Source organism: Chelonia mydas, chromosome 6 (assembly GCF_015237465.2).
Source record: "Chelonia mydas isolate rCheMyd1 chromosome 6, rCheMyd1.pri.v2, whole genome shotgun sequence".
NCBI lineage: Eukaryota > Metazoa > Chordata > Testudines > Cheloniidae > Chelonia > Chelonia mydas.
In genome coordinates, this window is record NC_051246.2 from 133,035,126 (window position 1) to 133,107,214 (window position 72,089).

Consider the following 72,089-nt stretch of genomic DNA (forward strand, 5'->3'; position numbering starts at 1 on the left):
TCAAATTCACCAGATCCCTAAAATAGGCTAACTGTATACCTGTGTGTCAGGGGGAACGGCTACAACAAATCTGCCTCTTGCTTGTCAGAGTTTTCAGGCTTTGAATCCTCAACTTCCTGGCAGGTGCCTTTCTCCTTTTTGGGGGGTCTGTAACGGATGCATTTCTTCCCCCTTCTGCTGCGGTTTGGACTGGAGAACCCCTTTCTGGAGAAGCTCTTTCCTTTGGGCAGCTGGCTTGCCAGGAGGGCAGCAGTGAAATCCACCATACACAGCCTGACCAAGGTCACTGCTGTTTGGCCAGCAGGAAGGCTCATCTTTGTGTGTTTCATGATGCCCACCACGGGGACAGGCTAGAACCATCACCTGGGCCCGGCTCGCTCGGAACAGGCTTTGCATTTCAGGCATGGCAGAGAGCTGAGCTCAGACTAGTCTCATGACAGCAGAGAGGGAAAATAGCGCTCGCCCCTCGTGTCACGTCTGAATAGCCGGACTGCTGTACCCTCCCTCGCAATGACTAGTGCCTCGTCGCACGGGGAGCCAGACGCTCACTACCCTGGCCCGGCTTCTGCTGGAATGCGAATGAGGCTGTGACAATCTCACTGCAAATGTGCAACTCAGATGTTCTGGGTCTGTTTGAAATGCGGGGGGAGCTGCAGCAGAGGGGGAGAAGTTGCTCAGGTTAGTGAGACAGGGATCTGCTCACTCCTCTGGTGTTGGTTCAGAATCCAGCTCAAGGCCCCCGTAAGCTTCGTCCGTCTCTCTCATGGCTGGTCTGTGGCCTATGCGAGAAGGGGCAAGAAGAGAGCTCTCCGCAGATTACCAGCAACCCTGAGCGACCTCTCCTCGAAGAGCCATGAGGAAACCCTGTGCCAGGCCTGGGGAGACAGAAAGAGACCCAGAGACGGCACCATGCTATGGGGCCACCTGCCACTGGGGTCAGGGGAATCAGCCCATGCACACTAGGAGAGGGGTGACACCTGCCCTGGCAGAGCCCTGTGGGGTCTGGCTTTTCCTTACGGCCAGGCACAGCTTGCCGGCCAGCCAGGTCTCACTGAGCACAGCGTGGAAGGTCAGCCTCAGCCCATTTCCCGCTGATAGGTGGCCACCCCGGCAGCTGGCCCCGGCATGCCAGGCTCCCTCTTCGCCAGCACCACCCACTCTGGGGGCTGCAGGGGCCCCCTACAGCCAGAGAATGGCTCACGGGTGCCTGGCACGGCTACAGCCCTTCGTCTTCGTTCAGCGGCACGTGGTGAGCAGGCTGGCACGGCTAAGTGGTTTGTTTTCAGCAGCCATAGGAGTGCAGGACTCATCTGCTGAGCTCAGTGACTGAATCCTGCCTGAAGATGCAGGGTGATTCCTGCTGGCAGGAGGAACTGTGCAGCTCCAGCCAGGATGGCCGAGGGGTGGGATCTCTCTTTAGGATGAAAGGAACGAGTCTGAGATACACGAGGACCGGCCCAGCACGGTGAGACGCCGAAGGCAGGCTTTTGGTATTGACTCAGCACCCACAGCCTTACCGACTTATACACACGCCCCTGGCTGCTGCCCGCACCACATCCTCCCCCAAGGCTGCTGGAGCTGCGGCCTGCAGGCGTCTAGAGCTAGAATTCTGGCCCTTTCAGAGAGAAAATGTGTCTTCCCCCCCTCATTACCCGCCCCCTCTCCCCACGTGGGGGAGTGTGTGTGGCCTATGCATAACTTCAGCAAACACCCCTGTCCTGTGTGTCCATGGAAGAAATGCATTGCCTGAGCCCACGTAGTCTGGATGCCGTATGTGTGCATTGCAGAAATGTCAATTAAAAACACCCCGTGTTCCAGGGGTTAGCTGCTCCATGTCAGATCAATGAATTAAACGATAATGGGCCTAACCTCCCATCAAAATATTTCCCCTTATATTAAAAACAAAATGTTGTTTTAAGACCCCCTGTAATAAATAAAGTGGGGAGGGGGGGATAGTTCCCTTTGATGGACACCCCGCCAGCCAGTTCGCTGTAAAATCCCTCTTGGTAGCTGTTCTCTACTTGCTTTACCTGTAAAGGGTTAAAAAGTCCCCCAGGTAAAGAAAAAAGGGGGCACCTGACCAAAAGAGCCAATGGGAAGGCAGAACTTTTTAAAATTGGGAAAGAAACTTTCCCTTTGTCTGTTGTTCTCTGGGCTGGAAGGACAGAGCAGCCATGCTGTAAGCAGCTTAAGCCAGGTATGATCATAAATCATCAGATCATGCCTAGAACTATTTATCTGAACTCCACATGTGTAAGTAGATCCCAGTGTTTAGCTAGACACGATCAGGGTTATTTCTTTTATTTCTCATTGGCTTGTGAACTCCTCTGTGCTAACCCCAGATGCTTTTGTTTGCTTGTAACCTTTAAGCAGAATTCCAAGAAAGCTATTTTGGGTGCTTCATTTTTGGAATTGCTCTTTTAAAATCTAGCAAAAGCCTAAGTTCCAGATGGATTTTCTTTCTTTTTGTTTTTAATAAAATTTACCTTTTTTTAAGAACAAGTTTGGATTTTTGGTGTCCAAAGAGGTTTGTGCATGTTGTTTGATCAGCTGATAGCCACAGCTAATTTCCTTTGTTTCCTTTCTCAGCTCTTCCCTGGGGGGGGGGTGTGGGGGTAAAAGGGCTTGAGGATACCAGATAGGGATGAATTCCAAGTGTTCCTTCCTGGGTTCAAAGGGGGGTTTGTTGCATTTGGGTGGTGGCAGCGTTTACCAAGCCAAGTCAGAAAAAAGCTGTAACCTTGGGAGTTTAATACAAGCTTGGAGTGGCAAGTGTTAATTTTTAAAATCCTTGAGGGCCCCACTCTGCACTCGGAGTGACAGAGTGGGGATTCGGCCTTGACACCCCCTTCCGCAGCTGGCCAGGCTCAGGAATGGATGGAGGAGGAAGGAGGAAAAAGAGGGAGACCCCAGTGCAGGGAGGGAAATGAATCGGGGGAAGGAGACAAAATTTGTAGCATGCAGTGGGTCTGAAAGAGAGAAAAACAAACTCTTTATACCCCTCTGTGCTGGACTGACGATCCCATTCTTAAATATTTATTCCCCACGTAGATGCTTATAGACCATACTCAAGTCACCCCCTCACCTTCTCTTTGTTAAGCCAAAGAGATTTTGCTCCTTCAGTCTATCACTATAAAGCAGGTTTTCCAATTCTTCCATCATTCTAGTGGCTCTTCTCTGAAACCAGTTTATCAACATCTTTCTCGAATGATGGGCACGAGAACTGGACCCAGCAGGAGTCACAGCGGTGCCAAATCCAGAGGTGAAATAACCTCCCTGCTCCTACTCGAGATCCCCCCATTTATGCATCCCAGGATCGCATTAGCCCTTTTGGCCACAGCGTCACACTGGGAGCTCATGTTCAGTTGATTAGCCACCAGGACCCCCAAAAGCTAGCCAGATTGCTCTGAATCAGTGACCTGTCCCTCTGCTGTATTTACCACTCCCCCGATTTTTCTGTCTTTGACCCTAGGAGCCTGGCACAGAGTACACTGTCTCTCATCAGACCCAACCAACTCACTACACCCAACACTCTGTTGTCATAGCATTTATCCAAAAGGTATTGTGTAAGGTATCATATGAAAGCTACTAACATGTTGGTTATTCATATAATTGTAAAATGCATGTGCTCATGTTATATGTGAAACAATGAATTCCCTCTGTATGATAAGAGAGAAGGTTCTCTTATAGATCAGTAACTGCTTAAAAGATAGGAAACAAAGGGTAGGAATAAATGGTCAGTTTTCACAATGGAGAGAGGTAACCAGTGCTGTTCAACATATTCATAACTGGTCTGGAAAAGGGGGTAAACAATGAGGTGGTAACGTTTGCACACAATACTAAATGGCTCAAGGTGGTCAAGTCCAATACTGACTGCAAAGAGTTACAAAGCAAAACTTGGTGGCTGGACAGCAAAATAGCAGAGGAAATTCAATCTGGATAAGTGCAAAGTGATTCACACTGGAAAACATAATCACAACTATGCGTATAAAATGATGGGGTCTAAATTAGCTGCAATCTCTCAAGGAAGAGATCTCGATTCGTCATGGATAGTTCTCTGAGAACATCTGCTCAATGTGCAGCAGCAGTCAAAAAGCAGAACAGTACGTCAGGAACCATAAAGAAAGGGATAGAAAGATGGAAAAGATCATAATGCCATTCTAGAAATCCATGCTACACCCATACTTTGAATAGCGGGTGCACGTCTGGTCGCCCCCTCTCAAAAAGGGTGTATTAGAACTGGGAAAAGTGCAGGGAAGGGCAACAAAAAGGGTGAGGGGCATGGAACGGCTGCTGTAGGAGGAGAGATGAGTAAGACTGGGACTGTTCAGCTCGGAAAAGAGACGACTGTGGGGGAGATGATCGAGGTCTGTACAGTCGTGACTGGGGTGGAGACAATGACTAGGGACGTGCTGTTCACCCCTTCCCATAATACAAGACTCAGGGTCGCCCAAGGACATTAATGGGCAGCATGTTTAAAAGGAACAAAAGGAAGGACTTCTTCACGCGTGTCTAGCAAGCTGGCACGTCAGAACATTTGAGTGTCTCTCGAAAGGCAGCTTACATAGCACCTGCTATACGAGAGGGACTGCTCCCGGCAGGAGAACGATTTGGGGGTGAATTCAGGGTTGGAAGGCTACTGAGGTCAGCCTACCAGGGGTAACCAGGCTGGGCAAAGCCAGGGTGAGGCTTGTGGGCTGCTGGGGTCAGAGCTCTGGACCAAAAGCTGCCCAGTCACAAGACCCCCAGGGTTACAAGCCGATGGTGACTGAACCTGGGACTGGCCTGGGTGAAGCCCACAACGTCACAGTGTCAGCTGCAAACTGGATCAGTGACGATTTTATGTTTTCTCCGAGGACAGCACGCATGACATGGCTTAGCTACACTCCCCCCACCATGTCTCCTTTCCCAGAGCACAGCTCCCAGCCAGGCCACGGAGCTGGAAGGCCCCAGACTGTTCTTCTTCCGAACGCTCAGGGGAGAAGCAGGAAGAATGAGGGTCTGCGGCAGGCCTAGGGACCTGCCTGGGAGCTCAGCTCAGCCCCACGAAGTGGGCTCCGGGCAGCACCGCCTGGGGGAGGCTCTCTGGTGGCTGTTATGCAGGAGAGGCAGACTAACGCCTCAGAAGGGGCCTTTCTAGCCCGCAGAGCTGGGAAAGCTGGAAGAAGGGGGGGCACAGCTGGGCCCACTTTATAGCAGGCCTGCATGAGTGTAACTGGGTGGAGTAAGAGGAGGGCTCCGCTCACCTGTGGGCTCTGCTGCCAACCGTTAAAGCCTCTCTCCTGGCTCTCAGAGACGAACAGACCTCGCAGGGAGCTCTCGCAGGGACAGCCTCCGAAGCATTGTTCGCACAGGCTGTTTTCTCTGTTGAGGCAGCCCCTGGGGTGGCCTCTCTTGTGGGGCTTTGCAGGGAGGGGGGAGCCCCAGGAGGAGATGATTTATGGGGCTGTGTTGTTGGTGTGTTTAAAGATCTCTCCTCCCTGTGTGTGATTCTTTAGCACAGGATTTATGAGACCAGCTCTTAGCACAGACTGGCCCGAGCCTTGGGACTGCCTGTTCACATCCTGAGTACCTGGGGCAGAAGAAGGAGAATAACGTGCCAATCGCATGGTGAGAGAGGCGCTAGCCCCCCACTGCCCCCAGGCCAGGCAGAAATGCTTCTCTCCGGCTCCTTGGGGCCCACCGCCAGGACTGGGATATGAAGAGATCTACCTGCGCAGCCCCACCTTGCTGACTCAGGACTTCTGAGAGGTATTTCCAACCAGCCCTGCAGCTTCCGTTGCAGAGGAGAGCTGCTCCTTAGTGCCTGGGCACGTAAATGTAAGTGATTAGCAGGCAGCCTGAGCATGGCCTTTTCTGTAATGAAAACAATTACTCTACTGAGCATCGTTCGTCATGAGACTCTGCTGTGCAAGGACATCACAACTGACTGGAGGGGGAGGCTCATCTGGCCATGTACTGGGCATCATTACGGTCATGTGCTGATGTTAGGGAGACAATGCCAAGTCTGTGCTCTAGTCCAGCCATCAGTGACTCACGGGGTGACTTGGAGCAAGTCATTTAAGCTCAGTTTACTCGCTTGTAAAATGGACATAGTACGGGTTCAGTGCACCCTTCGGATGAAAGGCAGTGTAGGAGTGCAAAGAATTACTCACTTTCTAGGACGCAGTTCTGCAGCATTCATGAATCCATTTAATGCACTCAAGCTTCCTTAGAAGACTTCTTTGCATTAGCCATCAGGTAATACATTGTCAGTCATACTCAGACCCAAAGCTTTGCAAACTCGGTTGGCTTGTTTTATTTTGGATGGTTTTCTATCGTCGCACCAAGTTTAATGTGCTGCAATTCATTCCTGGAAATCACATATATTTAAATGGCAATCTTGTTATTTTTAGGACGTGCAAGATATCAAATGACTGCAGCATTTTGGTGACAACCTCAGTTAAATATATTATTGTTTAATGGACCCAAGCCTGAAATAATTAACACAATGTAATAATGCAAGTGTTTTAATCAAAGTACCATAAATCTTGTTGTGTAAGCAGCTCATTCGTAGCCAACACAAGCATTTCACTGGAAAGCTCTATGCTGAAATAAATCTAACCATAACACCCCTGCTTGTATCCATCTCATCCATTCTTGCCGATTGCACTGATGATTAAACAGCCACAGCGTGCGGCTCAGATATATGGAGGGTCTGATTTCATATCCATGGAGCCAGGAAGCTCAGGGCTAATGTGACTCCCTCTTCCGTCTCTGTTAAACTCAGGAATCTGTCACAGGACACAGACTGTAAAGCGACCGGCTGCTTCTGACACCGCTGAAGCTTCTGGGATGAAAGGGGGAATTTAAGAAGGGTTTTTATTTGCTTCTTAGCATAAATAAATCCAATAATAATTTGCATTCGATTTAATAATGCATAAAAATACTGGCTTTGGTGCCCCTCTACTGTTTATGTAATTAGTCATACAAAGCTCTCCAATCATTTTGCAGAAATGCGGGGGGGAAAGTATTCACAGTTTGGTGTGAGGGGAGGCATGAGGAGGTCAAAGAAGGGGCCCCAGGCAGAGTTAGGACGAGAGTTATGATTATTTATATTATAGCAATATTGACCAAGGCTCCCAACAACCTCTAGGCCCTGTCGTGCCAGGAGCTGTACAGATACACTGAGGAAGAGTTGTTCCCTCACCTGCAAAGCTTGCAGCCTAAAGGGAGAAAGGAAGTCCCGTTCTCTCCATTCACAGATGGTGATCTAAAGCACAGAGACATTGGGTGACTTCCAGAGGCGCACTGGAGAGCTGTGGTAGTGCTGGGACCTCACCGCACCTCTCCTGAGTCCCAGGCTGGAGCTTAGAGTTACAGGTGTAAGTGAGGTGCTCCCACCACGACTCCTGCTGCCCAGGTCTGACCCCAAGGCCCAGCAGAGTGGTATTAACTAGCTCTCAGAGGGCTGAGTCCTGGGGCTCTGCTCCCACAGAAGTACAGAGACGGCTCGGAAGAGATCTCTGGGTATCAATTCACAAAGAACCTGACAGACTCAGTCCTCTGTGCTGAGGGGCTTTCGGCATCGCTGGTGGGTTCAGCAGTTCACCCAAACCACACAGCAGGATGCGCCAGAGGGACTTAGCACCTAACTGCCCCTTTCAGCATTTCCATCCAGCATTCAGGCATTGCTGGCATCCCCCAAACCCCACTCAGCAGCTGCCTCACCCTGTAGGTGCCTGAAGTCCCTTGGCACCTACGTTTCCACCATTCACGTCCCCGAGGTGCCAACATTTCAGTCACTGGCATGTGCATGGCCCAGCTCAGTCCTGACACCGCCCAGCACCTGAGCCCCAAGGGCATGCCCCAGCGAGCTGGCCTCCAGCGCCTGCTCGAGCAGGGGGGTTCTCAGCTCCTCTAAACCCACCCAAAGCAGCTGGAAGAGGAGGCAGCACCCCCATAGCTTTAGCCCAGGGGTTCGAGCCCTCATCCCGCCTGCGAGAGAGCCGGTTCAATTCCCCCCTCTGCCTGATGCGGAGCAGGGAGTGCAAAACGCTCCCGCCCTAACCACGAGGCCATGGGCTGTTCCGAGGTGGGAGGAGGGGGTTCTTGAGCGCTCTCTTGGGAAACTGCTCCACTTTCTCTCTATAATCATAGAGACACGGGAGCAAGAGGACTGTGTAACACAAGCCATGGCACTTCACAGGCTTTGTCAGCTGCAGGACAGCTCCCTGTAAAAGTGCGGTACCCGTGATACCGTTTCAGATTCTCCCCAAGGACACGCAAATCCAGCAAGGTCTGTGGAGCTGCGTTAATGCTGGTGGGCATTGCAACAATACAGCTATGCTGCTAAGAGTCTGTCGTAGTAAACGGAAATCCTAGTGAGCTGACGCCACAAAGATTGCTCTGTTTCCAGCCTCTGTCTGCACAGAACGTCCATTCTGCCTGGCTAGGGCAGGCTGCAATGTGCTTCGAGGGAGGCCTGGGTTACTTCTGGCCCGATCTGAAAGGGGTGACGTTTAGGGTGGCATTTCATGCAGGAACCATTCACCGTCTCCTTTTAGACCATCTCTCACTCCTGCAGGGCTGCTCGTCCTTGGCCTTTGGCCGCAGCGGTTAGCTCTGCTCACATCTCACTTCTCTCAAGCTCTCGTTCTCTCAAAGCCTCGAGCTGGACAGCAAGTGTTGGCCACCATCTCAGGACGGTTCCCTTGTGCGCCACAGGTGATGGGAGGCACAGCGGGTGAGGCTGGACGCTCGTGCGGCTGCTGCTGACCCCGTCTTGCCTGTCCATAATCCCAAACGAGCTCCAGCACACAGGCTGCCTCCTGGCCACTGATCCACGGCATCTTTGAGGAGGTCAGTTGTTATCAGTGCAACTCTCCAAGCCAACGAACGGGAAGGGCAATAAACTCCCAGCACGAGGGATGAGAGGGGTGGGCCGCGTAACCCAGCGCGGGCAGGCTGGCGGCAGCAAACAGCAGCACAGAAATACGGGGCGGAGTGAAGTGGAGACGGCGTCTGCACAACCGCAAAGCCAGAGCAGCCGCAGCAAGAACCAACGCGTTGGCCTTTCAGCACCAGGGTGGTGTGGTTTGGCCTGGGCATTGGCCTGCCCCTGGGCCACAGTCACAAGAGTGAGAGTGACGGCTCGTAAGAGCAACTAATAATTGTTAACCAAGGGGGGAGGGATAGCTCAGTGGTTTGCGCTTTGGCCTGCTAAACCCAAGGTTGCGAGTTCAATCCTTGAGGGGGCCATTTAGGGATCTGGGGCAAAAATTGGGGATTGGTCCTGCTTTGAGCAGGGGGTTGGACTAGATGACCTCCTGAGGTCCCCTCAACCCTGATATTCTATGATTCTGTGAAGGCCTTGGCAGAGACAGAAGGTTCCTCCAGCAGCTCCTCTCACTCTTCTTATTGTAGCCTGTGTCATAGAGGAGGTCAGAAAAGATGAGCCCAATGGTCCCTGCTGGCCTTGGAATCTCTGAATCTTGCAGATGTTCCGGACTCTGTCCTGGACGCTCCCACCTGGTTGTTCTCTGCCCTAAAAGCACGTTAGGCAGATGCACTGTAGGACATGCAGATTTGATGGGGATTTTTCTGTTGACTTCCATGTGGCCAAAATTCATCCTGGATATTTAAGACTGGTATCCATACATTTAGATAATTATCTCAACTCTGTAAGTAATAACTGCTTAGGGCATTTCTTTCATTTTATTTATATTTGCAATGCATATTCCAAAACAGACAAATATGGATGTGGTTTATAAATGGTACTGAGTAGTTACTTGCATGAGTAGCTTTCAAAAGTCAATGGGATTATTTACATGAGGAATAACTCACCAGCATCAGTAGGGGTTTGCGCACTGAACCCATACTTAGGAAAACTATCTAGACCCGTCATCAGCATCTGGAATTCTGGATTGAATCATATCAAAATCTAAAATTCCAATTTAATATCTGGACTAATTTCAGTGGAATAATTTGCGACTTTCTGGATTTATTCTAACAATAGGGAGGACTCAGCCTTCATGATTTTCAGGTTGGCTCGTAGCTCGAGTTGTGTGAAATAATTGCAAAATTTCCACATAAAACGTGCTTCCTTTCAGGTTAAGTGGATTTGTGAGAATAAACAACACAGACACGTACAAGGAGCAAAAATGAACAAAGTGAAAAAAATGATGACACAAGCATTCCCGCGTGCATATTTTCTGCGGAATTGTCTTCTCTTCATTCAGTGATAAGGAGGTTGACTGAGATGCAATAGAGTTGACCTATCTCATGCTAGATCTTCCACTAGGAGCAGTGAATTATGGAGGATAGCTTCTGAGCATGACAGACCAGCAGTCTAACACATGACACTACTGGGAGCAAACTATTTTCTCTTCTAAATAAGCATCCCCGTAGAAATAATCTGCCAGAGTCATTTTCTGTGTCACTGACACGCTCTCTTTCTGGATGTTGTTGTACGGGTTCACAGTCCCCTCGGATCTGCTCTATTTTAGTTGACTCCTGGATTGCCTTAGTGCAGATGTTATACCATGGTACACAGGCCGTTCCCCTTTTTCTATACACAGGAACAATATCCCCTGCACAGCAGCAGAGAACTGACCCCCCCAAGCAATTAACTTGACTCTTGAAAAGCCTTGTTTTCACACAGTGATTATCATTCAGAAAGTATTCCTGTATCAATAGCTCTCACACAGCCAAGTCTGAGATGCCAGAGTTACTTCCCACGGCAGGTAGAGGGAAATCCTACTGCACCTCTGACATGCTGAGAGTTGGCCAAGGGGGACTTTCTAGTGGAGACGGATATATCTCCTGGGAAGGGCATCGTTAATTAAGTTAACAGTTTCTAGGGTGTTTTTTTCTTTTCCTGAGTACCCCCCGAGGAGATCTGAGTTCCCCTTAGAAGTTTTTACTTTTTCTCTTTTTCTTACTGCTTTCACCTTGCTCTTTTCTTTTCGTTACCTGCCATGACAATTGTCTCTGCTGATTAAGTGATAGTTGCGGAGCACGCACCAGCTCTGCGGTGCTCGTTCTTTATCTTTCTTCCCTGCCCCTGCTGTGAGAAGGGGGGCAGAGATGCCCGGATGATGGAAGAGTACCAGGGGATGCCCCTGGTTATTTCTCCCTGGTGTGTACCGGATGCAAGGACATGCCAGATGGGCTAGCATGCTGCACTTCTATGCCTCGTGGAACCATTTGGGGTGCTCTGTAAGCCTGTCAGAGCATGTCATGCTCAGTAATGGGGTTTTAACTGTTCGCTAACGGAGACAGATACCATCAGCTTTACTGACAAAGGGCCAAGTCCAGTCGTGCTACCTTACCTTCCTGAGACGAGGGTCTCCTTGGAATCAGTCCCCGTTCCGGCTCTGCCCCTGGCTGCTGCTCCACTCTGGCAGCGGGGTGCGTCCTGACTTAACAGCCAGCTGCAGAGAATGCGTGGGCAGTGTATAGCCAGCTCGGTGTCACGGCTCTCCCCTTCTTCTCTCCAGGATGTGGGGTGCGTGGGCAGTGTATAGCCAGCTCGGTGTCACGGCTCTCCCCTTCTTCTCTCCAGGGTGTAGGATGCGTGGGCAGTGTATAGCCAGCTCGGTGTCACGGCTCTCCCCTTCTTCTCTCCAGGATGTGGGGTGTGTGGGCAGTGTATAGCCAGCTCGGTGTCACGGCTCTCCCCTTCTTCTCTCCAGGGTGTAGGATGCGTGGGCAGTGTATAGCCAGCTCGGTGTCACGGCTCTCCCCTTCTTCTCTCCAGGCTGTAGGATGCGTGGGCAGTGTATAGCCAGCTCGGTGTCACGGCTCTCCCCTTCTTCTCTCCAGGATGTAGGATGCTTGGGCAGTGTATAGCCAGCTCGGTGTCACGGCTCTCCCCTTCTTCTCTCCAGGATGTAGGATGCTTGGGCAGTGTATAGCCAGCTCGGTGTCACGGCTCTCCCCTTCTTCTCTCCAGGATGTGGGATGCGTGGGCAGTGTACAGCCAGCTCGGTTTCACGGCTCTCCCCTTGTTCTCTCCAGGATGTGGGATGCGTGGGCAGTGTATAGCCAGCTCGGTGTCACGGCTCTCCCCTTGTTCTCTCCAGGGTGTAGGATGCGTGGGCAGTGTATAGCCAGCTCGGTGTCACGGCTCTCCCCTTCTTCTCTCCAGGATGTGGTGCATTTGAGGGGCGTGCTGAGGCTCCTGGGGCAAGCTAGACCAGCCCTGAGACTACAGCTTGGCTTCACCAACCCTGAGCTAGCCCCAGGATCAGAGGGGGTGGGGAGGGCATCACATTCTGCTCTAGGGTGCCCAAGGATCTGACCTGAAAGAGAAATGGCCCAGAATTTGGAGAAATAAAAACATTTCTTAAACTAAACATGGCACTGCGTTTTGGCTGACACCGGATATAGACCTGGGGCTCTCCAGAGATGAAAGCCAGACACAGCTTGAGCTAAAGAAGCAGCCTGCGCAGTTGGTGTGTGACACACACTCCCACCCGCGGTTCCTGGGGCTCAGGGAGGAGCACAGAACACGCTGAGCAGCGGGCTTACGAAATACTCTTTCCCAGTACACCTCCCTCCTCCTCATTGCAGATGTAATGTGCTCTCGTATTAAAGCAGTTCTAGTTTCACTTGCTGTGGGACACCATCCGTCCTTCTCTCAGCAAGGACTATCTATGTGGGGGCTAGCTAAAATTTATCATCAGCTGATGTGTTCCGACCCATTGCTCCAAGCAGTTAACATAGGCCCCAGACCTGACACTGACAAATGAACTGCACTGCTTTTAAATATGCTCTTATCTGGAAACAAATGTGTTGTGCTGTTGTCCTCATAATTCTGTTTAGGCATTTTTAAAACCAATATTTAAAACAAAAGACTTTTCCGTGTATCCATTTTAAATGCAAGCTACATCCTGCAGGCCAGGGCCCTGGGGTATCCTCTATTGAAAGGCTTATGTAGAAGACAACCCTGTTTGATGACAGCATCTCATGAAGAATTGCAGCACTGGAATTTCTCTGAAGCTGTATTCACTAAGGAGAACACTTCAGTTAGGCATCACAGCAACAGAACTAATTCCTAAATTCTGGCAAACTCGGCTCAGAGGCTGGTTCCATGTAATCACTTCATTAGAGTAATGAAACTGTAAAAAACAAACAAAAAATCAGTTAATCTTTATGTAGCTTGCTAACTTATTTGGGAACGACAGAGACTGCTTCACATCTGCAGCCACAGGAATAGTAAGTCCTGATCTAGCCGATATTATTCTGATATGAACCCTTCAAAGGGGCTGTGCACTGAGGCACGCTGCCAGCCCTGCCAGGTGTCTGGCGCGGAGCAGACACGGAATGCCAATGAGCTCGCTCTGAGCAGCAGGATCTGCTTCAGCTCAGTCTTAGCTAGAACTTTTCAAAAATTAGCCAGGATGCTTTCCAACAGGAATAGTAAATGACTTCTAGCTCGGCCTGTTTCCAACACAGCTAGAGGCCACCCACAGGGTGAAGTATTTCCTCTAACATATTTCATTTTATTGTGCTTTTTTATAACCCTCCTTTTTCTAAAAAAAAAAAAGCCCAATACTTCAGTATATGCCTAATTTTTTATCCCACAGTTAATGAGAACCATAGAAACATCCACAAGCGTCTAAAATGACTGTCTTTTGTGGCAAGCATTGGGGCAATGAATGTCATTGGTGGCAGTCATTTCCAGGAGTCGTCTTTGGGAGATTAATGCTAGCTGTACAAATTCAGTGCTCTTTACCATTGTTTGGAATTCTGCTGAGTTTTATCGTTAATATGGATGTCATAAATATAAAGGGCAGGGTAAACCCCTTTAAAATCCCTCCTGGCCAGAGGAAAAATCCTCTCACCTGTAAAGGGTTAAGAAGCTAAAGGTAACCTCGCTGGCACCTGACCAAAATGACCAATGAGGAGACAAGATACTTTCAAAAGCTGGGAGGAGGGAGAGAAACAAAGGGTCTGTGTCTGTCTATATGCTGCTTTTGCCGGGGATAGACCAGGGATGGAGTCTTAGAACTTTAGTAAGTAATCTAGCTAGGAATGTGTTAGATTATGATTTCTTTAAATGGCTGAGAAAAGAATTGTGCTGAATAGAATGACTATTTCTGTCTGTGTGTCTTTTTTGTAACTTAAGGTTTTGCCTAGAGGGATTCTCTATGTTTTGAATCTAATTACCCTGTAAGGTATCTACCATCCTGATTTTACAGGGGTGATTCCTTTACTTTTATTTACTTCTATTTCTATTAAAAGTCTTCTTGTAAGAAAACTGAATGCTTTTTCATTGTTCTCAGATCCAAGGGTTTGGGTCTGTGGTCACCTATGCAAATTGGTGAGGATTTTTACCAAACCTTTCCCAGGAAGTGGGGTGCAAGGGTTGGGAGGATTTGGGGGGGAAAGACGTGTCCGAACTACGTTTCCCAGTAAACCCAGTTAGAGTTTGGTGGTGGCAGTGGATATTCCAAGGACAAAGGATAAAATTAATTTGTACCTTGGGGAAGTTTTAACCTAAGCTGGTAAAAGTAAGCTTAGGAGGTTTTCATGCAGGTCCCCACATCTGTACCCTAGAGTTCAGAGTGGGGGAGGAACCTTGACAATGGAGGTGAAAGTACTAACGATGGCTGAAAGTGAGTCAGGTCTTCTGCATATTCCAGGCGTTACATCCACAGACGGCAGCTGCAATGCGCCCCTCACTCGTCAGAGAACAGCCAGTTTTCCAGGCCTCTGCAGTAATCCATGTTGTCTCCCTTTTGCCCCTGTCTTGCTCAGAGCTACACAATGCCAGCAAAGCTCTGCCAGCTCTAACAGGTGACCATATTGAAGCTATACACGTAACACAATCTCACTGCCTTTCCATTAGATGAACATTAAACTACTGCCCTAGGCTCTAGATGTATTAAGGTAATTTTAAGCACCCTACTGCTGGAGAACATGTCAGCCTGTGGCTAGTTTGTATAGCTGTGTGTTCTGCTGTACATGCCCCGATGTGTCAGATAGGGGCCATTCATTTAAAAAATTAATTATGTCAGCTTAGATAGTGATAATTTCTAAATGGCCATAAGAAACCAGAGCCATTTTTCCCTAGTTTTCCAACCAAGTAAAGACTGTTTTGGGTGGCTGTGTGAAAGTGAAAACAAATATATCCGGTGAGTTTAGACATTACAGTCACCAAACATCTTACCCACCCCCATCCAGAGACCTTGGAGGGCAAGGTCTACACAGCACTTACATAATTATATAGATAATAATAATCTATTATTCACATTCTACTTGCGCCTAAAGGCTCAGGCAGGATCAGGTTTATATAAATATTATGCATGAAATGTTTATGGAAACATTTCAAACAAATCAGCCCAGGCCCCAAGGAGCTTGTGAGAATGCAAGAACATAAGAACGGCCACACTGGGTCAGACCAATGATCCATCTAGCCCAGTGTCCTGTCTTCTGACAGTGGCCAATGCCAGGTGCCTCAGAGGGAATGAACAGAACAGGTAACCACTGGGTGATCCATCCCCCATTATCCAGTCCCAGCTTCTGGCAGTCAGAGGTTTAGGAACACCCAGAACATGGGGTTGCATCCCTGACTCTCTTGGCCAATAGCCATTGATGGATCTATCCTCCATGAACTTATCTAATTCTTTTTTTAATCCAGTTATAGTTTTGGCCCTCACAGCGTTCCCTGGCAATGAGTTCCACAGGTTGATCACACCACACGATCCATCGTCTACAGCCAAGCTCTACGATACAACCACATTTGCTCCAACCCCTCAGACAGAGACAAACACCTACAAGATCTCTATCAAGCGTTCTTATAACTACAATACCCACCTGCTGAAGTGAAGAAACAGATTGACAGAGCCAGAAGAGTACCCAGAAGTCACCTACTACAGGACAGGCCCAACAAAAAAAATAACAGAATGCCACTAGCCATCACCTTCAGCTCCCAACTAAAACTTCCCCAATGCATCATCAAGGATCTAAAACCTATCCTGAAGGACGACCCATCACTCTCACAGATCATAGAATCATAGAATATCAGGGTTGGAAGGGACCTCAGGAGGTCATCTAGTCCAACCCCCTGCTCGAAGCAGGACCGATCCCCAATTAAATCATCCCAGCCAGGGTTTTGTCAAGCCTGACCTTAAAAACTTCTAAGGAAGGAGATTCCACCACCTCCCTAGGTAACCCATTGCAGTGTTTCACCACCCTCCTAGTGAAAAGTTTTTTCCTAATATCCAATCTAAATCTCGCCCACTGCAACTTGAGACCATTACTCCTTGTTCTGTCATCTGCTACCACTGAGAACAGTCTAGAGCCATCCTCTTTGGAACCCCCTTTCAGGTAGTTGAAAGCAGCTATCAAATCCCCCCTCATTCTTCTCTTCCGCAGACTAAACAATCCCAGTTCCCTCAGTCTCTCCTCATAACTCATGTGTTCCAGACCCCTAATCATTTTTGTTGCCCTCCGCTGGACTCTTTCCAATTTTTCCACATCCTTTTTGTAGTGTGGGGCCCAAAACTGGACACAGTACTCCAGATGAGGCCTCACTAGCGCCGAATAGAGGGGAACGATCACATCCCTCAATCTGCTGGCAATACCCCTACTTATACATCCCAAAATGCCATTGGCCTTCTTGGCAACAAGGGCACACTGTTGACTCATATCCAGCTTCTCGTCCACTGTCACCCCTAGGTCCTTTTCTGCAGAACTGCTGACTAGCCATTCGGTGCCTAGTCTGTAGCGGTGCATGGGATTCTTCCATCCTAAGTGCAGGACTCTGCACTTGTCCTTATTGAACCTCATCAGATTTCTTTTGGCCCAATCCTCCAATTTGTCTAGGTCCCTCTGTATCCTATCCCCACCCTCCAGCATATCTACCTCTCCTCCCAGTTTAGTGTCATCTGCAAACTTGCTGAGGGTGCAATCCACACCATCCTCCAGATCATTTATGAAGATATTGAACAAAACCGGCCCCAGGACCGACCCTTGGCGCACTCCACTTGATACCGGCTGCCAGCTAGACATGGAGCTATTGATCACTACCCGTTGAGCCCGACAATCTAGCCAGCTTTCTATCCACCTTATCGTCCATTCATCCAGCCCATACTTCTTTAACTTGCTGGCAAGAATACTGTGGGAGACCATGTCAAAAGCTTTGCTAAAGTCAAGGAACAACACGTCCACTGCTTTCCCTTCATCCACAGAGCCAGTTATGTCATCATAGAAGGCAATTAGATTAGTCAGGCATGACTTGCCCTTGGTGAATCCATGCTGACTGTTCCTCATCACTTTCCTCTCCTCTAAGTGCTTCAGAATTGATTCCTTTAGGACCTGCTCCATGATTTTTCCAGGGACTGAGCTGAGGCTGACTGGCCTGTAGTTCCCAGGATCCTCCTTCTTCCCTTTTTTAAAGATCTTGGGAGGCAGGCCAGTCCTTGCTTACAGACAGCCCCCCTGAAGCAAATACACACCAGCAACCGCACACCACACAACAGAACCACTGACCCAGGAACCTATCCTTGCAACAAAGCCCGTTGCCAACTGTGTCCACATATCTATTCAGGGGACACCATCATAGGGCCTAATCACATCAGCCACATGATCAGAGGCTCGTTCACCTGCACATCCACCAACATTGGCCAAACCGGACAGTCTCTACGTAAAAGAATAAATGGACACAAATCAGACGTCAAGAATTATAACATTCAAAAACCAGTTGGAGAACACTTCAATCTCCCTGGTCACTCGATTTACAGACCTAAAAGTGGCAATTCTTCAACAACAAAACTTCAAAAACAGACTCCAACGAGAGACTGCTGAATTGGAATTAATTTGCAAACTGGATACAATTAACTTAGGCTTGAATAGAGGCTGGGAGTGGATGGGTCACTACACAAAGTAAAATTATTTCCCCATGTTTATCCCCCCGCCTCTCCCCCCCACTGTTCCTCAGACATTCTTGTCAACTGCAGGAAATGGCCCACCTTGATTATCACGACAAAAGGTCCCCCCCCCCCCGGCTCTCCTGTTGGTAATAGCTCACCTTAAGTGATCACTCTGCTTACAGTGTGTATGATAACACCCATTGTTTCATGTTCTCTGTGTATATAAATCTCCCCACTGTATTTTCCACTGAACGTATCCGATGAAGTGAGCTGTAGCTCATGAAAGCTCATGCTCATATAAATTTGTTAGTCTCTAAGGTGCCACAAGTCCTCCTTTTCTTTTTGCGAATACAGACTAACACGGCTGCTACTCTGTTCCCTGTTTATATGCTTGTAGCCTGTAATCAAGTCACCACTTAACCTTCTCCTGAATAAACTAAAGTGTGAGTTTCTTAAGCCTCTCACTGTAAGATAAATTTTTCAGACCTTATTCTTGGGGTTTTTTTTGGGTCCCTCTCCAATCTACCAACTTCCTTTTTGAATTGTGGACACCAGAATTGTGCACAGGATTCCAGCAGTTGTTGCACCAGTGCCAAATATAGAAGTAAAATAACCTCTCTGTGCTGACTTGAGATTCCCCTGCTTATGCATCCCAGGATCACATTTGCCTTTTTGGATATTGGCCTGTCCTTCCCCTGCTGCAGTATCCCCAAGCAACCCAGCTATCTGGGGCCTTTCTGCTCTCCCCTATGTCACGCTCAGTTCACAGTGCCATTTCAGAATAGCCAGCCAAGGACTCCAGGCCAAACCATCCTTGGGTCGGGTGCTTTGTGCCACCTTGCACTCCCCCTACTTTGTGACCTGCCCCCTACGGGCTGCTGCTGAGGCCACGAAGAGCCAGGCCAGATGACTGTACTGGCCACACCAACTCCTCCCCAACCCTGCCCCTGCACATCCTGCTTGGGGGATTGTGCAGGGCTGGCTATGCCAAGTGTCTCTCTGCTAGGGATGAGGAAGGGAATTGCCTGGGGGGCAGAGCTGGCATTTACCATGGTGAAGACCACGAGGACGACTCTCCCATGCACACATAATACTTTCCCTTTGTTGACAAAGCAGAAATAGGCTGGTGCACAGTGAATTTCTGGGCGTGCACGATATGGCATCAACTACCAGTGGAAACATTTTCACCTTTTCATAAATATGTGTGTGTGTGTGTGTGTGTGTGCCATCTCTGAATGCAGCATCTGTCTATTCTTGCCACCTTGTACTGGTTTAAAACGAGATGCAGCAAACAGTGTAACGCTACCTGATTCTCCACAACTCAGCACGGACTCAGCTTGGTGGGGATGAGAGCTTGTCTACAGGTCCAGCACCACTGCAACCCTTAGTGAAGCACCTACCTCTGCCAGCCGGAGAGCGTCTGCATAGGCGCAGAGACTCCACCTCCCCGAGAGGGCGTAGCTATGTCGACGGGAGAAGCCCTCCCATCGATGTAACACTGTCTACACCAGGGGTTAGGTAAGTAGAATTGTGTCGCATGGGAGCATGGGTTTTCCACCCCCTCTGAGCAGTGTCGTGACACTGATGTAAGTCTGTAGTGTAGGACAAGCCTACGGCAGGAGCATGCATTTCAGAATCGAGTGCCTGGCTTCAACTGTGGCTTGGGTCGATGCAGTGTTATGGTTTATTTTCAACTGGTTATTATCACAAAACAGAGCCCCTTTATCCGTCCTCGTGCAGGGAATGCTCCCAGGAAAGTCCATGGGATGTTGTCTCGGGAGCGCAGGAAGTGGATACTCACACAGGTCCCTCCTGAGAGAAGGCCGAGGCCCAGTTCTGAAATGAGCAGAGCTGTGTGAAGAGCATCGAGCGCGCACTGAATTTGGCTCCACATCCTATTTTCATCCTCATTCTGACGAGCACGTGCACCGCTATCTGGGAGATCCCGGTTTGTGTCAATGAAAGGTTGTCGTGTACGCTCACTGACAGTAACGGACAGGCCCTTGCACACAGCACCTTTACGGATGGCGAGCTCTGCTCAGGCATAGTTGCAACAGTGTGAATGTGAAGTTTTAAATAATTTGAATCATGCCAATTAAGGGAGCATGTCTATTCTGTGCACGTCCTGTCCTGTGCATCTGTCATCCTACTACATAAAAGTGATGATTTTAAAAGACAGTTACTTTCTGGGTAAGATAATGGGAATCAGATACTAGAGATGATGAGTTAGATCCTCAAAATCTCTAGTTTAAACCTTTTCCTCACTGAAATGCCCACAGGAATGAAAATCTGATTCTACTGGATGGCCCAGCCCCATTGGAGAGTGTGGCTGAGATACTGAACTCTGAGTCCTTGCACTTATATACTGTATGTACGCCATGCGGACACGATCACTTTCCTGTTTCCGCAAAGGAATTGCAGGAGACTGTGCTGTAAAATATGAGTCAGCAAAACCCTGCTAAGTAACTGCAGGGAAACGGTGTTGTTTGTTCCATTTGGCAGAGTACAGTGGTAGCGGGGCTGGTTATGCAGCTGTCTCGTTGTGCCTGATCTCTGAACGACTCCCTGTTGCTGCCACTGTTAAACTTTGCAGGATCAAACCATTAATTCAGCAGTTAGGAAATAAGGAGTTGCTTCCCTGTGCAGACGTTCAGGAGAGAAGCCCCATTCTAGGCCGATGACATAGGAACAATAATTATTGCCTCAAAGGAGCAGAAACGCAGCAGGGTACCAAGATATTAAAAGCAGGACTTTCCTTGAAGAAAGGCAAGCATGTTATCACCACACTTCTGGAAGATAACATGTCCTAAAAATACTCAACCCAGTCCAAGGAGCAGCAGATAGTATTCTGCATAACCAGCTCAGGGATAATTAGCTCATGTTTTTCAATATTTACATGGAATCATCCAGTAAAACATAAAATACCTTAGGGAATGTCCCTCTTCCCTCTGCAGAGCCCTAAATCCTATAGGGATCCCCCAGGAAGTGCCACAGATTCTAAGGAATACTCAAGAGCCTTCTATATGTGCAATTCATTCACCATTCTGTAAAACAGGATACCAACAGATCTGGATCTCTAGGACCTACCCTGTCTCTTGTAGATCAGCTCTCAGGTTTCTCAGGTTCCATTCTCTGCATTACACACATCATACTGATTGGTGGGTTTGTGGGACAAGGAGGAGAGGGAGACAATATTCTGCGTTAGTACTTTTCTAGTTCTCACAGGGAAAAAAAATATTTGTATTAAAGAGAAACATGATGAAAGAAAAAATAAAAAGCACGCTGAAGAATATTTCTGGAAGGCATAAATTACTACTCCGTCTGCTAGGATTTTATCATAATCAGTGATGTAGCAACTTTGTTAAATAATAGGCCAGGTGTTAGGTGAGTAAGCAGGAATGCACAAAGCTTCTTATAGTTGGCATTTCACACTCCAGTGCTGATATTTCTTACATCTACAACTAGTTGTTGGACTAATTAAGAATTTTGTCTGGGTTTTAAAACGTTGCAAGGTAATGTCCTAATAGCCTTGGCAAAGCTCCTTTTGGCACCACACTTTGAAAGACAGTGTCTGGTGCAAACTGGCTTGTTTGAGATGAAGTTAAGCTACAAAAGTGCATGCTTGAAGGAATTTGGTTCACCTCCTGCTTTGGTTGATTACCTAGGTTTGGCATTAGCAGTTCCTTATAAATTCACCCTCATTGTACAAATACAAACATGGTAAGGAATCAGTTCAGAGTATTATTGTTACCCAAACATTTGGATGTAAATTCTATACCCAATTTGTATTATTTTATTGTTCAATGCATCCCCAAAGTGACATTTAACAGGGTCGTAAACACAGAGTTTATGAGCAATGAAATTGCTTTAATCAAAAATACCACAGGAATCTATCTGCCTATTTATTATTTTTTCCAAAGGTCAGAGAGTAGATGGGTCAAAGCTCAGTGGTCAGCCATCTGGCAGGGACCGTTTTAGCATTCTAAACCAAGATGTCAGCTTTGGCCAGGATTGTCCTTGGAGGTTTCTTACAATAAACAACAATAAAAGACCGAAAATAATCAGTCATCATCTGCTTCTCAGTTAAAAAGAACCTTAATTTCTTCTCCATAGCAGGTTTCCATGTAATCTGCAGCCCCAATAATAGCAGTGTACCAGACAGTTATGTGTATGTCTCTGTACATGATATCATAATTTAGAGAAAGCAGCAGCTGGTGTTACTTTGCTCACCTGTACTGAAATTATGAGCATATGGCAACTCACACAGTAAGATTTCTTTCTCAGACTGGAACATAGCAGACAAACTAAGCCTATCGAGAACAGCAAGTTCAAAAGGGTGATGATCTTGCCTCATTAACTTAATTGGAAATAAGTCTGTGCCCCCAGTGGTGTGCTGTCTATCTACGCAATGCACGCGTTGCATACCCAACCAGCTGTGCATTGTCCAACTGGATCCAGCCTGTGGGAGGAAGCTGTCTGGCACCTGTAGAACCAAATGTCATCCTCCGCACAGCGTGAGCTCACACGCACTGTGCATACAAGGTCATGCCGCATGGAGGATGCCAGTTTGCAGGTCACATCTTGCACGCAAAAAAGTCGTGGTATGCTTACTGCAAATGTCATGACACACCACTGTTGCCCTCTCCACCGCATGTTAGAGAGTGACGACATGTAAAATCCGTATATGGCATAGATAAGCCCACATTGAGAAGAATATGACAATGCTGATAACAATGCAAGTGTGTACTAGAATACACGGATAATCCCTTACCAGGGGGCAGATAATTCAAAAGTGTCTAATATAGACCATACGCTATAACTGCATCTTTCTTCTTGAGTCTCAATAGTTTTTAATTACTCTCTGGGAGCCAGAGGAAATGCTCAGGTGACTCAGAGATGGGTTCTGGTACAAAAAGAGAGGCAGAGTAGGTTGATAACTGGGAGGATGGCTATGCAGCCTGTGGGATTTGGGTTATACAAACTATGCAGGACAAAATTCCTACATTCTGAACCTTCTTTAGAACCAAAATCTGCTTGAAAGGTGAGACTTAGGAGGTCGTTTGTGCTTTCACCCCAGTTTCAGGGGGAAATTATATTAAATACAAACTATATTCTCAGTTACTCTGATGTCAAGGGGATGGAATGAGAAAATTCATGGAATCCATCTCAAGCTTCTAGTCAGAAGGAGAGTAAGAGGAAAGGCTGGTTCTGCTCAAGGGGAATAACTATTAGCTGGTCCTCCGTCCTTTGAAGTAATGCTGCCAGGCATCTTGCCTAAACTTTCCCAAACTGCTTCCCCTATAAATCTTCCTTTTCTCTTTCCCTCAGTGATTTTGAAGTGGATGGAAATTTGAAATGAGACTCAGGTTCCTGCGAAACAGACTAAGACCTTGATATTCCATAAAGGGAAGGAAATCAAACGGACTTTGTGGCAAAGGAACTGTGAAAAAAGAAGGTTGTGACTGTGACAGTGGGAGACCGGGAAGTGCCAATTCCTCCTGTTTCCCCCAAAACGTCTTCACGTGTCTATTGCTCCAAGCAAATGGTGTCACGTTGTTTCATGCAGGTTGTAGCGTTATGAGGAACAGCCTCTTTGGGGCATCACTGTATGATCAATATTTACTCCGTTGGCACCTAAGGACGCAAATCATTGTCCTAGGTATCGTCCACACACATGAGATAGTCCAAGTGGGTAGAAAGTTGGCTAGATTGTAGGGCTCAATGGGTAGTGATCAATGGCTCCATGTCTAGTTGGCAGCCGGTGTCAAGTGGAGTGCCCCAGGGGTCGGTCCTGGGGCCGGTTTTGTTCAATATCTTCATAAATGATCTGGAGGATGGTGTGGATTGCACTCTCAGCAAATTTGCAGATGATACTAAACTGGGAGGAGTGGTAGATACGCTGGAGGGGAGGGATAGGATACAGAAGGACCTAGACAAATTGGAGGATTGGGCCAAAAGAAATCTGATGAGGTTCAATAAGGATAAGTGCAGGGTCCTGCACTTAGGACGGAAGAATCCAATGCACCGCTACAGACTACGGACCGAATGGCTAGGCAGCAGTTCTGCGGAAAAGGACCTAGGGGTGACAGTGGACGACAAGCTGGATATGAGTCAGCAGTGTGCCCTTGTTGCCAAAAAGGCCAATGGCATTTTGGGATGTATAAGTAGGGGCATAGCGAGCAGATCAAGGGATGTGATCGTTCCCCTCTATTCGACATTGGTGAGGCCTCATCTGGAGTACTGTGTCCAGTTTTGGGCCCCACACTACAAGAAGGATGTGGATAAATTGGAGAGAGTCCAGCGAAGGGCAACAAAAATGATTAGGGGTCTAGAGCACATGACTTATGAGGAGAGGCTGAGGGAGCTGGGATTGTTTAGTCTGCAGAAGAGAAGAATGAGGGGGGATTTGATAGCTGCTTTCAACTACCTGAAAGGGGGTTCCAAAGAGGATGGCTCTAGACTGTTCTCAATGGTAGCAGATGACAGAACGAGGAGTAATGGTCTCAAGTTGCAGTGGGGGAGGTTTAGATTGGATATTAGGAAAAACTTTTTCACTAGGAGGGTGGTGAAACACTGGAATGCGTTACCTAGGGAGGTGGTAGAATCTCCTTCCTTAGAGGTTTTTAAGGTCAGGCTTGACAAAGCCCTGGCTGGGATGATTTAACTGGGACTTGGTCCTGCTTCGAGCTGGGGGTTGGACTAGATGACCTTCTGAGGTCCCTTCCAACCCTGATATTCTATGATTCTATGATTCTATGATAAGTCCCAGAGAGCTCGTGATCTAGAATTGTGGACAAATCGCAAGACATGAACAAGGAAAAGGGAGGAGGAGGGGACAGAAGGATGAACATAGTGTTTACCAAGGACTCCCCACTTTAAATATTTTCTTAATGATAAAGAAAGAGTCAGCCGGATCACCAGCACCCTGCTGAGGACTTGTGTCCTGGCATTGACGTGAAACCGCTCTCTCCAGGAGAGGCTGCGCTTGTGTTTTCGTACCGGGGCCTGTGTGTGTGTGGGTGCTTTGTGCTGTGCCTCATTTGCATACATTAAACCAAGCGAGACATTCCATGTTTCTCAGATTGAACTTTAACCAATGAGCTGGAGTGGGATGAGAATCACCCTTCTTCCCCACCCGCCCTCGTTCCCCACTGGAGTCTCTGTCACAGTATCAGGCTGCTCCAGATTCCTGAGCTGCTCAGCAACATGCCAATGAAAGTCCCCTCCGGTTGTGTTTTTGCACAGACTGCAGGGAAAGTGACAACCCAGATTTAATGTAAACCTTTGTCAGTGAAATTTCAGGAAATTTCATAGTTTTTTAAACTGCAAGAGGTACCTGGACACGGAAATAGGTTTTACTCAATAGATCACAAGGAATGGGGTTGCATGGCTCTATCTCACTAGGCAGAAAGGACAAGAAGCCACTAGAAAGAAATAACCCCCATCAAAATAAATAAATAAATCAGTTGCGCTTGTTAATTCCTCCAAAGAGCTCTAAGCATTTTAAGTTCATCCTTTTTTAAAGGAATCGCGGCTGAGCTGGGTTGGATTGAAGGCACGAATCATAAAATGTATTCCCACGAACAGGACGCATGGTTTCCAATTTCGTGAATCTTGCACATCATAGAAGCTAAGGTGAGAGTGTGAGTCAAATGGAAAAATGCCGGAGGTGGAAGAGCTGTGGGCAGTTTCAAAGCAGGGTTCAGGGAGCCATGCACAGCAGGCCCTGGATGGTAGGGCTGGCTTGGTCAAAGGAGCATAAGGGAGCGAGGCACCAGAATTCCAGTGGAAGTTGCACCCCAGTCTGACTGCGTCATTTCTATGAACAAGGCAAAGTGTGAAATTGCTGAACTGGATCAACACTGATAAAGGCAGAAGCTTTGCTAACAGCAGACAGCCGGGGGGGCGGGGGCGGGATTTTACAAATGCTTAGGCTTAGTACTCCCCTTGAATGGAGTAAATGGGCCTAGCTAGGCCAGAGGAAATACTGGCCTGTGAGAATAAAAGGGAGCTGTGTGAGTATTGAGCAGAGGTCCGAGGAGCCTTCGTTTTGGCCGGCATGTCTTGGTTGTTATGGGATGGCAAGTTGATGTCATCTGCAAAGTCAAAGTCCTCTAACTTCTGTGTGAAAGTCCATTGTATGTCCTTGTCTTTCTCATTACCCAATCCACTCCCAGTAAAAAGGTCTTGGATGACACAGAGATCCTTGTCTGGTGGCCACAGTAACCTGAAATGGCTACGGCAGTTCATTGTTCTGTATTTCTTAGCATGTTATATTTTCATAGACTCTCTAAACGATGTTCACAAATTTCGGAAGGATTCCATAGTGTCATAGCAACTTCCATAAAACGGTTCTTTCCACTGTCTCAAAGCCTTTCTGGAAGTCTGTAAAATTCATGTAAAATGGTAACTGCCATTTGATCAATTAGTAGGGTTGAAAACCAGCAGCAAGAAAACTAAAACCTTGAGAATCAACACACAAGAAGAAACACGTCTAATGCTTTCTGGGACTGACTTAGAAGAAGTCTGATATTTCACTTATCTTGGCAGCATTGTGAGTACAGCAGATGGAACAGCTGAAGACATTTAAGCCAGAATAGTGAAAGCCAGACGTGCCTTTGTAATCTAAAAATGACCTGGAGAAACAGAAATCTTGCCCTCCAAACTAAACTTCAAATATTTAACACTATTGAAAAGTCAGGCTTACTAGATGGAGCTTAAAACTTATTATGACCTTCATATCGAAACTCCAAGTTTTCATACACAGCTGCCTGAGACAAATCCTCAATATCAGATGGCCAGAAAAAAAATCACAAATGAAGAACTCTGGATGAGGACAAAACAGAAACCGATAGGACTGAAAATTATGGAACAAAAATGGGAATGGCTAGGACATACATGGAGGAAAGTTCTAAATAACAAAACAAGACAGAAATTGGCCTGGAACCCGCAGGGCAAGCGGCAATCAGACAGAGCAAGGGTAACGTGGAAAGTCACAACAGAAGCAGAGTTGAAAGATATTGTAATGACACAGGAAGAAGCTAAGACTGCAGCAGGAGACTGGCGAAGATGGAGGGCAGTGGCGCAGGCCCTAGGTTCTGCCTGGGACAGAGAGGCGTGAGAGAGAGTGAGAGCACGCTGATGTTCTATGATCAAGACAGAGATAGAGCCAAGTCCAAAAAACTTTGCAACTGAGAGAGCTGTCTGCAACGATTGTTAATGCCCGTAACTTGCCTCACACTTCACAAAACTGAGTCTATGAAGCCTCTTATCAGCTGGGCCAAACCCCAGCACTGTGTATGAGCTGTTGTGGTAACTGGGCCTGCACATTTACCTTAAACGTGAGCGAAAATTCATAAGACATCACAATAACCTGTAACAAGAAATGTTGATGGGAAAAGGTGCAAAAGAGAGAGGGCCACTCTGAGGACAAGGATATATCATAGAATCATAGAATATCAGGGTTGGAAGGGACCCCAGAAGGTCATCTAGTCCAACCCCCATATATGGGCTGAATGAGGAGTTCCTGGTGGAGGGGGGATGCCATCAGGTCTCTCCTGCACTCCAGGGACTTTGTCTTTGCCCGTGGATGCTGCAAGGGATCACATCATCACGAAGCCCAGCTCTCAGCGAGGATGTCTAACCAGGGCCACCTCACCAATGGAGACTCCAGAAAGATATGAGAGACCCTGCTGTGTTTCCCCTTCCCTTGTCCGTTCCATTCCGCCCCACTATTTTCTCCTGTCCTGTCTTTCTCTTTCTCTTGGCTTTTCATCTGATCATGAGGTCAACTGTGCCAGACGGCACAATGAGAGGAGACGGCCCATCCAGCTCTATCCTGTGCTGCCCATCCTAAAAGAGACCAGTTAAAGAGGAGGGGCCATGCCAGCTAGATGATGTCCCAGCTTGTGAAATGAGCCTGAGCCCAGGACAACTGCTGCTGTGGTCAACCTGCCAACACAGAGCATCCATCTGTGACAGACCTACTGCCCGGAATCCTGAAAACATCAACAAATGCCACATTTCCCCTGCTTTTGTTGTCCTTTCCCTTCTCCCTTCCATGTCTGTCTGTTTGTCAAAGGCAAGAAAAGTGACCATCCTTCCCGTCTCAGAGCTGAGCAACGAGACTTACCAAGACGGGTTGTTCAGTGAAATAAAAGACTAACCAATATCCTCTCATATCTTCTCTTTTAAGAGGGACGTGGATACGTTTGGATTAAGTTTGTTCTAAATAATCATTCACTTTCAGTTTTAAAGTGCTCTATAATTTGTTTCTCTTGTAAATTGTCTGGAGGCAAGTGCACCCCATCACCTTGGGGGTGGAGTAAGAGTGTGGTAGCCCCGTGGTTAAGTCTATGTGGCTGGCCTCAGCCTCAGGGCTGCGTGGTCCAAAGGTCGGCGCCAATGGGACTCCCCTTGTCTGTAGGGAAGAGCGGCCCAATGGCCAGAGTCAGCAGGAGGGGTTGTGGTGGGTCATCCCCCTTTAAGGGGGGGCGGCAGGTAGGGGAACGTGGGCCCTCCCTGCTCCACTGGGTCCCAGCCCAGGGGCCTGGTAGTGGAGAAAGGGTTCACCACTAAGTCAGTGGGGAATCTGCCCGCAACACACCGATTGCTGCAGGGACACTGTCTAGTCCCTCCCTGGACTAATTCCTACCGTGACTCCTGCAGTTGACGTTCGGGTGTCTTTGGAGTCTCTGGGCTCCTTGGGAGATGACAGCAATCTCCCTGGGGTACAGCTATCTGGGTGCCTGGCTGGGCCTTGATGTCTCCTGCTCCCACAGTCTGGGATCCTGACTGCTCCTTGGCTGGAGCTGGCAAGGTGCATCCTTCCTCATCAGCAGTCAGCCCAGACTGACCTAGGTCTCCCACAGGATTCTTGCCACCAAGTTAAAAAAGTATGGATTGGATTAATGGATATAAGTTGTATAGAAAGCTGGCTAGATTGTTGGGCTCAAAGGATAGTGATCAATGGCTCGATGTCTAGTTGTCAGCCGGTATCAAGCGCAGTGCCCCAAGGGTCAATCCCGGGGCCAGTTTTGTTCAACATCTTCATTAATGATCTGAATGATGGGATGGATTGCACCCTCAGCAATCTCTGCAGAAAGGGGATTACAGTGGACGAGAAGCTGGATATGAGTCAACAGTGCGCCCTTGTTGCCAAGAAGGCCAATGGCATTTTGGGCTTTATTAGGAGGAGCATTGCCAGCAGATTGATGGAAGTGATTATTCCTCTCTATTTGGCACTGGTGAGGCCACACCTGGAGTACTGTGTCCAGTTTTGGTCCCCCCACTACAGAAGGGTTGTGGACAAATTGCAGAGAGTCCAGCGGAGGGCAACGGAAATGATCAGGGGTCTGGGGCACATGATGTACGAGGAGAGGCTGAGGGAACTGGGGTTATTTAGTCTGCGGAAAAGAAGAGTGAGGGGGGATTTGATAGCAGCCCTAAATTAGCTGAAGGGGGGTTCCAAAGAGGATGGAGCTCGGCTGTTCTCAGTGGTGGCAAATGACACAACAAGGAGCAATGGTCTCAAGTTGCAGTGATATTACCAATAGCCATATATACATTTGGCCGTAGTCAATGGGAGTTAGGCCCATAGACCTTTGAGAATCTGAGCCTAAGTGTCACACAGGAAGCTGGTGATAGGGCAGGGATTTGAACTGAGGTCACCCAAGTTCCAGGCCAGCTCCCTAGCACTGGCCCACCCTTCCTCTCACCTCTTACAAAATGTAGGTGCATGAGCTGAAAATGGACCTTATAACAGATCTTCCCTTCCTATCACCTCCCCATAACTCAGTGTGCACGTGGAGATGGCTCCGTTGTCTGAATTCACAGCTGCTGGTGCACCTCCCTAGATTGCTCCAGGGAGAACGTAAGGACGCAATAGCCTGGATGCTCCTGGATTCACGGGGCTGTGAGGATCTCTTGCCGATAATTATTGCCCTAACTCTTCCTGCTGTCACCCATATTTTTCAGGTGAGCAACCAGAGGCTGCAATTTTGTAGCCCATTAGACTATCAAATAAAACGTGTATTTTCACCCGGCAAAGGGATCTGAAAAAACCTGCGATGGAGTGAAAACAATAATAAAAGAAAAAATAACATTTGAAACAATTTTTTGTTAGTGCGTAGCATGGTTTACATGGCCACTGAGCAGCCGGAGAGCAGAGGAGCTCTGGTTGGTCGGCACTGTGATGCTGGTAGGCTGAGAGACGACAGCATTCAGAAGAGATCTGATTTCTAATGTTTCCCATTTGGGTACATGGTGGAACAATGGCTTTGCACACAAATCTCAAATTTCCAATATCCAACTACCCAGTGACGTTTGGGATGCAGTACAAATACAGGGAAGCAATAAAGAAAAACCATGACCAAAATCAACTCGCCTGGAAATAGCCATTCTTCTGGCAGGAAGAGGTTACAGAAATCTTTGCTGCTAGTGTTAGGAGTGCTAGTCATAATGTAGGATTCAGGTCTGTATTTCGGCCCGAGATAGAATTTTAGGTCTTGTTTGCCCATTTGATTCTTCATACACTTATATTCTTAACTAATGTGTGTGAACAGAGTACAAAGACACTGTGTGTGTTGCTTCTGCCTGGCCAGAGGGTTTGTTCATATAATGGGAACAGATAAGAGCAGTTAGCTGCATAGTGGGAGTATAACATACGAGTACACACACAAGACTGACTCTACTCCTGTCTCAAGGCAAGGTCAAGCAACTGGTCCAGGGGGGGAAAGGGGGACTGGGGGGGGGGGGAGGTAAAACACTAAAAGGCCAAAGAAATGCCTGTCCCTGACTGCAGCACAAGTTCACTCCGTACCCCTCCCATGGGGTACAAAAGAGGGAGGATGAAGACCCCAGACTCACGGAACATGACCATAAGATCTAAGGGGTGGGACCGAGGGTGTGCATTTCAGGGATAATTATGCCCGCTAAGGAGCAGGGCGGACAGGACACTGGGAAACAAGGCTCTGCAACGTCAGAGTTATGGACATGCTTGCTGGAAATTAACCCCAATAAATATTGCATTGCCAGCACCTCGGACTTCGGGTCTTCTGCTTTCTGTCTGCCTGACAAGAACCAGGGGAGGAGGTGAAGGGAAAGCCTCTAACAAATAGGTTCCCCTTCAAACATTCAGGTGTGCTTGTTTTGAATACAAGTACTTCTAGGTTGTAACCATGAGAAACTTCTCTATGGTGTTGGTATTCTCCAAGAAAAAAAAATCATATCATGGGCCCTAAGTTGGGAAGTGTCACATTATAGTGAATGGAAATTGTTTTAGTCATTTCTGCATAACAGCTGAAATTGAGAACAATGGATCTCTGACAGACTTGAGATCCCCAGGTGCTACTGTAATGCAAATAAGTACTATGCATTTAGAAATGAAAGCTAAATAAGAACTGTGCTCGATAAAAAACAAAACAAAATCAAAACCACAACCTCCACAGAATTGCTCCTTATAGTGTATGTCCTAGTACTCTGGATTCATTTGCACCTTCTAAGTGCCAAGTGACAGAAATAGGGCTGGTATTCTGTAATATACCAAAAGTGGAGACATTTTAACCAAAGCTATGATGTGCGCTGTGTAAGGAGCTAATAAACAGGATACTTTTTAAGAACTGAGGGTTGCGTTCTGTCTTGTGGTGTTACTTTTGCATTCATTGTGTACACATTTGCTTTCCATACAATGGACTGCACGTTCTCTCAGAGGTAGAGATGATTTCCATGCAGTATCTCAAAGGGGATTTCTGGTATGATTTAAGGGACCTTTCTCCAAGCTCAGCATCACAGGAACTGTGTTGGTGCAATGAGAGTAGAGACTTTATTCCACTGAACTAGCTTATCTTTTATATGCTGCACAAAACCAGGTCCCTGTCTTAAGTGCTGCAGAAACAGCTACAGTGTCCTCATTCAAAAAAATAAATGAGAAGACCCCTCAGTGCTTTGACCACCCAGTGCAAACAGAGCCACACTTTGGAAGCCTTCCATTTTCAGGCAAGTATTTTTTTAACTTGATTTTTTGCTTTGCTGCAGCACATATAAGGCTTTGCATATTTCACCTGGCCACTGTTCCAGTTATTGCTGTTCCAGAAATGTTATCAGCAAGAATATCGTTCAAAGCACATTTCTCTCCACGAAAAAACATGCCCTGGGTTACCTCTGCATATTTATGTGACTTGATCATAAAAAAGTCCATCCTCATGTGGGTATATATATTCAGAAAGAAGATTGCTTTCTGGCGTCCATGTCAGATGCCTCATGGCAAGAATGTTCATAAGTTTTAACACTTCCATGACAGCAACTCTTCTTTTCCACTGGTTCCAGCTGAATTGTGTGGACAGTACTGCAAGGGGAAATACTCCAGACAGGAATTTAAAAGAGTAAAAAGGAATGCAAGGAACATCCAGAACATCTTTGTGAAAACTCACAGATGTGGAAGCAGCTCAAAGAACCAAGCAGGCCTGTGAAAGAGACAATTAACCCTTCCCTGGCCACCTCCAAAATAAAAACAAACAATTTCAATTTACAATTTCACCATCTCATGAATCTAAGTATGAGACATTGTGTTCCAGGGAAGGGCCCACAGGACGTGGACAGCGGAGCCAAGGAGCTCCAGCATGTTCATTGCATGGGGTTTCCTGCACAGTCTTCTTTCAAGCCTGAGGGACATGACTCATCACTCGCATGGAAAGAACTTTGGAGAACTCTGCAGCCTTCCTTGTGGACCGGAGAGCCCTTCCAAACCTGCCCTGCTGCTCCCCCTACCCCCAGTTTCCTGCTCATGTTATAGAAGGAGCCGTGCAGGGGTAATGCTCCTTAGCAGGTGTAAGCAAGGTTTGAATGAGCTCTCCCCTGACAGCTAGTGGTGAACTGGGGAGGGGAAAAGTCTTCAGGACCAGACTGTATTTACACGATCACACCCACTCAGTCTAGGTCTGAGCAAACACAGCTGTGTTGGCAAAGTGACCACTTTGGGCTGGTGTTGGGTTGCAAATCACTTTAGAACATCTACTTAGAACACATCACCAGGGGCCAGCAATGCCAAGAGAGATGAGCTGGAGTGCCATTGAGAAACAAAGCCTGGAAAGTAACTGAAATACTTCTCTGGTGGATTGTATTTACTGAGGGACAACCTATCCTAAATTCTGAGTTACTGAGGGACAATCTACACTCATTGCTGTATTTGCTTTCCACACACTACTCTAAGTATAACGTTTTATGAGTGATGAACCAGGATATTTGGAAGCTAATATTTTTACTTTATTGTTAAATTTATTAACCTTAATTTGGAATAATAATAATAATGGGGGATTTCAACTCTCCCATATTGACTGGGTACATGTCACCTCAGGACGGGGTGCAGAGATAAAGATTCTTGACACCTTAAATGACTGCTTCTTGGAGCAGCTAGTCCTGGAACCCACCAGAGGAGAGGCAATTCTTGATTTAGTCCTAAGTGGAGCACAGGATCAGGTCCAAGAGGTGAATAGAGCTGGACTGCTTGGTAATAGTGACCATAATATAATTAGATTTAACATCCCTGTGGCGGGGAAAACACCAGAGAGGCCCAGCACTGTAGCATTTAATTTCAGAAAGGGGGACTACACAAAAATGAGGGGGTTAGTGAAACAAAAATTAAAAGGGGCAGCGCCAAAAGTGAAATCCCTGAAAGCTGCATGGAAACTTTTTAAAGACACCATAATAGAGGCTCAACATAAATGTATACCCCAAATTAAAAAAAAAAAACATAGTAAGAGAACCAAAACAAAGCCACCGTGACTAAACAACAAAATAAGAGACGCAGTGAGGGGCAAAAAGGCATCCTTCAAAATGTGGAAGTTAAATCCTCGTGAGGAAAATAGAAAGGAGCATAAAATGAAGTGTAAAAATATAATTAGGAAGGCCATAAAAGAATTTGAAGAACAGCTAGCCAAAGACTCAAAAAGTAATAGCAATTTTTTTTAAGTACATCACAAGCAGGAAGCCGCTAAACAACCCGTGGGCCCCTGGACGATCGAGATGCTAAGGGAGCACTCAAGGACGATAAGACCATTGCAGAGAAACTAAATGAATCCTTTGCATTCTTCACAGCTAAGGGTGTCAGGGAGATTCCCAAACCTGAGCCATTCTTTTTAGGTGGCAAATCTGAGGAACCGGCCCAGATTGCAGTGTCATTAGAGAAGGGTTTGGAACAAATTGATAAATTAAACAGCAATAAGTCACCAGGACCAGATGGGATTCACCCGAGAGTTCTGAAGGAACTCAAATGTGAAATTGCTGAACCACTAACTGCGGTTTGTAACCTACCATTTAAATCCACTTCTGTACCAAATGACTGAGGATAGCTAATTTTATACCAATTTTTAAAAAGGTCTCCAGAAATAATCTCTGCAATTACAGGCTGGTAAACCTTACTTCAGTACTGGGCAAACTAGTTGAAACTGTAGTAAAGAACAGAATTGCCAGACACAAAATGAACATAATTTGTTGGGGAAGAGTCAACATGGTTTTTGTAAAGTGAAATCATGCCTCACCAGTCTACTAGAATTCTTTGAGGGGGATCCAGTGGATATAGTGTACTTAGATTTTCAGGAAGCCTTTCACAAGGTCCCTCACCAAAGACTCGTAAGCAAAGTAAACTGTCATGGAATAAAAGGGAAGGTCCTCTCATGGATTAGTAACTGATTAAAAGATAGGAAACAAAGAGTAGGAATAAATGGTTTTCAGAATGGAGAGAGGTAAACAGTGGTGTCCTCCAGGGGTCTGTACTGGGCCAAGTCCTATTTGACATATTCATAAACGATCTGGAAAAAGGGGTAAACAGTGACGTGGCAACATTTGCAGATGCTACAAAACTACTCAAGATAGTTAAGCCCAAAGCAGACTGTGAAGAGCTACAAAAGGATTTCACAAAACTGCGTGACTGGGCAACAAAATGGCAGATGAAATTCAATGTTGATAAATGCAAAATAATGCACATTGGAAAACATAATCCCAACTATACGTATAAAATGATGGGGTTTAAATTAGCTGTTACTACTCAAGAACAAGCTCTTGGAGTCGTGGATAGTTTTCTGAACACATCCTCTCAATGTGCTGTGACAGTCAAAAAAGTGAACAAAATGTTGGGAATCATTAAGAAAAGGATCGATAATAAGACTGAAAATATGATATTGCCTCTATATCATGGTGCATCCACATCTTGAATACTGTGTGCAGATGTGGTCACACCTTCTCAAAAAAAGATATATTGGAATTGGAAAAGGTTCAGAAGGGCAACAAAAATGATTAGTTTCAGAGTAACAGCCGTGTTAGTCTGTATTCGCAAAAAGAAAAGGAGGACTTGTGGCACCTTAGAGACTAACCAATTTCTTTGAGAATAAGCTTTCGTGAGCTACAGCTCACTTCAAGTGAAAAATGATTAGAGGTATAGAACAGCTTCTGTATGAGGAGAGATGAATAAGATTGGGACTTTTCAGCTTGGAAAAGAGATGACTAAGGGGGATATAACAGAGGTCTATAAAATAATGACTGTTTTGGAGAAAGTAAATAAGGAAGTGTTATTTACTCCTTCCTATAATACAAGAACTAGGGGTCCCCAAATGAAATTAATAGGCAGTAGGTTTGAAACAAACAAAAGGAATCATTTATTCACACAATGCACAGTCAACCTGTGGAACTCTTTGCCAGAGGATGTTGTGAAGGCCAAGATCATAACAAGGTCCAGTTCATGGAGGATAGGTCCATCAATGTCTATTAGCCAGGATTGGCAATTGGTGTCCCTAGCCTCTGTTTGCCAGAAGGTGGGAACGGGCCACAGGGGATGGATCACTTGATGATTTCCTGTTCTGTTCATTCCCTCTGGAACACCTGGCATTGGCCACTCTCAGAACCCAGGGCACTGGGCTAGATGAACCTTTGGTCTGACAAGGTATGGCCCTTCTTATGTTCTTATAATACACTATATGTATTTTATGATTTTTAAACTAAATTCTGTACTTTTGGATAATTTAAATATTAGACCAGATGTATAGAAACTCTTTTCTTAACCTGTGTATTAGATAATTTTTAACATTACTTTAATATTTAAATTTGAATGCAGGGTAATGAAATGTTGTTATCCTTATTGTATGAGTAAATGGCAGCAGAACTGTGTTTAGCCTTTCCTGATTGAGGGAACTGGGCTTAGTTAGTCTGCAGAAGAGAAGAGTGAGGGGGGATTTGATAGCATCCTTCAAATACCTTAAGGGGGGTTCCAAAGAGGATGGAGCTCGGCTGTTCTCAGTGGTGGTAGATGATGGAACAAGGAGCAATGGTCTCAAGTTGCAGTGGGGGAGTCTAGGTTGGATATTAGAATCATAGAATATCAGGGTTGGAAGGGACCTCAGGAGATCATCTAGTCCAACCCCTGCTCAAAGCAGGACCAATCCCAATTTTTGCCCCACATCCCTAAATGGCCCCCTAAAGGATTGAACTCACAACCCTGGGTTTAGCAGGCCAATGCTCAAACCACTGAGCTATAGAAAAGACTATTTCACGAGGAGGGTGGTGAAGCCCTGGAATGCGTTACCTACGGAGGGGGTGGAATCTCCTTCCTTTGAGGTTTTTACGGTCAGGCTTGACAAAGCCCTGGCTGGGATGATTTAATTGGGGATTGGTCCTGCTTTGAGCAGGGGGTTGGACTAGATGACCTCCTGAGGTCCCTTCCAACCCTGATATTCTATGATTCTGTGATAGGGGGGGTCACCCTCTACTGAACTGAACTCACTAAGCAGGGGGCTCGGATGCCAAACCGCTCAGAATGGGACAAGAGGGTGGCGACAGGTATCCCTGCGGGGAGGTGTGGGCTCTGCCTAAGAGTCCTAGGCATGGTTTAACCAGCCTGTCATAAATATAAAGGGAAGGGTAAACCCCTTTAAAATCCCTCCTGGCCAGAGGAAAAATCCTCTCACCTGTAAAGGGTTAAGAAGCTAAAGGTAACCTCGCTGGCACCTGACCAAAATGACCAATGAGGAGACAAGATACTTTCAAAAGCTGGGAGGAGGGAGAGAAACAAAGGGTCTGGGTCTGTCTGTACGCTGCTTTTGCCGGGAATAGAACAGGAATGGAGTCTTAGAACTTTTAGTAAGTAATCTAGCTAGGTATGTGTTAGATTATGATTTCTTTAAATGGCTGAGAAAAGAACTGTGCTGAATAGAATGACTATTCCTGTCTGTGTGTCTTTTTTGTAACTTAAGGTTTGCCTAGAGGGATTCTCTATGTTTTGAATCTAATTACCCTGTAAGGTATCTACCATCCTGATTTTACAGAGGTGATTCCTTTACTTCTATCTACTTCTATTTCTATTAAAAGTCTTCTTGTAAGAAAATTGAATGTTTTTTCATTGTTCTCAGATCCAAGGGTTTGGGTCTGTGGTCACCTATGCAAATTGGTGAGGATTTTTACCAAACCTTTCCCAGGAAGTGGGGTGCAAGGCTTGGGAAGATTTTGGGGGGAAAGACGTGTCCAAACTACGTTTCCCAGTAAACCCAGTTAGAGTTTGGTGGTGGCAGTGGATATTCCAAGGACAAAGGATAAAATTAATTTGTACCTTGGGGAAGTTTTAACCTAAGCTGATAAAAGTAAGCTTAGGAGGTTTTCATGCAGGTCCCCACATCTGTACCCTAGAGTTCAGAGTGGGGGAGGAACCTTGACACAGCCCCTCCCCACTGCTCAAAGTCAGAGCTAATTAAGACTCCGTTAGGATCACTAGAGCTGAAATAGTCGGCTATGGGACCGTGTTTCTGTCCAGCCCACATCAGCAGCGAGGTTCCCCACCAAGAGCTGACAGCTAGTGGAACCTCCAGAGACCGAGCTGCAGAAGCCCCAGCAGGGCGGGAGCAGCAGGTGACAGTGCGTCAGTGCGGTGTTGTGAACGGTGGCATGAAAAACAGCAGCAGTGGCGTGACCGACGGCACAGCGGCCGCAGCGACAGAGTGAGAGGTGGTGACGGTGAGTTAATTACGGCAGCAGTAGAGGCGTTGCTCGAGGTTTATTTCCCGTGTCCCCGGGCGAGGTGAACTCACGGGAACGTCCCTCTAGACCTCGAGTCTCTGCCAGCCCAGGACAGCAGCTGTGAGTGGGGTGCGGTGGAGGGAGAGGGGAGTGGTGTGTTCAAGGGACATTTGTCAGACTTTCACACTGCAAGGTGAGAACAGAGGCAAAGGACGCTGCCCAAAGGACTTTGGGGTAAGAGTTTTGTTCGTGGTTATGGTTTTTTCCCAAATTAAGGCCAGGTTCCTTTCCCTTCTTATTAATTTTTTTCTTTGCTATACACAGCCTCAGCACTAGTTAGTGGGGAAGTATTGCCTCTCAGAGGCACCCAGGGTGGGGTGTAATTATCCCAGATTACTGCTGGGGGCTCGAGTCAGTTCTGTGTTGTACGGTTAAGATGGACCTGGGGATATTGAACCCAGACCTGGTTGCTGCTGACTCCAACTGGCAGAAGGATTACACAACAGATTAATTCCTAGGGAATATCTGCCTAGACTGGAGGGGAGCTGCCAAGAGACTCATCATAGAATCATAGAATATCAGGGTTGGAAGGGACCTCAGCAGGTCATCTAGTCCAACCCCCAGCTCAAAGCAGGACCGATCCCCAACTAAATCATCCCAGCCAGGGCTTTGTCACGCCTGCCAAAAACTTAACTTAAAACTTCTAGGGAAGGAGATTCCACCACCTCCCTAGGTAACGCATTCCAGTGTTTCACCACCCTCCTAGTGAAAAAGATTTTCCTAAAATCCAACCTAAACCTCCCCCACTGCAACTTGAGACCATTACTCCTTGTTCTGTCATCTGCTACCACTGAGAACAGTCTAGAGCCATCCTCTTTGGAACCCCCTTTCAGGTAGTTGAAAGCAGCTATCAAATCCCCCCTCATTCTTCTCTTCCACAGACTAAACAATCCCAGTTCCCTCAGCCTCTCCTCATAACTCATGTGTTCCAGTCCCCTAATCATTTTTTTGCCCTCCGCTGGACTCTTTCCAATTTTTCCACATCCTTCTTGTAGTGTGGGGCCCAAAACTGGACACAGTACTCCAGTTGAGGCCTCACCAATGTCGAATAGAGGGGAACAATCACGTCCCTCGATCTGCTGGCAATGCCCCTACTTATACATCCCAAAATGCCATTGGCCTTCTTGGCAACAAGGGCACACTGTTGACTCATATCCAGCTTCTTGTCCACTGTCACCCCTAGGTCCTTCTCTGCAGAACTGCTGACTAGCCATTTGGTCCCTAGTCTGTAGCGGTGCGTGGGATTCTTCCGTCCTAAGTGCAGGACTCTGCACTTGTCCTTGTTGAACCTCATCAGATTTCTTTTGGCCCAATCCTCCAATTTGTCTAGGTCCTTCTGTATCCTATCCCTCCCCTCCAGCGTATCTACCTCTCCTCCCAGTTTAGTGTCATCTGCAAACTTGCTGAGGGTGCAATCCACCCCATCCTCCAGATCATTTATGAAGATATTGAATAAAACCGGCCCCAGGACCGACCCCTGGGGCACTCCACTTGACACCGGCTGCCAACTAGACATGGAGCCATTGATCACTACCCGTTGAGCCCAACAATTTAGCCATCTTTCTATCCATCTTATCGTCCATTCATCCAGCCCATACTTCTTTAACTTGCTGGCAAGAATACTGTGGGAGACCGTGTCAAAAGCTTTGCTAAAGTCAAGGAACAACACGTCCACTGTTTTCCCTTCATCCACAGAGCCAGTTATCTCGTCATAGAAGGCAATTAGATTAGTCAGGCATGACTTGCCCTTGGTGAATCCATGCTGACTGTTCCTGATCACTTTCCTCTCCTTTAAATGCTTCAGAAGTGATTCCTTGAGGACCTGCTCCATGATTTTTCCAGGGACTGAGGTGAGGCTGACTGGCCTGTAGCTCCCAGGATCCTCCTCCTTCCCTTTTTTAAAGATGGGCACTACATTAGCCTTTTTCCAGTCATCTGGGACCTCCCCTGATGACCATGAGTTTTCAAAGATAATGGCCAATGGCTCTGCAATCACATCCCCCAACTCCTTTAGCACTCTGGGATGCAACGCATCCAGCCCCATGGACTTGTGCTCGTCCAGCTTTTCGAAATAGTCCCGAACCACTTCTTTCTCCACAGAGAGCTGCTCACCTCCTCCCCATGCTGTGCTGCCCAGTGCAGTAGTCTGGGAGCTGACCTTGTTCGTGAAGACAGAGGCAAAAAAAGTATTGAGTACATTAGCTTTTTCCACATCCTATGTCACGAGGTTGCCTCCCTCATTCAGTAAGGGGCCCACACTTTCCTTGACTTTCTTCTTGTTGTTAACATACCTGAGGAAACCCTTCTTGTTACTCTTAACATGTCTTGCTAGCTGCAACTCCAGGTGTGATTTGGGCTTTCTGATTTCACTCCTGCAAGCCCGAGCAATATTTTTATACTCATCCCTGGTCATTTGTCCAATCTTCCACTTCTTGTAAGCTTCTTTTTTGTATTTAAGAGCAACAAGGATTTCCACTGTTAAGCCAAGCTGGTCGCCTGCCATATTTACTATTCTTTCTACACATCGGGATGGTTTGTCCCTGTAACCTCAATAAGGATTCTTTAAAATACAGCCGGCTCTCCTGGACTCCTTTCCCCCTCATGTTATTCTCCCTGAGGGAGTCAAAGTCTGCTTTTCTGAAGTCCAGGGTCTGTATTCTGCTGCTCTCCTTTCTTCTTTGTGTTAGGATCCTGAACTCGACCATTTCATGGTCACTGCCTCCCAGGTTCCCATCCTCTTTTGCTTCCCCTACTAATTCTTCCCGGTTTGTGAGCAGCAGGTCAAGAAGAGCTCTGCCCCTAGTTGGTTCCTCCAGCACTTGCACCAGGAAATTGTCCCCTACATTTTCCAGAAACGTCCTGTATTGCCTGTGTACCGCTGTATTGCTCTCCCAGCAGATATCAGGGTGATTGAAGTCGCCCATGAGAACCAGGGCGTGCGATCTAGTAGCTTCTGCAAGTTGCCGGAAGAAAGCCTCATCCACCTCATCCCCCTGGTCCGATGGTCTATAGTAGGCTCCCACCACGACATCACCCTTGTTGCTCACACTTCTAAACTTAATCCAGAGACACTCAGGTTTTTCTGCAGTTTCATACTTGAGCTCTGAGCAGTCATACTGCTCGCTTACATACAATGCAACTCCCCCACCTTTTCTGCCCTTCCTGTCCTTCCTGAACAGCTTATATCCATCCATGACAATACTCCAGTCATGTGAGTTATCCCACCAAGTCTCTGTTATTCCAATCACATCATAATTCCTTGACTGTGCCAGGACTTTCAGTTCTCCCTGCTTGTTTCCCAGGCTTCGTGCATTTGTATATAGGCACTTGAGGTAACCTGCTGATCGCTCCTCCCTCTCAGTATGATGCAGGAGCCCTCCTCTCTCACGCGCTCCTGCTCGTGCCTCCTCCCGGTATCCCAGTTCCCCACTTACCTCAGGGCTTTGGTCTCCTTCCCCCGGTGAACCTAGTTTAAAGCCCTCCTCACTAGGTTAGCCAGCCTGCTTGCGAAGATGCTCTTCCCTCTCTTTGTTAGGTGGAGCCCGTCTCTGCCTAGCACTCCTCCTTCTTGGAACACCATCCCATGGTCAAAAAATCCAAAGCCTTCTCTCCGACACCACCTGCGTAGCCATTCGTTGACTTCCACGATTCGATAGTCTCTACCCAGGCCTTTTCCTTCCATGGGGAGGATGGACGAGAACACCACTTGTGCCTCAAACTCCTTTATCCTTCTTCCCAGAGCCACATAGTCCGCAGTGATCCGCTCAAGGTCATTCTTGGCAGTATCATTGGCGCCCACGTGGAGAAGCAGGAAGGGGTAGCGATCTGAGGGCCTGATGAGTCTCGGCAGTCTCTCCGTCACATTGCGAATCTTAGCTCCTGGCAAGCAGCAGACTTCTCGGTTTTCCCGGTCAGGGTGGCAGATAGATGACTCAGTCCCCCTGAGGAGAGAGTCCCCGACCACCACCACCCGCTGCTGCTGCTCCCATTCCACTTCCTACCACCAAGCCATTTCTGGCGTTCATGCAGAAGGGCTCTCAGGAGTTCCCAGTGAGGGTGATGCATGCTACAGCATCAGCCCTTCATCCTCTGGAGGTAGCAAACTGGGCTGGCCTGAGGCATTTCAGCAATTTAGGGCAGCAACTGTCTTGTGGTTCTGTGTTTGTACAGCGCTTAGCCTAGTGAAGTCCTGATCCATGACAACAGACCCTAGGTGCTACAGTAACACAAATAATCATCCTCTTGTTCTCCAAGATCCAAGCTTCCATTTCAGAAAAGAACCTTGACCATGAATGTAACGGGTGCAGCAGTGTCTGCCTGTGTCTGCAGAGAGCCTGACACAACAGCTGTGACAGCTGAATAATGCTTCCCCATTCATCTCAATGGGGTGTAACGCTGACCTCCAGTAATGACTGTTTAAATGCTCCCTTGGGGGGAAAGGTATGTGGGGGGCAGGTTGTGTCCCTCCATGCACCTTAACTCAAGCAGTGCCAACATAAACCGGGATTTATATTGCCTATTATCCCTACCCTAAGTCTAATGGCAGTACTGGCCAATTCGTTGAAACAATTGTAAAGAATAAAATGGTCAGACACATTGAAGAACATAAATTGTTGGGCAAAAGTCAACGTGATTTCTGTAAAGGGAGATCATGTTTCACTAATCTATTCAAGTTCTTTGAGGGGGTCAATAAACATGTGGAGAAGGGGGACCCAGTGGATATAGTGTACTTAGATTTCCAGAAAGCCTTTGACAAGGTCCCTCACCAAAGGCTCTTATGTAAATTAAGTTGTCATGGGATAAGAGGGAAGATCCTTTCATGGATTGAGAACTGGTTAAAAGACAGGGAACAAAGGGTAGGAATAAATGGTAAATGTTCAGAATGGAGAGGGGTAACTAGTGGTGTTCCCCAAGGGTCAGTCCTAGGACCAGACCTGTTCAACTTATTCATAAATGATCTGGAGAACGGGGTAAACAGTGAGGTAGCAAAATTTGCAGATGATACTAAACTGCTCAAGATAGTTAAGACCAAAGCAGACTGTGAAGAACTTCAAAAAGATCTCACAAAACTAAGTCAACAAAATGGGCAACAAAATGGCAAATGAAATTTAATGTCTATAAATGTAACGTAATGCACATTGGAAAAAATAACCCCAACTATACATACAATATGATGGGGGCTAATTTAGCTACAACTAATCAGGAGAAAGATCTTAGAGTCAACATGGATAGTTCTCTGAAGATGTCCACGCAGTGTGCAGCAGCGGTCAAAAAAGCAAATGGGATGTTAGGAATCATTAAAAAAGAGACAGAGAATAAGAGGGAGAATATCTTATTGCCCTTATATAAATCCATGGTACGCCCACACCTTGAATACTGCGTACAGATGTGGCCCCCTCATCTCAAAAAAGATATACTGGCATTAGAAAAGGTTCAGAAAAGGGCAACTAAAATGATTAGGGGTTTGGAACGGGTCCCATAAGCAGAGAGATTAAAGAGGCTAGGACTTTTCAGTTTGGAAAAGAGGAGACGAAGGGGGAGATGATAGAGGTCTATAAAATCATGAGTGGTGTGGAGAAAGTGAATAAGGAAAAGTTATTTATTTGTTCTCATAATATAAGAACTAGGGGCCACCAAATGAAATTAATGGGCAGCAGGTTTAACACAAATAAAAGGAAGTTCTTCTTCACTCAGCACACAGTCAACCTGTGGAACTCCTTGCCTGAGGAGGTTGTGAAGGCTAGGACTATAACAGGGTTTAAAAGAGAACTGGATAAATTCATGGAAGTTAAGTCCATTAATGGCTATTAGCCAGGATGGGGAAGGAATGGTGTCCCTAGCCTCTGTCTGTCAGAGGGTGGAGATGGATAGCAGGAGAGAGATCACTCGATCATTACCTGTTAGGTTCACTCCCTCTGGGGCAGTAATGTTACGTCTGTGCACCGCTGTATTTCTCTCCCAGCAGATATCAGGATGATTGAAGTCGCCCATGAGAACCAGGGCGTGCGATCTAGTAGCTTCTGCAAGTTGCCGGAAGAAAGCCTCGTCCACCTCATCCCCCTGGTCCGGTGGTCTATAGCAGACTCCCACCACTACGTCACCCTTGTTGCTCACACTTCTAAACTTAATCCAGAGACACTCAGATTTTTCTGCAGCTTCATACTTGAGCTCTGAGCAGTCATACTGCTCCCTTACATACAGTGCAACTCCCCCACCTTTTCTGGCCTCCCTGTCCTTCCTGAACTGTTTATATCCATCCATGACAGTACTCCAGTCATGCGAGTTATCCCACCAAGTCTCGGTTATTCCAATCACATCATAATTCTCTGACTGTGCCAGGACTTCCAGTTCTCCCTGCTTGTTTCCCAGGCTTTGTGCATTTGTATATAGGCACTTGAGATAACCCGCTGATCGCCCCTCTTTCTCAGTATGGGGCAGGAGCCCTCCCCTCTCACACGCTCCTGCTCGTGCTTCCTCCCGGTATCCCGCTTCCCCACTTACCTCAGGGCTTTGGTCTCCGAATTGGTAGGCTTCACTTGAATACTGTACGCAGGTCAGGCACTGCTGTTAATCAGAAAAGCGGGTAAGTGTCTGTGCAGAACGTCCAGCCCAGCAGTGGTATGCGCAGTCCAGCCATGGCGGGGAGCTGGGTTCTGTCAGGCGCATGGCACTGTTCCCAAAGAGAGGCTCTGAGAGATGCTAATCGATGGAGACACGTTTCCTTCCGGACGTTATTGTCTTTGAAGTCCACTGGTGTGGCCGAATATGTAGCACATAAAATGATGAACTCTCACTGTCAAGTGTTAATATCAGGAAGGAAAATGTTATCACCCCGACCAGGGTAAATACCAGGCACAATTCAGGGCTCGATCTTATATAAACTCCAGCTCCAAGGGCACTCGTCCCCCCCTCGCCCGATCCAAAGCTGCCGATGCCCTCGGCATACTACAGAGCACACACGTCCAGAGGAGGCATAAATAAACAATCCCGCAGAGCAGGAGCACTTCGTCCTCCGCGCCCAGCGCACACGTGCCAGGTGACCAGTCCAGTTTAGGTGGCTCCTCCCCAGCACTGTGTTCTGCTCAGCAGCAATCACGCCTGGGCTGGCCCAGCCGCCTGGGCTGTACGCGGATAGGGCACCGTTAGCCTGTATCAGACCGTGCGCCTGCTGAGCACAGCAATGGCCATGGGGCACGGGCGGAGAGGTGGGCTTGCTAGGTCAGCAGGTCAGCTTTGGCTGCCCCCAGAGGCCAGCGGGCAGCGGGGCCTGGTGCATGGGAAGCACATGCTGCCCCTGAGGGCCCTGCTTTCCTTGCCAGCACAACCACACGGAGCCAGCTCAACTTCCCCTGGGGGATTTATGGCCCGGTCCCATGACGACTGTCCTGCAGTGATCCCGCCGCAAGGGGACACAGACATGGATCATAGCAGCAGGGTCTGCATTCGAAAGAAACTGCGCCGGCAGTCCTGGCCCGCTGGCGACAATGGGGAGCCTTCCCCTGCATGGCTGCTCTAGGACCCTCCAACTGCCGAGGAGAATCCAGCACCACCCAAGTAACAGCCAGCGCACAGCCTCCTTTGAAGGGGTGTGATCACAGCTTCTGGGTGCTTCCCCACCCAACCAGCGCCTGCAGCTAATCCAGCTCCAGTCAGCCAGCTCTCAGCCATGCGCCTGTTCCCCCAGACCCTGCCCTAGGCTCCCCAATTACAATGGAGATAGGAAGTCCGGTGTCATCAGCAAACAGAAGGATCGACCCTCTGCAAAGCCTTCATGGTGTGAATAAACCCCCTCTGCTAGCAGCTGCCTGGCCCAGAGGCCCAGTTCAGCATTATTAATCCACGAGCTCAGGTGTATGTTTACCAGGGATTTTAGGTCTTTCAGACCCTTACGTTGTACCCTTAACTCTCTTCATAAGCAATAAATAGCATCATGCTGGATGATTTGTTATGACCACCCCCATGCTAACCCGCATCTGCACCACCATTAAATGCAGATTCAAAGTTTCAGGACTTCTGAACTGCCTCTCTTCAGACTGAACGTGTCACTGCCAGAAGAGGGCTTTGTACAAGCCTGTGTCACTTGGGCTGAGTAGCTGACGAGGCCTTGCAGGTGGAAGCAATCAGCAGTGCTCCCACCCACACAAGCCACTACTTTTCCTGTCCCTCCCGAACCACATTCCCTTTCCTGTCTGGCCCATGTGACTCATTATGATGGGGGTGGGTGTAACAAGGCTGGTTCTGGAGGGACCCAGCTGAGAGTGCCAGTTCAGGACAAATTGCTTAAAGCAGGGCAGTTACAGCCCAAGGCTGGGGTTTTTCCACCTCTAAGGCAAACCAAACCAGCCAGACAGAGCAGACTTTGGTTTTACCCCACTGGCTAACCACAAGTCACACGAGCAATTCCCTTAGACACTCCAGTTTCCCAGTATCACCACCAGTGCCACTCGTTATGGGGACAGATGGTTACGAAAACCAATACCCCAGTAAAAGAAAAGAGGTTCTCTCGATCCCAAAGGACCAAGCCCCAGGCCCAGGTCAATACGCAAGTCAGATCTTACGCACAAATCACGGTGTTGCCAATCCTTTAGAATCTAAAATCTAAAGGTTTATTCATAAAAGGAAAAGATAGAGATGAGAGCTAGAGTTGGTTAAATGGAAGCAATGACATACGATAATGGCCAAGTTCTTGGTTCAGGCTTGTAGTAGTGATAGAATAAACTGCAGGTTCAAATCTCGTCTCTGGAGAACATCCCCAGCTGGGGTGGGTCTTTCAGTCCTTGGTTCAAAGCTTCAGGGTAGCAAAGTCCCTCCAGAGGTAGGAAGCAGGATTGAAGACAAAATGGAGGGGCTGCAGCAGCTGTTTATAGTCTCTTGCCATGTGGTCTCTGCTTTCTTTGTCCCAAGGACAAGCTGCCCATCCCATGGCCTGGAAACACCCCAGAGTTCTGTCCATAGGCAGGTCCCTGCACATCTGGCCGAGTCCCCAGGCATGTCTGCCTTCTCTCAATGGGTCAGTTGTGTTGCTGATGGTCCTTAATGGGCCATCCAGCAGACTAGGCAGAGCTGACCCCAACTTGTCTGGGGTGTCACCCAGCAGCATAGCACAACTTTGAACTACAGACAGTATAGAGCCAATATTCATAACTTTAAATACAAAAATGATACATGCAAACAGACAGCATAATCCTAACCAGCAAACCATTGCCTTGTCTTAGACACCTTATTTGACCCGCCTTATGCAAGGTGTGTTGGACACACGGGGGACTGGCAGCATTTCCAGGGAGATTAAACTCTGATCTGCCTTGACCAAAGTCAGCTGTGTCCAACCCAGAGGCAGCAGCAAATCAATGAAAGTCTCTGAATCACCTGATGAATTAGATGTCTTGGCTCTGCACAGCCAAGCTGGGAAAAGGAAAAAAGGTCACATTCAAAAAAGACTTCAAAACTGACATTTCATTCTGTTGCAGAGGCTACATGCGAACATGTGTAGAATCAAAATATTGTCTGTTTGAACCAGCGCTCGGCCACGGCAGAAGCTGAGTTTTCTGTAAGTCAGACAGAACACGGAGTGGAGCAGATAACACATATTTCCTATGTTACATACAATATACGTATAGTGCAGAACAGCGGGTCTCAAACTCGACAACATCACTTTTATCAGAGGAAATAACCTCCAGCCCTTCCTTCCTGTGTGCTGTCCTGGTCTGCATTTATACAGGGCTACAGACAAGGTTCACGTAAATGCGTACATTTCAGGCTAGAAGGGACCATTATGATAATCCCATCTGGTCCCTTGCCTGGCACAGGCCCCAGAATTTCTGCCTGGGAGTTCTGCATCAAACCCAAAGCATGTCGGCTGTTGATGAGAGGAAAGCACCCCCATGGTTAGGGTGCTATTCTGGGGACTCAGCCTATGGTTCAAATCTCAGCTCTGGCCCAGGCTTCCTGCGACAGCTTGCACAAGTCACTTTGCCTCTCTGTGCCTCGGTCTCCCATCTGTGAACTAGCGGAGGGGTGATGGTGGATGAATAAATCAGAAGGTTGCAAGGTGCTCAGATTCGCTGGTGGTGGGGGCCATGCCAGTGCCTGAGGTAGGTAATGAGATGCTGAAGTACATATGCAGACTAGCTGTGGGTGAGTTTCTCATGGTGCAGTAATTCCCCGCTTCCACCTGGAGCCGGTGACCTGAGAGATGTCTCCTGACCTGGGAGAGGCAGGGAACGGCCTGGGGGGTGTAATGGAGTCCAGCCGGTTCCTCCCGCCTCCACCCACTTCCTCCGGCTCCTCCAACCTGCTGGAGAGCACAGATCAGTGCTGAGGCCTGAGTGACTCCTGGACATGCCCGTGCAGGGGAAGCCCTGCAGGATGGCTGGGACCCCCGCTGGGCTAGGGATGTGTTCATGCAAAAATGAAAGGAAAGTCCCGTGTATGAAGCATTCTCCTGTGGAGCCGGGTGGGCTCCTGAGTCTGTCTTGGAGGAGCCAGACCCGTTAATCTATCAACCGCAGTGGCGGGCGACCTGTCCCCATGGGCCAGCATGCAGCACCAGTTCCTGCCTCTGCCAGTTTGACAGGCAGACCCAGCTTTTTCTGCAGACCCAGACTCTCCAAACCCTGCGCCGGCTTCCCCTTGCCGGCTCTGTTCCCTCATGCCTGCCTGCCTCCCCCTGCTACTCGTGCCAGCACCCAACACTACTGCTCCGCTGCCCCCCTCTCCGAGTCTGCCTCTTCCCCTGCCTCTGGCTCAGCCTGCCCACACCCCAGTCCTGGCTGAAAGCATCCAGGCAGACAGCCTTTGCGCGTATTGCTTGGGGGGATGGACGTCTCCAAGGCCATCAGGCTGTCGCAGCTTCTCCCCCTACACGGGAAACAGCGACAAGAGCTAGAGGTTGTGAACACCCCCAGTAGGCTTCTGCAATCCTTCTAGGACTGCACAGCAAAGCATCTTTGTAGGAATGTTGCAGTCATGTGTGGGGTGCTGATGGTGGGAGTTATGAACAATAAACAGCAAAAGAGCTTGATGTGGAAAAAGCTAATGTACTCAATGCTTTTTTTGCCTCTGTCTTCACGAACAAGGTCAGCTCCCAGACTGCTGCACTGGGCAGCACAGCATGGGGAGGAGGTGACCAGCCCTCCATGGAGAAAGAAGTGGTTCGGGACTATTTAGAAAAGCTGGACGAGCACAAGTCCATGGGGCCGGATGCGTTGCATCCGAGAGCGCTAAAGGAGTTGGCGGATGTGATTGCAGAGCCATTGGCCATTATCTTTGAAAACTCGTGGCGAACGGGGGAGTCCCGGACGACTGGAAAAAGGCTAATGTAGTGCCCATCTTTAAAAAAGGGAAGAGGGAGGATCCTGGGAACTACAGGCCAGTCAGCCTCACCTCAGTCCCTGGAAAAATCATGGAGCAGGTCCTCAAGGAATCAATTCTGAAGGACTTAGACCAGAGGAAAGTGATCAGGAACAGTCAGCATGGATTCATCAAGGGCAAGTCATGCCTGACTAATCTAATTGACTTCTATGACAAGATAACTGGCTCTGTGGATGAGGGGAAAGCAGTGGACGTGTTGTTCCTTGACTTTAGCAAAGCTTTTGACACGGTCTCCCACAGTATTCTTGCCGCAAATTAAAGAAATATGGGCTGGATGAATGGACGATAAGGTGGATAGAAAGCTGGCTAAATCGTTGGGTTCAACGGGTAGTGATCAATGGCTCCATGTCTAGTTGGCAGCTGGTATAAAGCGGAGTGCCCCAAGGGTCGGTCCTGGGGCTGGTTTTGTTCAATATCTTCATTAATGATCTGAAGGATGGGGTGGATTGCACCCTCAGCAAGTTTGCAGATGACACTAAACTGGGAGGAGAGGTAGATACGCTGCAGGGTAGGGATAGGATACAGAGGGACCTAGACAAATTAGAGGCTTGGGCCAAAAGAAATCTGATGAGGTTCAACAAGGACAAGTGCAGGGTCCTGCACTTAGGACGGAAGAATCCCATGCACCGCTACAGACTAGAGACCGAATGGCTAGTCAGCAGTTCTGCAGAAAAGGACCTAGGGGTTACAGTGGATGAGAAGTTGGATATGAGTCAACAGCATGCCTTTGTTGGCAAGAAGGCCAATGGCATTTTGGGATGTATAAGTAGGGGCATTGCCAGCAGATCGAGGGACATGATCGTTCCCCTCTATTCGACATTGGTGAGACCTCATCTGGACTACTGTGTCCAGTTTTGGGCCCCATGCTACAAGAAGGTTGTGGAAAAATGGGAAAGAGTCCAGCGGAGGGCAAAAAAAATGATTAGGGGACTGGAACACATGAGTTATGAGGAGAGGCTGAGGGAACTGGGATTGTTTAGTCTGTGGAAGAGAAGAATGAGGGGGGATTTGATAGCTGCTTTCAACTACCTGAAAGGGGGTTCCAAAGAGGATGGCTCTAGACTGTTCTCAGTGGTAGCAGATGTCAGAACGAGGAGTAATGGTCTCAAGTTGAAGTGGGGAAGGTTTAGGTTGGATATTAGGAAAAACTTTTTCACTAGGAGAGTGGTGAAGCACTGTAATGGGTTACCTAGGGAGGTGATGGAATCTCCTTCCTTTGAGGTTTTTAAGGTCAGGCTTGGCAAAGCCCTGGGTAGGATGATTTAGTTGGGGATTGGTCCTGCTTTGAGCAGGGGTTTGGACTAGATGACCTCCTGAGGTCCCTTCCAACCCTGATATTCTATAATTCTGTGATTAATAATGGCTTCCGCCATCTGTAGCATTCCTTGGTACAATGTCACGTTGCCACTTCTACAGTGGAGACGAAACTTTCAGCTCATGGTGCCGAGATCGAAGGGACATTTCCCACTGAAGCTCCCACTCATCCAGACAGCATTCACTCTTACCTGCAAACGTTCAACTAAAATAACACTTAATCATCTCCAGCTGCTAACGTGGAACAGCAGCACTGCTGGGCTTCTGCTGTTATTCATTTAGAGAGATAAAAGCAGAGACAACTTTACAGAAAGAGAACACAAAAGAGACCAGTGGCATGGAGGAGATGACTCATCCAGGCTCAGAAGAAAAGTGTATATAGGGATCCTATCAAGCCAGCCAGGACCAAGTGTGAACCTCTCTCTCCACTCCACTCTCCCAACTTTGTTGTGATAACTTTTTATTGATTTTCATAAAGAAGCAGCCACGACACGTAGCAAAAGGTAAAAAACTTAGAGCTTGTGCATGCTTCCAAGTAGCACACAATTCACAAGCTCTCCAATAGAATTATGGACCAACACAGGTTTACAGCACGTCAATGCTACAAGATGAGGCAATACAAAACCAGACAATACTGCATAGACATCTCATGTTAGGGCAGGGCAGACAGTGATAAAATAGGAGACGGCATACATGAGTAGGGAGAGGACGGGAAAAGGGGACTGAGGGAGGAAAGAGGAGCGTTAGGTGGAAGGGGGGTCTGACATGCTTTGAGCCATCTCAATATTTTTGTCAATATGTATCTGGAAACGGGGACCAATTCCTACAATTGCTCTGTGGCAATAAGCTGTTCTTTCTTTGGCTTCTAACTCAGACAGCTGTGATTATTCTGTTTTATTCTGGGCATAAGCCTCCTCTTCCATTTCCATAACAGCATGTGCTTGGTGGCCATTGCAGCCCTCACAGTGACCATTACAGCCCTCACAGACCAGGGCTGTGGGGGAGTTAAACCCAGCTTAGCTGGTAAATAACCTAGGCTATAATTTTCAGTGGAGGTTTGGCTGCTGAAGCTGAGCACTATTTTAACTCTTGTGCCCACCATTTCGCACAGCTTTCTGACTGCTGGACAGGCCACAGCATGGGCATCAGGGTGCCCTTTTCCTTGTTACAGCTCCAACAAATCTCGGATGAAAAGGCCTTTTGCTTGTGGAATCTCTGTGCTTTCCAATACATTTTGAATGAAATCTTTTGTTGTTTCAAGTGTAGCCTGATAGCCACAAATCATTTTTAAAATTACAGAGCTGTAATTACTATAAGGTGGGTACTGAGCTGGTGAAAGACTGAACTCAAAGAGTATTTGTGATAACTATAAGGGGAAGGGTAACTACCTTTCTGTCCACAGTGCTATAAAATCCCTCCCGGCCAGAGGCAAAACCCTTTCACCTGTAAAGGGTTAAGAAGCTAAGGTAACCTTGCTGGCACCTGACCACAATGACCAATGAGGGGACAAGATTCTTTCAAATCTGGAGGGGGTGGGGGACAAAGGGTTTGGGCTGTCTGTGTGATGCTTTTGCTGGAAACAGAACAGGAATGCAGCCTTACAACTCCTGTAAAGTTAGTAAGTAATCTAGCTAGAAAATGCATTAGATTTTCTTTTGTTTAATGGCTGGTAAAATAGCTGTGCTGAATGGAATGTAGATTCCTGTGTTGTAACTTAAGGTTTTGCCTAGAGGGATTCTCTATGTTTTGAATCTGATTACCCTGTAAGGTATCTACCATCCTGATTTTACAGAGGTGATTCTTTTATCTTTTCTTTAATTAAAATTCTTCTTTTAAGAACCTGATTGATTTTTCATTGCTCTTAAGATCCAAGGGTTTGGGTCTGTGTTCACCTTTACAAATTGGTGAGGATTTTTATCAAGCCCTCCCCAGGAAAGGGGGTGTAGGGCTTGGGGGGATATTTTGGGGGAAGACGTCTCCAAGTGGGCTCTTTCCCTGTTCTTTGTTTAAAATGCTTGGTGGTGGCAGCATACGGTTCAAGGACAAGGCAAAGTTTGTACCTTGGGGAAGTTTTTAACCTAAGCTGGTAAAAATAAGCTTAGGGGGTCTTTCATGCAGGTCCCCACATCTGTACCCTAGAGTTCAGAGTGGGGAAGCAACCTTGACAGTACTTATCAATGGTTCACTGTCAAACACAGAGGACATGTCTAGTGGGGTGCCTCAGGATCAGTCTTGGGTTTAGTACTGGTCAATATTTTCATTAATGACTTGGATAATTGTGTGGAGATGTAGGTTAGATATTAGGAAACACTACCTACCTCTCAGGGGAGTTAAGCTGTGGAACAGGCTTCCAAGGGAGGTTGTGGAATCCCCTTCACAGGATACTTTTAAGAATAAGTTGGACAGACACTTGTCATGGATGATCTAGGTTCACTTGGTCCAGCCACAGTGCAGGGGATTGGACTGGATGCCCTCTCAGGGTCCTTTCCAGCCCTACAATATGCTCTGCCACTGGGATTATTTTAAGAGCTATGATAAGTTCCCTTGCCGTGCTTTCACAAAGAACTCCAGCCGCATGGAGCTCCTCTTGATCAGCCCACATGGGTCTGAGCAGTTAAGCATTTCTAAACTTCCCAGTAGACCTCGGGCCTTGGCAGTCCTAGGTCATCCTCCAACCCCAACACACACAAAGGGACCTTCCCCATCTCCTATGAGATGCTGCTGCTGTTATCCATGGAAGGACACCTGCATGGTTCAGGCTCAGCCAGGGTTTAACTGGTGAGACTGGGAAGCGATGAGAATGGGAAGATATGAGGGATGGAGTCAGACCCAGTAGATATCGAGGAGGAGGAGGGAAGTAGCGGGGATCCAGTGCACGAAGATGTTGATGCAAGGTAGGGATATTCTCCTCCTGGTCACACATAAATATTGGCCTTCAAGACTCTGAGTGACCTGATGGGGAACCCATATGCTGAATCTGTATTGGGTGGTGTGGGAGGAAGAGGACTGTGCCACAGGAGGTCCAAAACTTTGGGAAAGAAACACCTTTGTGGATACAGGCCCAGATTAGCCTTAATTATGTGTGCATGCTAGGAGGGAGTTTTCCAGGCATTGGGCCTCATTCTATCTGCGTCTGCTGCACTAACGGGCCCTCTTCTGTCAGAAAACTGCCCCTCATGTAGGTGCTTGTAGAGTGTGATCAAGTTATCTCTCAAGCTTCTCTTTGTCAAGCTAACTATATTGAGCTGCTTTACTCTCTCCCTGTGAGGCAGGGTGTCCAGACTTCAGATCATTCTTGTCTCTTCTCTGAACTTGTCTGAAGGGTGGACACACAGTATTTCAGTAATGGTCTCACTAGTGGCACACAAAGAGGAAATGCCACCTTCCTCCTCCTATTATTCCTCTGTTTATACATCCACCCATTCCAGTAGGCCCCTGGGCCAAAGCATCACAGGGGGAGCTCAGTGGAGACAAAGACATGATATGATCCAAGGGCTGGAAACTGAAGTCAGCAAAATGTTTAATATTAAATAAAATAAAGCCAGTAAATTTCAAATCAGACAGACGTTTTTAATAGTGACAGTAATTAGCTATTGCAACAGCTTCCCAAGGGATGTTGAAAATTGTCCACTCCTTGGAGGTTTTAAGTCGAAATTGGACACAATTCTAGAAGGATTGCTCCAAAAGCAACCCTACATTACAGGGTTCAGTGCAGGAACAGCCAGGCAGGTTCTCTGGCCTGACTAGCAGAAGAGGAGCTCAGACTGGATTACCACAAAATTCCCTTTGGACCTTAGAGCTGTGCATATATAAGAGGATGTGACCAGAGTGTTGCAGCTCACCTTCATGGCTATAGAGTGAGAGCTCAGTGTGTTAGTGCCGAAGGAGATTATTTCTGGATGCATCAAGTTTCTCACTTTCCCGTAGCAAAGGGTCATAAATACAGAGTATTTCCTTGTATTTTTTAACTCTCTGACATGGTCTAGGACACCATGTGGAAGGAATCCCACACAATAAAGTTGTACTCTAAATGACCTGTGTGCTTGCTTTGGGATAAGCTGACTTCCCCTCCCCTACAAACGCTGAGGTTCAGCTCCGAGCACGTTTCACAGCTGCCTTTCAAACCCCTCAACAATGAGGTTGATAATGGAAATGCTGCATGATCCTTAACCACAATGGGTCATCTTGTGCCTCTGTAATTATCATCATAAACTGGCAGGTCTCATCCGAGTCACAGACTGAAGCAGGATGGCAAGACAGGTAATTCGTAGTGCTCAAGCTAGACCTTACCGTGGGGTCAGCATGGAGGAAATTGGTACTCAATTACCAGTGCAAGTAAGACATGGGAATATCCTCTGCCCTGTCTCAGTGTAATAACGCGCTGAACACCCTGGAGAATTGTGACATTCTGGTCTGCACGGGTTGGACAAAAGAAGGGCAGATCACCCCACTGATGCCACTTCACTGCCTCTTCTCCCAAACATTCACAACAAAGCCTCATGCTCAGTTCATTCTGGTGCAGGTTAAGCTCAGAAGGTTAACTGTCTGGGAGCAGAAACTAGACAAATTCAGAGCAGAAATAAGGTGAGGGCAATTAAACATTGGAAGAGTGCACCTAAGGACATAATGGAAAGAATTTAAAGACTGGGTGTCTTCTGAAAGATCCTCCCTGGTCAGCCAGTAGGTATGGGCTTGATTCAGGAATCCCTGGTTATGGGTCTATGGCCTGCGTTATGAAGGAGGTCAGACTGAATGATCAATATGGCCCCTTCTGGCCCTAAAATCTATGTGTCAAGGTTCCTTCCCCACTCTGAACTCTAGGGTACAGATGTGGGGACCTGCATGAAAATCTCCTAAGCTTACTTTTACCAGCTTAGGTTAAAACTTCCCCAAGGTACAAATTAATTTTACCCTTTGCTCTTGGAATTTCCACTGCCACCACCAAACTTGAACTGGGTTTACTGGGAAACGTAGTTTGGACACGTCTTTCCCCCCCAAATCCTCCCAACCCTTGCACCCCACTTCCTGGGGAAGGTTTGGTAAAAATCCTCACCAATTTGCATAGGTGACCACAGACCCAAATCCTTGGATCTTAGAACAATGAAAAAGCATTCAGTTTTCTTACAAGAAGACTTTAATAGAAGTAAAGGAATCACCTCTGTAAAATCAGGATGGTAGATACCTTACAGGGTAATTAAATTCAAAACATAGAGAATCCCTCTAGGCAAAACCTTAAGTTACAAAAAAGATACACAGACAGAAATAGTTATTCTATTGAGCACAGTTCTTTTCTCAGCCATTTAAAGAAATCATAATCTAACACATACCTAGCTAGATTACTTACTAAAAGTTCTAAGACTCCATTCCTGTTCTGTCTCCGGCAAAAGCATCACACAGACAGACCCAGACCCTTTGTTTTTCTCCCTCCTCCCAGCTTTTGAAAGCATCTTGTCTCCTCATTGGTCATTTTGGTCAGGTGCCAGCGAGGTTACCTTTAGCTTCTTAACCCTTTACAGGTGAGACGATTTTTCCTCTGGCCAGGAGGTATTTTAAAGGGGTTTTACCCTTCCCTTTATTTTTATGACACTATGCATGTGAGAAGAGAGATAAATAAAGTTGCTCTCCTTGCCCATTGAATATCTTCTCTCCACGTAACTTTAAAACAACCCTCCCTTCCGTCCATTTTGACACAGGCCCCTAATCAAATGTTTTACTTTATTCAACCCACCCTCTGTGCCCTCAGGAATCTGGGTGCTTCTTTATTTTTACTTTCAGCATCTTCTGCAAAGGCTATATCCTCTCCCCGTTCCAATCTCTTCTCAGGACACTCTGTTTCCATGAAGCCTACAGGAAACAGCTCAGCAAATACTGGCTAGGTTGGGGAAATTGGATATAGGGACTGTGTCTCAGAAGTGCAGATAGAAATGTAGGTATTTACCATTAAGGCTATCAATATTAAAGTGCTTTGTTATTGCCACTACTGACAGCACTGGAAGGCAGTGTGGGCTGATAAATGGGCCCTGCTCTGTTCCTGGCTCTGCAACTGACGGGCTGTGTGGCCCTGGGCATGTCCCTTCCCTTCCAGTCTGTTTAGATTCTGAGCTGTTTGGGGCAGAGACTTTAACTCTGTGTCTGTGAGGTGCTAGCACAATAAGGACCCACAGTGCTACTGGAATAATGAACAGTAACCATGCTCGGCGAGGACACAGGCTGCAGTAAAGTAGTGTGCTCCCCATCTAGCAGAATGGCATCTGTGGCTCCCAAAGCTGCTTCCAAGCGGTGGGGGTGGCTCTTTCAGAAGTTACTCTCTCGTCCTGCAGTGCGGAGGAGTACTTTTTCCTAAAATGGATTTTAAAAAAATATCTTAAATTCTGATTGCCTTTCCCAGTCACCTCACCACGCAGTGGACTCTCACTCCTTCAGGTTCAAATCTTCTTTCCTTGGGACGACTCGGCCAGACTAGAACAGCAGAGCTGGTTGGATACTGGGGGAAAATCTGGTATCTGGTAAATGTCACCTGAGTTCATTATGGGTGAAATCTATCCCTGCACGGAGAGCCAGCATAAGGCCCATTTACCACAAAAGTCCTCAAAATAGGGCTTAAGGGGGATTTAAATAGTGCCTCGGTCTTGCGTTGGTCCCTCTGCACAGGAGTGAATTTCACCCCTTGTAGACGATAGTGCTCCAGGAATATTGACCAGTCTGTATAAAATATGGAGCAGTTCACCAAGAACTATTCTGCAAAGCTAGATGGATTTAGAGTCCAGAGTATAGTACAGGCTCCCTCCCCTCCAATCTCTGTTCCTTCCCTGTGCCGTCCCCTCCCTTTTCACACTCTGCTCAGCATTTCCCTCTGCATTAGGACCTGGAGCAACTTTCAGGAAGCCCCCTACTTCAGCCTCTTTGGGGCCTCAGCTAGCACCGTTTGCTTATTACTGGAGCATCATTCCTAAAACCGGGAAGCTCACCTGAAGGATGATGGGATGGTGTGTATGAGTAGGGGCAGAGCTTTTCTGCGTAGTCCAGCTGGTCCCCAAAACATCACATCTCAGGGGGTCCAGCCATCTGGTCAACATGCCTTGAAGTGAATTAACTGGTTATCTAGAAGTCGCCCACAAGCTTTGGAGTCCACCAGGAGCTGACAGCCCGTAGTGGGTTTATATTTTTAAAACATATTAAGTCTGCCAGGCTCGAGGAGCAGGGAATGCTGTGGAGACTGGTCTGTTTTTCACACACACACACAGGCAAGAGAAAACACGGGCACCAAGCACACGTGCATTAGCTCTCGAATGCTCTGCCCGCTCTGACCCAAATGAGGGCACTGCCCCTGCTTGTAGGAGTAGGAAGGTGCACTACAGAGAGAAAAACAAGTCACAAATGACCTAGTTACAGACAGCCCCGGGCAGGGCATTCAAACCCAAAGGAAGGAAAGGACACCATGCGTACTTCAAACTCATCTCCACCACACAGAGTCCTGGAGAGTGATGAATTGGTGTGTTGATTAATTGATGAATTGGTGTGTTGATTAATCCCTTAGACCACTAAGGGGTCAATAAGGGTTTGGTCTCCTGACTGGCTACAGCATCAGGGAGATTATTACAACTATCATTAGAGTGAGAGACCGGAGGAGCACACCAGAAACAGTTGCAATTTATTTTAAGTACTTTTATTAACAAATCCACTAAGCAGCTAAATAATCCCACAAACACTGGAATATCACAGCAGGCAGAGAAATAGAGTACAAAGTATTTAGCCCTATGTGATAAATAAAGGGGGGATAGCTCTCTTTGATTGGACACCCAGCCAGCCAGTTCGCTGTAAAATCCCTCTTGGTAGCTGTTCTCTACTTGCTTTAACTGTAGAATCATAGAATCATAGAATATCAGGGTTGGAAGGGACCCCAGGAGGTCATCTAGTCCAACCCCCTGCTCGAAGCAGGACCAAGTCCTAGTTAAATCATCCCAGCCAGGGCTGTGAAGGGTTAAAAAGTCCCCTAGGTAAAGAAAAAAAGGGGGCACCTGACCAAAAGAGCCAATGGGAAGGCAGAACTTTTTAAAATTGGGAAAGAAACTTTCCCTTTGTCTGTTGTTCTCTGGGCTGGAAGGACAGAGCAGCCATGCTGTAAGCAGCTTAAGCCAGGTATGATCATAAATCATCAGATCATGCCTAGAACTACTTATCTGAACTCCACATGTGTAAGTAGATCAGAATGTTTAGCTAGACGCGATCAGGGTTATTTCTTTTATTTCTCATTGGCTTGTGAACTCCTCTGTGCTAACCCCAGATGCTTTTGTTTGCTTGTCACCTTTAAGCAGAACCCCCAAGAAAGCTATTTTGGGTGCTTGATTTTTGGAATTGCTCTTTTAAAATCTAGCAAAATCCAGATGGATTTTCTTTCTTTTTGTTTTTAATAAAATTTACCTTTTTTAAGAACAGGGTTGGATTTTTGGTGTCCTAAAAGGTTTGTGCATGTTGTTTGATCAGCTGATAGCCACAGCTAATTTCCTTTGTTTCCTTTCTCAGCTCTTCGCTTGTGTGCGCGTGTGTTTACCAAGCCAAGGTCAGAGAAAAGCTGTAACCTTGGGAGTTTAATACAAGCCTAGAGTGGCCAGTATTAATTTTTAAAATCCTTGCGGGCCCCACTCTGCACTCAGAGTGACCGAGTGGGGATTCAGCCTTGGCTCCCTACAACTGGCATCACTCACATCTCGTGCTGGGAGTGTGAGTCATTATCTTCCTCTTCATCATCACCATCCCCACCAGCGACTGTCATCCTGGTGTCTCCACAAGCACACAGACTGGAGTACAGCTTCTATAATGCATTACTGTGATGGGGGGGCTAGGCCCAGAGGCCCCCTTCTGGGAACCTCATGGTCCTGCCACACCCATCCCAGGGCAGAAGCAGTGGCACTAAGTCCTCCAAGCAGCTTATAGAGACTGTGCAGGAAAGCAGCCAATCGGGGAAGGCTGCAAGGGGCTAGCCAATCAGAGGGTTTCAGGCTAGTATAAAAGGAGCTGTGGTGCAGAGTAGAGTCAGTTCCTTGCTAGAGCAAGAGAAGTGCACATGGTGCTTGGGGCAGGGGCAGGGGCAGGGGCAGGGGCAGGGGCAGGGGCAGGGGCAGGGGCAGGGGCAGGGGCAGGGGCAGGGGCAGGGGCAGGGGCAGGGGCAGGGGCCGGGGCCGGGGCCGGGGCCGGGGCCTTAGGTAAGGATGAAGCTTCGGTGAAGGCTGGGGCTGTGGGGAAGTGGCCTAGGGTGCTGAAGGCAGGCTAGTTAAAGGGATTTGGCTCTGCATGGCTGCTATTCTTAGGGTCCCTGGGCTGGGACCCAGAGAAGTGGGCAGGTCCATGCCCCCCCCATAAGTTACTGGGGAACTGGCCTACAATTGGACAGGAATAAACCCTCAGATGGGGATCTGAAGTGTTAAGAGTCCGAGCTGGGGCCAGAACAGACCAGAGTTGGCGAAGAGTCTCCAAGGAGGAAGGCCTGGGTGTATGGCCCCTGTCACACCCCGACAGCCCCCTCCCTCAAGGAGTCCCCTGGGAAGGCAGATCAGCACTGTATATTGCTAATGCTGTTACTCACATCACAAAGCATTTTGGGGAGGGTCAGAGGTGTATGAGTGGGAAGTGGAAGTTTCCTTTGCAGGTATGAGAGGCTGGGGGGTGGGTGGTAGGGGAGGAGAGAAAGAAGAAAGCAGAATCATAGAATCATAGAATATCAGGGTTGGAAGGGACCCCAGAAGGTCATCTAGTCCAACCCCCTGCTCGAAGCAGGACCAATTCCCAGTTAAATCATCCCAGCCAGGGCTTTGTCAAGCCTGACCTTAAAAACCTCTAAGGAAGGAGATTCCACCACCTCCCTAGGTAACGCATTCCAGTGTTTCACCACCCTCTTAGTGAAAAAGTTTTTCCTAATATCCAATCTAAACCTCCCCCATTGCAACTTGAGACCATTACTCCTCGTTCTGTCATCTGCTACCACTGAGAACAGTCTAGATCCATCCTCTTTGGAACCCCCTTTCAGGTAGTTGAAAGCAGCTATCAAATCCCCCCTCACTCTTCTCTTCTGCAGACTAAACAATCCCAGCTCCCTCAGCCTCTCCTCATAAGTCATGTGCTCTAGACCCCTAATCATTTTTGTTGCCCTTCGCTGGACTCTCTCCAATTTATCCACATCCTTCTTGTAGTGTGGGGCCCAAAACTGGACACAGTACTCCAGATGAGGCCTCACCAGTGTCGAATAGAGGGGAACGATCACGTCCCTCGATCTGCTCGCTATGCCCCTACTTATACATCCCAAAATGCCATTGGCCTTCTTGGCAACAAGGGCACACTGCTGACTCATATCCAGCTTCTCGTCCACCGTCACCCCTAGGTCCTTTTCCGCAGAACTGCTGCCTAGCCATTCGGTCCCTAGTCTGTAGCGGTGCATTGGATTCTTCCATCCTAAGTGTAGGACTCTGCACTTATCCTTATTGAACCTCATCAGATTTCTTTTGGCCCAAACCTCCAATTTGTCTAGGTCCTTCTGTATCCTATCCCTCCCCTCCAGCGTATCTACCACTCCTCCCAGTTTAGTATCATCCGCAAATTTGCTGAGAGTGCAATCCACACCATCCTCCAGATCATTTATGAAGATATTGAACAAAACCGGCCCCAGGACCGACCCCTGGGGCACTCCACTTGACACCGGCTGCCAACTAGACATGGAGCCATTGATCACTACCCGTTGAGCCCGACAATCTAGCCAGCTTTCTACCCACCTTATAGTGCATTCATCCAGCCCATACTTCCTTAACTTGCTGACAAGAATACTGTGGGAGACCGTGTCAAAAGCTTTGCTAAAGTCAAGAAACAATACATCCACTGCTTTCCCTTCATCCACAGAACCTGTAATCTCATCATAAAAGGCGATTAGATTAGTCAGGCATGACCTTCCCTTGGTGAATCCATGCTGACTGTTCCTGATCACTTTCCTCTCATGTAAGTGCTTCAGGATTGATTCTTTGAGAGAATCAGAGAACGGGTTAATTCAACACTGCAGCTAGCAAGATCAGTCTGAAGATAAGAAGCTGATTCCAGTCTAAGGCCAGCTGCTACCTGCCAAGACAGAAAAGGGGGAAGTCCAATGTGCCACTCCCCCCCGGCCCCGACCAGCTGTGGGAAAGGAGAGTTGTTGTACAAAATGCAGGGGCCGGGAAAAGGAGCAAGATGGCGAAGGCCAGCCAGGAACAAACAGAACTGTCTCCCGGCCCTCGTACCGGGTGTTTTGGGAAAGGGAAAGAGAGCAAGGAAAGCTGGTTTGGGCTGGCACAAAGAGCACCAGGAACAGAGGTCGTGGAATGGAACAGCCCCAAAGGAGCCCAGGACTTAACACCCTCCTGAGAGCTGGAGCAACTCGGAGAGCACAGCCGATCCTTGCATGGCCTGGGCTGAGGACAGCACTCCTGTCCACCTACCCCGTCTCCTTCTGATGTTACACCCAGAATTGGCCAGTGTGGGTTGTGCGTGTGTGAGTATGAAAGTGGGTTAGGGCTTGGGGCATTAACACTTTCTTTCATAGAATATCAGGGTTGGAAGGGACCTCAGGAGGTCATCTAGTCCAACCCCCTGCTCAAAGCAGGACCAATCCCCAACTAAATCATCCCAGCCAGGGCTTTGTCAAGCCTGACCTTAAAAATATCTAAGGAAGGCGATTCCACCACCTCCCTAGGTAACGCATTCCAGTGTTTCACCACCCTCTTGGTGAAAAAGTTTTTCCTAATATCCAACCTAAACCTCCCCCACTGAATGATGTTGGAGAGTTCCTAACACTCTAGGTGTTGTTTTATTATTTTATTAATAAAGCTTTAAAATTTAGACACTTGGTGTGCCTTGTCATCTCCTCCCCAAAAAGATCCTGTTGCCCCAGCCTGATCAGCTGTGGCCCCAGACAGATTGGTAATGAAAATCTGTTACACCCCTAGCAGAGCCAGGACGGCTTAAAGACTTTGTTGGACTAATACCTTGGAAAGGATCTGTTTGAGCTGTGTTCCATACAGGCAGTGCGTGACTCAGCCGGTGGGCTGCGTCACTGAAACCACCGGAACGGGCCATCAGAAATGGAGAGAAGTGCAGATGCACTTCACCAGAAGGGGGTGCTCATGAGAGGTGAGTGCTATGCTGTGACAGTTATACTGATGCCCACTGGGGTTCATAAATAGTTATGAAGGTTTCAAAACCTTTTCCTTATTTGAATTTCCACAGCCCACTACTTTTGGGGTGCCCTGTTTTGTTTTTATAGGCTAACTTGTTAGTTCCCCTTATACTCATTAACATTTATGTAACTCAATCACCATAAGAACCTGTGGTTACCACATTGCTGATACCCTGTGTCACCGTTCCTCCATGGGTCACAACTTGAGAATACCAAATTCAAGACAAACTGCTGAGAAATAGGGCAGACATGCCCCAAAACTGGTGTTTATTCTCTCATAAGATATATCAAACCAGCAACAAAAGTGAACATCTGTTTCACCACGCTGGCAACAAGAAGTCAGGAAAGCACTCTCCTTAGGCATTTCAGTCCTTGTATCATCACCAAAAACAAAACAAAAAAGTCTCTGGTTGCTTCCAAACCATTGGAAGGTCCTCAGTCCCTTGGTTAGATGCTCCCATTAGTATAACCTCATAGTCCAGAGGTTTGAGCAGGAAAGAGGCAAAATGGAGATGTTTCTAGAGCCTTTTAGAGCTTCTGCCAAGTGAAGGGAAACCCATTGTTCTCACTCTGGAAAATTACAGGTAACAAGATGGTGTTTGGGGTCACGTGGGCAAGTCACGGGGTCACGCATGATTTCACTTAGTCACAGCAGAAGCCATTACCCATACTCCAGATAGGATGTTCATAGGAAAGTCCATTAAGTGTAGATAGGCATCTCCCATGGTCCATTGTGAGTTGTGTTCCTTGATGGGCCATTCAATTTAAATAGTTCCTTCACAATGGGCTCGCTAAACACCTCGTTGGTGTTTCCACATGAGCAAACATTTGAAATACAGGTATAGAGCCAATACCCATAACTTCAGATACAAAAATGATACATGCATACAAATAGCATAATCATATTCAGCAAATCATAACTTTTCTATTGACACCTTACTTGACACACTTTGTATAAGAGTTGTTGCAACAATGATCTACATGGTCATATTTTAATCGATAACGTCACACCCTTTGTCTGCAAAAATCCCCAGAATAGTACTGGTAACTCAAAGGCTGATGTGAGTAGTTAACCAATCTTTAGCCACACAAGGCCTCAGGCCAAAGCTAAATATCTTACAGGCCCAAGGGCTGTGGGCCCTGTGTTGCAACATTAAATTAATGCTTATTTTTCACCTCTATACCCTAAACATACCTGATGGATTTTATCCTTGGCTACACGCGTGGGCTAAGACAGTGGTGACAACATGAACAGTATGATTTTTCCAGAACTGTGCTGAATGGATAGCAGGAGGGAAGTCTCAGTTTCTGGTGGTGGGGAGTTTGGGGAAGGAGGTTCTGGAACGTCAAAATCCCCACTGGAGCAGAGTTAAGGTCATGGTGTGTTGGCCGCAATGTATGGCGGTTACTCTAATGATGAGTGTGTCTCTGGCTGGAGAAGTAAAAGGCATGTCAGATTAGATGACTTCACTTTTCATTTCCATAGGTTTTGTGTTCGGAATGTTGCATATCAAAAAAACTTAACTCGCAGAATTTAATGCTTGTGGGTATAAATTAAAGACGCTATATATGAGGCAATGCATCTTTACGGTTTAAGGCCACCCTGGCAGTGTAAGCCCCTCACCCTGCATAACTGTAGTTAGACCCTTCCCCATATTCACTGTGAGATTAGGGCCTAATGGACAAGGTACTCAAGCCCAGAGATATTAAGTGACTTACCTAAGGTCACAAAAGAGACCTGTGACAGAGTTTACAGCTGAAGCTCTCTTGACCAATCTTCCTGTGTGCTAACTGCAGGGTTTCATGAGGGAGGGACGGAACCACCCCTGATTAAGGAAAGAACCGCACTAAGAACCATTGAGGAAAAGCAACTGATGCGGGGATATGCTTTAAAGTTTGGGCTCTATAATATATAGTAACCTTTTCATAAAAGCATTACAATTGTAGGAGGAACCACTGGGAAAATAATTCAAAACTTTTCTGGTACAAACCAGTATCCATAGTGCAGTGAACACTTACAGCATGTATTGAATATTACTATATTTACATCACTTATAGAATGGAGAAGAATCAGCCGCACCCCCAGACAAAGACTTCAGAATAATCAGTCTGTTGAAATGCCACCTGCTCTGTGACAGAGTGAGAGAGTGTGTGTGTGTGTGTGTGTGTGTGTGTGTGTGTGTGTGTGAGTGAGACTGGGCAACTCTAATTACCGAAGGAAAAACCTGGCTAAGGGGCTGGTTTCTCTCAGGTAAAGCATGGTGTGACCAGGGCAGGTTTTTAAATGGCAAAATGAGGCTCCCTTAATCTTTCTATAACCAAAGAGCTGACAGCAAGGCAGCAGGCTGAGCTCACTCTGGTTGTGCTGCAAGCCCCAGGGTGGGGCCGAGGACACTTTGCAGCTTGCAGTGTCCGTCTTTCGTGCGCTGTGCATAGCATGAGTTAGAGCAAGAGGTTTAATCCGATCTCCTAACAGCCCCCCAGACCAGGAGCAAGGCAGCACTTTCAGTATAGTACAGTCGCATGCACCCCGAAGCCCCTTCTCTCCATTCAGCTCCCGTGCTCCTGGAGTAGGCTGAGAGCCGCGGTGAGGCTCAGTATTCCTATGTCACACCCAACGTTGCTGCCCCAGACGGCCCCCCAGTCTGATGGAGAGAGACATGCTCGCTCTCAACGGGTACATCTACACAGTGAGGCTAAGAGCCTGAGTCTACAGACTCGGGCTTCTGGGTCACACTACGGCACAAAAACCAGCCGTGCAGATGCTCAGGCTCTGAAGCCCAGGGAGGCAGGCGGGCGTCCGAGAACAGTCTCCTGCCCAAGCTGGAATGTTTAACAGCTGTGTTTAGGGCTGTAGCACAAGCCCCAGCCTGTTGACGTGAGCTCTGAGATTCACTGCCACGTACTGCGTAGGCTGTCTGAGTCCTTTAAACTAGTGTCAGCTGGACCCACTGCTAAAATCCGCTGGTTTGATGCCAACAAACAATGGCCACCCTGTGTCAGCCCAATGGTCCAGCTAGGCCAGTATCCTGTCTTCCGACAGTGGCCAAGGCCGGGTGCTTCAGAGGGAATGAACTGAGCAATTATCAAGTGATCCATCCCCATTCATCCACTCCCAGCTTCAGGTAGTGAGATCCTGGCTGTGACTTCCCGGGCCTGAGAGTCCCCAAACAGCAGCTGCATTGGTGCTGAGTTTCTAATCAGCCCAGGCCCCCCACCCCCCGGGCCTGAGAGTCCCCAAACAGCAGCTGCATTGGTGCTGAGTTTCTAATCAGCCCAGGCCCCCCACCCCCACGCTGCTCCTTCCCACCCTGACCCGCCTCTTCCCGATCCCGCCCCACTGCTTCCCGCCCAGTGCCACCCTCCCCCCCCCCCCCCCCCAGCGCTCTGCACCCTCGCTCCTCCACCCCACCCCCGTGCCTCCTGACACCGCAAAACAACGGATCCGTGGCAGGCGATAGGTGCTGGGAGGGAGGGGGAGGCGCTGATCAGCAGGGCCCACCAGTGGGCAGGAGGCGGTGGGCGTAGGGAGAGGCATTGATGGGGGGGCTGCTGGTGGATGGTCAGCACCTATGAGCTGCTGCATCCTGACCGCCACCCAAAGTCTGCTGAAATCCAGTGGTCCGATGAGATACTATGACGATAGCATCAGACAAGGCACCACCCATGGGAGCTCTGAGTGGAGGATCACCTAGCTCTACCCACTGGTCCAACTACCCTATTTAAGGCAGAGGAGGCACAGTAAGCTTGTCTGAACAACCAGGTGATTTCCTGTTGTGGCTGCATTGGACCCTGACTACAAGATCTTTCTTGAGTGGTAATAGCAAACTTAGGTCCCATTCGGAATGTAGAGTTGGGATTCTGTTTTCCAACATTCCTTACTTTGCAGTTATCAACATGGAGTTTGATCTGCCATTGTGTTGCCGAGTCACCCAGGGTTGTGAAATCCCTTTGTAGCTCTTCACAGTCTGCCTGGGACTTAACTATCTTGAGTAGTGGTGCATAGTCTGCAAGCTTTGCCACCTATTCACCCCTTTTTCCAGATCATTTATGACTATGGTGAACAGCACTGGCCCCTGTACAGATCCTTGGAGGACCCCACTATTTACCTCTCTATTGTGCACATTGACCATTTATTCCTACTGTTAGTTTCCTGTCAGTTACTGATCCAGGAGGGGACCTTCCCTCCTATCCCAAGCCTGCTTACTTTGCTTTAAGAAACTTTGGTGAGGAAACTTGTCAAAGGCTTCAGAAAGGTCCAATTACCCTATATCCACTGGATTTACTCTTGTCCACATGCTTATTGACACCCTCAAAGAATTCTAGTTGTTGGGGAGGCAGGATTTCTCTTTTTAAAAGTCATCTTGACTCTTCCCCAGTATATCATGTTCATCTATGTCTGATAATACTCTTCTTTACTACCATTTGAACCAATCTGCCTGGTACTGAAGTTAGGCTTACTGGCCTGTAATTGCCAGGATGGCCTGTGAGGTTTTTTTTTACCAATGGCTGTTACATTAGCTACCCTCCAGCAATATGGTGCAGAGTCTGATTCAAGCAGTAGGGTACCTACCCACCGTTAGTAATTCTGCAATTTCATATTTGAGTTCCTTTGGAACTCTTGGGTGATACCATCTGGTCCTGGTGACTTATTACTGCTGGTTTATCAGCTTGTTCCAAAAGCTTCATTGACACCCCAATCTGGAATAATTCTTCAGATTTGTCACCTAAAAAGAATGGCTCAGGTTTGAGAATCTCCCTCACATCCTCTGCAGTGAAAACTTAGGCAAATAATTAATTTAGCTGCTCTGCACTGGCCTTGTCTTCCTCAAGTTCTCCTGGAGCACTTCACCACAAATTACATTGGCAGGATGATTGTTGTGTCGTAGGCCATATCTGAGCACCTAGGCCATGCAGTACAAACCCCTCTAAACGCTCACCTCTGGGTTGAAAGCAACACTGGAGTTTTAGGTGACCTTTATACAGTATTAACTCTGGAATTTGCACCTATTCATGGTGCTAGCTGTTTTGGTTAAATCCCTAGATCCTGGGTCATTTGGTTACATGAGAATCTTCCCTTTCCTTTAAAAATATGAAACACAAGTTTCTAGCCCTCCTAGTTTTGGAGAAGAGCCTGAAAATCTGGCCCCTAAAGACTCAAACAAGAAGGGAAAGAAAAAGCCCAAAAGTTATATCTTAAAAAAAAAAAAAAAAAAAACCTCTGAGGTTTTTAAGCCAATTTCTGTGTACTTGGGGTGTCAGTGGTGTTTGCGGCCGAGGTCCGCCAAAGTACGTAGGCACCAAGACCCCTATTTAGGTTCTGCTGCCATTTACAAAACCTGCTGAGCCCTGTGTGGATCTCAACTCCCTCGGCACCTGTGTTTCTGCCTCTCCACATGTGTACCTCTGTCTCCTTTTTGGTGCCCAGATGCCTAAACCTCAGAGCAGTTCACAAACCAGTGGATGATGGAGTTCACAAACCATGTAAGTCACCTGTGGACCCCAATCCCATAGGGACCTGTGAGCATGCCTACTAGGTCAGACCCCTCCCATGAGTTCACACAAAACAGCCTGCTGGGGAGGCACTCCCTCCTAACTTTTATCCCAGTGGTTCGGGAACTCAGCTGGGTTGTGGGAGACCCACAGTTCTAGTCCCCCCCCACCCACGTGCTGAGGAGCTGGGAAAACGCTTTAAACACTGAGCTATGGGATATTCTGGTGTGGGGCTCCCTCTCCTGTTGAAGCTGTTCCACTCGGGATAAATAAAAAGTGAGTGGTTGGAGCAGGGAGCCTGGATCTGGGATCATTCACAGCCTGGGCGAATGCTCTAACCGCTAGGCCAGGGGGTCACTCATACTGCTGTGTGCTCTGGCTGTCTCTGCCCCACAACGATTCTTTCCTCCTTCCTCGCCCCCAGCTTCTTGCACAACAGGATAGGCTCCTGACTTCAGAGAGGGTTCCCAGCTGTGGATCACAGCAGCCTGGATTTAGGCACATATCTCTGAGGGGGTGGGGCTTAGCCTATATCCCCTTTGATCAGCATCCCACATTGGCTGCTTGGGCAGCTCCCCACTTAGCATGCTGGGTTCTGTGAATCGCGGTCTAGGGCACCTGTCTCTCCCCAGTCACTATACAGGGAGCCTGGGCACCTAACCCAGGCTTTGAGGACCTCAGTGTGTTCCTGTGGTTTTCTGGGCCTCTAAACATTAGGTACTTTGGGACAAAGCATCACAACTCCTCATTCCTCTTGTGTGTCCAAGCTGCCATGTCTTTTTCCCACCCTCCTGGCTGTTTTAGAATCTAATCAGATCTTACCATTGGATCAGGACGCTAGCTGGTCTTGCCTTGATATTTTTCTACTTCTGTAGCAATTACAGAACAACTGTCTCCGGGGTAGAAAGATGGATGTCACTAGTCATAACCAGGGACAGGGAAGGTTTGGGAGGTACTATAGTAATGCCTGGTGTTTCTGTTTTGATAAAGTCCAAGTAAAAGCCTCTGACTGCCAGATGCTTGGACTGAAAGACATTCAATAATTGACTTTTCTGTTCATTCCCTCGAAACATCTGCCACTGGCCACTGTCAGAAGACAGGATACTCGGTTAAATGGGCCATTCTTCTGTTCTTAAAATCTCTATAATACCAATTATAAAGGGAACACAGTTTAGATTGAGTTACCAAAGAGTCATGCTTTGCTGCTCCCTGCCACAGTTCTTGTAATAGTGTTGAAACTGCCTGGAAAGTAAAGGGGGGGAGAGGGGGGGATCTCCCGAAGCAGCACAGTAGGAAGTGCCAAAAGTAAGAGATCAAAGGAGAATTTGATTACACACTCACCTGTGTGACAAAAGGGGCTCTGCTCATGCAAAGTGAGCCATAGTCGTGCTGAGCTATGTAAGCTCCAGAAGACTGATGAATGCTTCACACCCAGCCTAGTCATCTGAAATAGGACTAGGTCACTGAAACATTTGTGTGTGTAAATCCAGGCAGGGAGGGTTGGAAAGAAGGTTTCACACAAAATTTCCTAGCTAAAGTAAAAGGATCTGACTGTCTGCCTTTGCCTACATAAAGTGGCTATTTTACATAACATGGAGGATTTCCTGAACTGCAGTAGTAAATCATGAGTTTCAGAAAAATAACAGTTTTCTAAAACAAATTGTACTGCACACAACTATTAGGGAAGTCATCATGATACAGAGAGATGAATAAATCACTAGTCTGCAAGCTGATGGTTGCATAGGAACCAGCGATCATGACCTGATTACATTCAATATAGGCAAGCAGAGGACAGTCACAACTAGTAAAATATATATTTGGGGCTTCAAATGGGCTAGTGTCCCAAAGCTTAGGAGACTTATGAGCAAAACTTACTGGGAAGAAAAATTTAGTCAAATATAAATGAAAATTGGGAGTTCTTAAAGAAGAGTTTATTAAAAAGTCAAAAACCCATGATTCTCCAATCAAAAAAGAGGATAACTTTAGCTAAAAGCCCATTCTGGACCTGTGATGAAGTGAAGAAAACAACTAGAAATAATAATAAAAAGCAATATATAACACATGTGGGTGGGGGGGAATATAGGTAACAATCAATATAAATTAAATGTTATGAAGTGTAGAAAATAAGGGAAACTAAAAACATCTCTCGATGCATTCAGATCAAGGCTGTATGCCTTTCTTGAAAATATAGTCAAGCAAGTTATTGGACTCAACATGGAGGCAAGTGGGTTTCTTTGTCCTGGTTAAACGGAGGTCAGACTAGGTGATCTGATGGTCCCTTCTGGACTTAGGAGATACAGTATAAACTCAAAGGTCTCTAGTGTGTGTTTGTGTTAGTGTTACCAATTTTGGATGCAGTCTTCCACCATTGACATCCATGGGAATTCTGCTATTGACCTCAGTGGGAGCAACATCCAATGCTTGGAATGGTTTTCAGATGATAGAGCAAAGCCAAAAAGCAACTCTGCAAATCCAGCTAGTGCTAAAAAGTTTGGTTTAAAAGACTTTTTTAGGGCTGCTCCTTCCACCTTCACTAGCAGTTACTGGTGTCAGAGCTCTGGGGGAATTATAGAACTTTAAAGATGATGTGTGACTTCTGCTGTCTCTAATGTGTTTGATAATCTGCAAGAAGCATTTTCGAGCACCTAGAAGAGGTGAGAACCTGCTCTATCCTTCCAGGGGCTGGTGGAGGGTTACTGATTTGGATAATTTGCAAGTTAGACATGTTGCTGTTCTTGCAGCTCTGGTGCTAAATTCAGAGAGTGCTTGAGGGGAGCTAGGATGACATGGAAAATAAGTTATTTGTTAAAATATCTGTGGTTCATATTTCATAAAGCTTGAGTCTGACAATGCTGCAGTTTTTAGTGTTGCTTCCCCACATCCCCACCCCTGCAATGAATTCTGAGTTATGGATGGTAGCAGTCTGAAGCTGCATTGGGCTCTCATATAAAAAGCCTCACAGACAGGTGGAGTTTGAGGCTGGCATATAAAAACCATGCGTATCTGCGTCTGCTTTTCGATCAACAGCTAGTGCATTTTCATGGATGGTACAAATGTGTCTACTTTGGGCACTTTAATTTCTCTGGTGAAAGTGTTTTTAGGACACCCATCGCTGTACAGTAGAACATCAGGAATGGAGGCTGTTTGTAACTCTGAAATGGTCATAATTTTGAACAAAATGTTATGGTTGTTTTTTTTTTTTTTTTTTTTTAAAGTTTACAACTGACCAGCTTTGAAACTTTACTATGCAGAAGGAAAATGCTGCTTTTTCCTTTTTGTAGTAGTTTACGTTTAACACAGCACTGTACAGGGGGCCTGGAACAATTTGTATAGTGGGGGTGCTGAGAGTCATTGAACCAAACTGTAAACCCTGTCTATGATGGACACCCCTGCAAGCCGGGGGGTGCTGCAGCACCCCTAGTTCCAGCACCTGTGGTACTGTACTGTATTGGCTTTCTTGGGTCTCCGCGGCTGCCTGATTGCATACTTCCAAATGAGGTGTGTGGTTGACTGATCAGTTTGCATCTCTGGTGTTCAGAATGCTAAGGTTCTACGGTACTTTCTAACCAACACAGTAATTATAGATGTCAAAACCAGGCCCCACTCGGGGCCAGTGCCATGGGGAGAGTTTAGTAACTTTTGTCTCTGATAGTTTTACATTTTTATTCAGTGAATAGTCATTGAGCCGCAGGAAGCAAGTGCTTCCCCATAAATGTAGGAGGCTCAAATTCAGGTACCTGCTCCAACAATGATTTATTTATGCAAAGAGGACCAGCTTCAACAGGAGAAACTGAGAGCCA

The 72,089-nt window shown here is 47.3% G+C and overlaps 1 long non-coding RNA gene across 1 annotated transcript; it reads left to right on the plus strand.

The window, feature by feature from the left end:
- The first annotated feature begins 4,203 nt into the window (after positions 1–4,203).
- Positions 4,204–35,451, plus strand: LOC122466231. Its single transcript, XR_006291595.1, has 3 exons — positions 4,204–4,349; positions 24,420–24,423; positions 35,363–35,451. It is a non-coding gene; the product is annotated as an uncharacterized LOC122466231 (long non-coding RNA).
- Positions 35,452–72,089: the final 36,638 nt, after the last annotated feature.